Source organism: Vigna angularis, chromosome 8 (genome assembly GCF_016808095.1).
Source record: "Vigna angularis cultivar LongXiaoDou No.4 chromosome 8, ASM1680809v1, whole genome shotgun sequence".
Taxonomy (NCBI): domain Eukaryota; kingdom Viridiplantae; phylum Streptophyta; class Magnoliopsida; order Fabales; family Fabaceae; genus Vigna; species Vigna angularis.
In genome coordinates this window covers 27,155,938-27,228,026 of record NC_068977.1, presented here as the reverse complement: position 1 = coordinate 27,228,026, position 72,089 = coordinate 27,155,938, and the positions used below count along the sequence as shown (strand labels likewise).

Here is a 72,089-nt window from a genome sequence, read left to right as displayed (position 1 = left end):
ACGGGTTAATATCTAAGTCATTTTCTATTTTAAAACTCATGTGAAATTTTTAAACAATGTTAAGATAAATTTAATGAAAGAGACAATATGAAATTATCATAATTCTTCTCTACTATTATATGTGTAAATGTACGATTTATATGGTAATAAATTGAGTCTAATCTTTTTTCTTGGTTATAAATTTAAGGGTTAAATATCTTTTTAGTTCTTAGTCTATCAAGCGAATTTGTTTTTAGTCTCTCTTTTAAAGTAAGGTACATTTTAGTCTTTCTTCTGAGTTGGCTAACGGTGAAGTGCCACGCCATTTTTTTTCTTCTGACCTGAGCAAATCTTTCCAGCTTTTCTGCCACGTCAATCTTTCCCATCGTCAATGCCACACTACCAACACAATGTCGCGCCCGCCAGCCACCATGTCACCGTGAAACTGCCGCTGCAGAAACCCTAGCCGCTGCCATCCTCCATCACGCACCTCCACCATCAACACCCAGACGCGAGCAACCTCATCGCGCCACCACCCAACGCGAGTAGTGCCATTACGAGTTCAATCTCTCTGCCACCACTCTCCCTTCGTCATCCTCTGCAAGCTCGCATCGAACCACCACCATGAGCAACATTCACCGCCGTCGCAAGGCTCCATAACATAACCATCAGAATCGCAAAACCCCCAATCCTATAGGAAACCTACACCGTGAGACTTTTCCCTACGCCCCAAGCAACATCATCGAACATCCAAACGGCGAAGCTCCTCCTGACCTGCAAAACAAAACCCAGAAAACGCAAAAGCCCAAAAAACCCCAAATCAAACCTAGAAACTCAGAAAATTTCTTCTTAATTACGTTTTGGATCAACAAAATCATGACTCGAATCAACAAAATCTGAAATTGGGGGTCATCGGCAAGGTGGAAATGGAGATCGAAGCCTCGAGGTTTGAGGGAGTTGAAGAAGAGAGAGTGTGAGGATTTGACGGCAAAGTCATTGAGCAAAACGAGAACGCGCCAATCTAAGGGTCGCTCTAGGGTGAAGGAAGTGCAGAGAAAATCGTGGGGGCCGAAGCGATGGGAGAGGAAGGGGGAGAGAGGTGAAGTGAGGGTTGGCATGGGAGGTGATCAGGAATTAGATATCGAAGGCGTCGCAGAGTTCCTGGAAGAACTGTCGGCAGTGGCCACAAGGGGCGGCGGAGATCGCGAAGGAGTCCAGACGGGTCTTGCCGTGGAGGGCCAGGTTGGAAAGGAGGAATTGCTTGGAGATGGAGTCAAGACGACACCAGTGGAGGGAGATTGACTCAGAAAAAAAAATGACGTGGCATTCAACCGTTAGCCAGCTCAGCTTTTTTTTCACATCGTTAGATTTGGAGGATGAAAAATTATGGTTTCCTAAAAGAAGATGACTAAAATGTACTTTACTTTAAAAGAGGGACTAAAAGCAAATTCACTTAATAGATTAACTACTAAAAACATATTTAACCCTAAATTTAAATGTGATATTAAATCAAATATTAGTATACTAGTATGATATATACTGTGTCTTCTAATAAAATGTATTAACTGACATTATGCTTATTAAATATTCTTGATGAGTAAGTTATTCTTGATGAGTAAGTTATTGTGTAGTTTATATGGTTATTATATATTGGATTTTGAATAAAAAAATTGTGTCTTGTTAATTAAAATGTATTTTATATATATATATATATATATATATTTTAAAATAATTTATTTTAATGATTTATTATTGTATGAGTTGTTGTGGTAACTTGTGATATACACTACTAAATATAAATATAAGGGTGACATAAATATTTGAAAAATAATAAAAATTTTATTTTAACTTTTTCATTTGTAAATACTTATATTTATATTTTATGTATACTTGCTTAGGTTTTATTTTGTGTTGAAATTTTTTTATAGAATTCCTTTAATGATTTTAGGGTTAAATATATTTTTAGTCCCTAAACTATTAGTCGTTTCTGGTTTTCGTCCCTATTTCAAAATAAGGTACAATTTGGTCCTCATTCTTTTCGAAACTTTAGTTTTAGTCTTAGGAAACTAACACCATTGAAAATTTGCTAGTCCTCGAGGTTAGTTTTCGAGAACTAAAACCAAAATTTTGAGGACTAAAACCAAAGTTTCGAAAAGAATGAGAATCAAATTGTACTTTATTTTGAAAGAGGGACGAAAACCAAAAACGACCAATAGTTTAGGGACTAAAAACATATTTAACCCATGATTTTATAATATAGTTGACAATTTAAATTTTGGAGTTTTACGTTCAAGTATGTTTTGCTTTTTTTTATTAAAATGATTATGTATAAAGAAATGAATGAAGTAAGAAATATTTTTAGATTAACATAAATTTTTGTTAATATATACTTTGTATACTGTGAAATGATCTTTACCAGATTGATTACTCTTCACGTCTTCTCTTTGCATTGCTCCTAACTTTGCAATTACAATAATACATAGGCTTTAATATATTTTGGCAAATGCTAACAACTGTATGAATTAAAACAAAAATATTTATTTTAATGCATACAATTTCTTTTTGTTATGATTCTAAACACAGCTTAGTATAATTTGTGATATGTTTTTCTTTTAATTCATTACATTACTTAATCTTGGAATTTCCAACTTTGTCCTCTTAAATTTAAAATTAATATTTTTATTGTTGTAATTTAAAGAACTCTCTCTATGAAACAAAGTTTACTCTGTTAAAAGTACAACAAGTATAATATTTTTTAATTTTTTTTTTATAAATCAGTATAGATCATAAGAGTGCAGTAACAATTAATTTTAGATGTATATTAATTCATGATATTATTTAATATTTTTTTTATATTTATGAATACATAATGAATAAATCATCTAAATATATTAATATAATAAAAATACGAATAAACAAATTTTATCAATAGTTAAATTATAATAAAGATTTGTAGATTATTATATAAGGATCCATATATTGCGCCAATGAAGGAACAGTCGAAACAGTCGAATTTTCAGCTAACAGAGGGTAAATTCGTCATTTCAACTTACAACGGCCCGTTTGTGTGACCGTTAATAATGGCGTGCATGACTCATGGAGCCCACAAATTCCAACTCTCTCACTGATCATTAGCCAAACGCATCCCACAGTGACAGCCAGCTGTAAAGAAAATAAGGTTTCCCATAATTTAATCAATTCGTAAGGGCAAACGCGTCTTTTCGATAGCTCCTTTTCCTTTTCTTTTTCCTTCAGATTTTTTTCTTGTTCATTTTGTAACTTTGGTCTCTCTCAGACACACTCTCTTTGTTCTGTTTCTTCCTTCTAGAATATAATAAATCCACGAGAGAAGGCCGAAAATCTTTCTATTCTGGAGAGAAAATTTGGATGGTGAAATTGGAGGGTTTTCCAGGATCCCGAGGCCAAATCTCGGTTCAATTTACGAAGAGGGAGAGGAACAACAGCACCCGTTATTGCTGTTGTTGTTGATTCTCGAATCATTTAGAGAGACCCAGATAGGTGAATAGCGTTTAGAGAGAGAAAGGTGAAGTGGGGTTGTGGAAAGTTTGGGTTTTTGGTGTGTTATTGTGGGTTGCGGTTGGCAGGTGTAAAAGTGTGAAAGGGAAAGATGACGGATGTAGTACTGCATATATACGATGTGACGAATAGTGGATCGGAGAAAACGAACAACACTATTGTTCAGATCAACAAGATCTTCAAGGATGGGATTGGTCTCGGTGGCATCTTCCACAGCGCCGTGCAGGTCTTCTTCTTGCCCTAACATAGTTATTGTTTGAGTTTAACTGTTGATTCGATCTAGGTTTTGTTTTGCTTATGTGTTGTGGGGAACTTGATTGGTGTATGCAAATGTTGAATGGGTGAGTGTAATTCTCCAATGTGGGGCTCCACTGCTAGCTTTGGAATTTCATTGAGTTTGGTTGTTGTTTGCATGAAGCAGTGTATTTGAGATTTGAGAAACAGCAATTAACTTGGTACCTAAGTGATTGTCAGTTATGGAAGCTATATGATTTTGCAGGTATATCTATGGTGTAGTTATAAATATTTTTTTCATACTTCATCAGCATGTATTTTGCTGTTGGATTGAGAAGTTGGTAACTTGTAGTTTACAGATATACTAGATGTTGCTTCTGGTTGTTTCTATCTTCATTCTGTGTTGGGGCAGCCCTGGATTGTTATGGAAGATAAGTGTTCAAGGCGGTTTTAGGTTCTGTGGCCTGGACTAGTCTGTGTGATGTATGTATATTTGTCTTTCTATTAGAATGGAGATCCTTGACATCATTTGTTGCCACGATTATCAGACTGACGTTAGGATCTCTTTCTCTGAGTCTGCATTGACTAGTCAGTTTGGTATATGTGAACGCTGGCTGGCTTCATCCCGTCATAGGAAATCTCAGTTTGGGTATTTTTAGTTTAACAGAAGGAAGTGTAATTGCATTATTATAGTGGACTTTAGGGTGGCACTATTTTTTGGGCGTGATTAATGTTGAAACCAAGGGGACAATGAGAAAAGTAGTTTCAGACCAGTTTATTATGCCTCTGGGCAACAACTTTCCAAGCTTAAATTTTTGTGAACCAAAACTTGAAATTCTTGCCATTTTTGTTAATTGCGTTTGTTAGACGTAACTATTTATTTCCCTTTACATTTTAAAATTATGAGGAACAATTATTTCTTTTCATCGTTCAGTTAGCACTTTGGCACTCCCGGTCTGCAATAGCTAAAGGAACTTATCTGTCAGTTTGAGATTGAAAATCGTCTTCTTTTTTACCGACCTCTACTTGGGAAATATAGTGACGCAGCTTTCTTTATCTTGTCATCCAGCTTAAACAGAAACTGTTTCCCTCACAATATTACTCTTTTTGTTGTTTTATCTGTGCATGTTTTATGCTTACATCTTTTGGCCCAAAAATTATTTTTCATTTTTTGTTTCCTTGACATATGGTATACTTGCCTTTTTTTAATTTTGTGCTTACATAGTAAGATTGTGTGTTCTGCTATGACAGGTTTTTGGAGAGGATGAATGGTCATTTGGATTCTGTGATCAAGGAACCGGAGTTTTTAGTTGCCCTTCTGGAAAGAATCCAATGTATACATTTCGTGAATCCATTGTTCTTGGGAAAACAAACTTTTCCATCTTCAAGGTGAATCAAATACTAAGAGAACTTAGTAGAGAGTGGCCAGGGAGTTCATATGATCTGCTGGCCAAAAACTGCAATCACTTCTGTGATGAATTCTGTGAAAGGCTTGATGTACCAAAACTTCCAGGTAAATATCTAACTAAAATCATTCTGTTTTCCTAAAAGATGACCTAGTGATATTTTGGACACAATGTAAATTCTATGGTATGTATAATGCCTTTGGTTAGTCCTATGAAACTCAGTTATGGGCCTTTGGTTTGGAATCAGGTAACAGAAAAAATAAAAGGGAGTTAGTGCAGTGGTGCAAAATGGGAAATAGAAGTGGAAATTGGGGATCCCATTTGAATTAAGATGGGTAGTTGAGCGATGAGATTTAGTCCTGGTGCTTTTTGTTAGTGCTGTGGGAGTGGACTTAGCTCTGTGGGTATTTCAGAAGGCACCACTGTAATACATTCGTTATTTATACAGTTTTTCTATCCCTTCATTTACTCGTTTCTGACAGTATGCTAGACTTTACCAATAAAGTGTGTGGTTGAAGTACTGTTTCTCTCAGATAAAATGTAATACTTTGAGGAAACTCTATTCATATTAAATAGTTATATGATTGTTATCTTATTGTAACTCGTGTTCCATTCAATTAAACTTTTTATTAATGTTATCGGGTTTGTATAGAACACATCTATTTAGTTCAATATACCTTTTATATTGAAATAAATCCCTCGGATTGCAAATATATGTATTGATAGAAGTTGGCATTAGGAAGATATTTTAGTCAAGGCAATGATCCATCTTGTGAATTATTGCTTCTGTTCTTTACCTTTTTTCATCTTCTACTTTGTATTCTTACAGCTTCCATGACAGGTTGGGTTAATAGATTTGCGAATGCCGGCGATACTGCTATGGAAGTGGCTGGAAACACTGCATTACGGGTACGAAAAAAAGTTCATAATACACCAAGTTATGGTGTTGTGTAAACTATTTGTTGGAATTGTCTCATCATAACCTGGCTCTTGTTCTTTTGGCTTGAACACTTATTTAAGTAATTATAACTTATCATTAGTATTGACATATTTTGAGAAACTCAAAGTTGCACTGATGATGATTGTAACCTGGTGATTGCAGTTCCGGCAAGCTAAAACCGAGATTGTGTCAGCAAGCAAAGTAGCATACCGGTTCCTCTTAGGTGTTACGAATAATGTTACAAATAACGTTAAGAATGGTCCCGAGTCCCCTAACAACAATTCAAACAGAGGAGGGTCCCCTAGATTTCAAACTGCTTGGTTGAAAAATATGATCACTAATGGTGCAAAACCATCTACCAGTTCTGAAGCTGAGGATCAGAATGGAATTACGCCTCTACAGCCAAAGCGAGAAGATGAAAAAGCAATGCTACATAGTTCATCTTCACACGATAGTTGAAGGCTTAGTTATGCTGTGTAATGTAATTTGTAAGAGTCACAAAAAGTAAACAGAATTTTACATGCTATTCATTTCTGTATTAAATGTAAAATTTCGTTCCTTTTTTCAACTCAAATCATGTGTTACTGATGAACCGCCTGCACTGTTTAGTTTGTCCTTAATTGATGTTTGATGTTGGTGATGATGATGATACAACAACGCCTATTTTATCTCTTCTACTAATTTGGTCTAACGTTGTTTTCGACAAATTATTTTAGTGAATGCATCACAAGTTCATAAAAATAAAGTCAAGAGGAGAACAACAGTAATAGGTACTGTTTCGGTCGGGTTTGGTATGTTCTTACTAAAACACTCCTAACTCGCTCTCCCTCTTTCTCCAAGTCGGATGTGGGTGTATCTGTTAAAGGTGTTTTGACGTTTAAGTCAGTAAAGTGACCGAACGATTATAATAAGTGATGCAAGTAGTGCATAATGTGCAGTGTGTGCAGTCTCTCCAGAAATCATACCTGAGACTCTTATTTATACTGGTTGTAATGGGCTTTTACCTTTCGTCGGTCTAATGACGGCTCAATCACGCCTTAATCTTCATTAGGAGCTTTAATGAGTTATTACTGTTTATAATCCAACCATATGGTTGGCCTGATGGTTGGTCGGCCAGGGTTGTTGGCCTGGTGGCGGCCTAAGAAATAGTCGTGCGGTCAGGACCATGTGGTCGGCCAGGGTTGTAGGCCTTCGGTCAGTATGGATGGTCGGCCTTGTCAGCCAAGGTTGTAAGCCTGGTGGTCGGCCTAAGGACCGTTCGACATATGAGATAGGGAGGACCGTACTGCCTAAGGACCGTTCGACATATGGATTAGGGAGGACCGTCCAGTAAATGGTACCATTAATATTTAAGTTTTCTCTTAGTGTCCTACCATATCCTTTTATTTTATCAAATTATATTTGTAGTTAGTGAATTTTGAAGGAGAAAAATTTAAAATTATTTATTTTCAGATTAAAGGAGAAAAACTTATTTTATTTTAAACTATCAAATTTGAGGGACTAAAATATTTTGAAAAAATGCTTTTAGTTTTCAAACTATAAATCGGAGTTCTAAAATCGTATTTTTTATTTTTCAAATTTGAAAGACTAAACTATTTTCTTTTATTTTTTTTTTAATTGACCAGGACAAATTTAAACTCTATCAAATTGTTAGAACTAGGACCAAGGTTGCATCAAACATGCAAATGTCACAATTTATAATGCGGCGGCTTATCCATAAGATAATGTTAGCCTCTCTTTTCAAGTGCCAAACTTATTTCTGTACATGTATTAACAAAAGTGAGTTGAAACTTATTTTAACAATTTTTTTTAGATTTATTGTATCATTTACTATTAAAAAAATTGTTATTTATTATATCTATCGTGTTGTCTATTATCAGATTATTTATTAGTAATTATTCTCAAATTCGAAAGACATTTCATTTTCTGTACTGAGATGTGAACGAAGTATTTAATGGAAATGTGCAATCTCTCTAATTTCTGTTATGCAGGGAATACCATTGTGAATAGGCCAACCAATTAATTTCTTTGATTCAAGGTAGAAACACCAGAGTTAAAGATGCTCCAAAATTGAAGATATGAACTGTTTCTTCTTATTCTCTATATCATTTTCAATCTATAGAGGTATGTGTCCATGGTTTAAATTCATCAAACAGTGAGGAACTAACAACAAAATTTTATGCAATGTGAACATATGCTACTGAAGTCATAGAAAGAAAGCGTGCAGTTTAACTTTTCTGTATTATAGTATTATTCCTTGATTAATAATTAAACCAACAGAAGCAAGAACCTATTAAAATGTGATGATGAGCTATGCATTCTCTGGTCTTAGAATACAATAATGCTTATTTATTTATAGAGTATGGCAAGACTTCTTTTGTTGGTAGCTTTGAATAAAGATTATCAGTTCCAACGTTTCTAACTCTCCAAGGGGTGTGTCTGTGATGTGTATCTTTTAAATATGCGGCTAGTAAACCAAAATTCAGTTAGACCTAATTTTCAGGCAGCCAAATGTAATTAACAGTAAAATAAAGATGAGCCGAACCAACAAGAATAAGTCCATTTCTCTTAATGATATTTTTATCATTTTTATGATGTGAATTAGACAACTTTCCATTAATAGTGCACCATTTCCCATTAAGAAAGATCTTAAAATTGGTATGCTTATCTTGTGTTTATTATATACATCAAACCACATTTAGGCCTAATCATTCCATTTCATTTCCATATATTCTGTTAAACCACAAAACATTTCTGTTATACCGTACACAACTTGTGTAAAATTGTAAAATGCTCAAGAGAAGTGTTTTAATATGTTAGCTAGAGGATAAATAAAACTTAAGAAGACACTATTTGTGTTACTCGCAACTGATTACTAGGAGAATTTCTTTGTTAGAGAATTGGAAAAGGAGACACTAGTTCCCAATGTTTGACTACCAGCAAACCTCGTGGTTTGTATCCTAGTTTGAGTGGCATTAGTAAAAAGAGGCACCACAGACCTATTACTCGAAGACATGATTATTTTATCACTTCTTAATCTCATACACTAATAACACCCATCAATCTCACTCTCTTAGAACTAGCCCCTCTTTGTGAGTGTAGATCAAATACAAGTTTGTCCCATTGGACATGCCAATATGTTTCTCAAGGATTTTTGTTTGATACTTGTCCAATATGCCTTTAATGAACCAAATCAACTCGATTCACATTCTTCATCAATTAGACTATAACAAACTACTACTTTTCAATCTTAATTAGTGTCTTCATGCTTAAAATTCCACCATCAAAACAAAATTGATGTGTAATTGACTTATGTTGTTGGATTAATTTCACAAATATATTTAAATCACTTAATTTTCTTTTAATGTGAATTTCAATCAGGAATTCATACATTTCTCTAAAAAACATTTTCTTTTGTTTTTTTGGATATAAGGGTGGAATGGTGTGTGGTGAAAAGAAAAAGTATGAAAATGGAGAAGATGTAGAAGGATATGAAGATATGTTGAAGTGGCTCTCTAAAAATGTAAATTGCAAGAAAAATATATTAAAAATGATAGAACAAAACTTGTAAGGAAAATTTGTGAGAACGATGATCCAACTTGACATTCAACGTTGAATTTGTCATTTCTCTTGTTCGTAACATTCACATAATATTTGAATTATACCCACAATTTGGCATTTATTTTATATTTGAATGATCTATTTATATTTTCTCTCCTGACAGTTAAACCAAAATAAAACAAATTACATAAATTTGTGATAAAGAAAAAATTACACAAATTGTGATAACTTCCTAAAAACCGCTCACATTGCGTCGGTTGTACACATTCTTTCTAGGTTTTGTAGTAGTTATCATGAGCTAACTCTTCCTTCGATCCAACTTTATTCCTTTCTGGACTCTGTCCAGTACAGGCTTCTCTCAATGCTATCTTCCATGATACACTAATTGATGAGCTGACTAACCCTTCTTTCATTCCTCTTCCTCGATTTCTTGCGTCTTGATACATTCCTCTCTTACATCATATCATTCCCTTTGACCCCTTGTCTCGCCCCTCTCCTTCGATGCCCTTAACAGCAGTATAGTATACCAGAAAGAACTTAGCCCAGTACTTACGAACTAAGATACCAATAAATGTTGAACAAATCTGAATCTTCACTTTCTCTCAAATGCTCACAGAAAAAATTTAAAAGCAAATTAGTTTCATAGTTCCTTTCATGATTATGATCCGCAGTAAGAAAAGCATGCACTTTGCCTCCAACTTCAATCCAACTGCTACCTGGAATCCTTTTCATTCCTTTTTCCTTCATCTCAGTCCTTACGGTAGCAACGTCTGACCACTTACCTGCTGCAGAATGAGCATTTGACAACATCACATATGACGATACATCATCAGGATCTAAAGACAAAATCTTTCTTGCTGCAAGCTCTCCCAACTCCTTGTTGGAGTGGATTTGACAGCCCCCAAGCAATGCCTTCCAAAATCCAAGTCCAGGGTCAAAAGGCACACTCCGAAGAAAATCCTCAGCTTCTGCAAATCGTCCAGAGCGAGCAAGCAAGTTAACCATGCAAGCATAATGCTCAGACTTCAGTAAATTGGGGCTCTCAAGCCTTGCCCGATTGAAATAAGAGTAGCCCTCATCAACAAGACCAGCATGATTACAAGCCCAGAGTAACCCGAGAAGGGTAACCTCATTAGGTTTATATCCTTCAAGACACATTCTTTCGAAGAAGCTTATCGCTTCGACACCTCTTCCATTCTGTGCATAACCACAGATCATGGCATTCCACGAAACTATGTTCCTTTTAAAAAGCTTGTCAAACATTAGCCGGCTGTCGTCCATGCTTCCACACTTTGCATAAAAGCTGATAAGAGAATTACCAACAAACTGATCGACCTTGCCCAAAAACTTGATGGCGCATGCATGAAAACTTTTTCCAACTCCAAGGGAAGCTATATTTGCAGCTGCACAAATCACACACGGAAAAGTAGATTCATTTGGTATAAATCCTTCTCTAAGCATGCCAACAAAAAAATTCACAGCTTCTTCATTATGGCCCGTTTGGCTGCACCCACCAACCATCGCATTCCACGAGACAACATTCCTCTCAGGCATTTCATGGAAAACCTGCAGAGCCTCTTCAAATCTCCCTCTCTTCAAATACCCACAAATTAGAGTTGTATAAGACACCACATTGGGGTGTAGAGTATCTCTAAAAGCCTTCTGGGCATCTTCTGCAGAACTCAGCTTGAAATACAAATCAAGAAGAGGAGTGCCAACAAATGCATGACAACTAAGGCCAACCTTCATCGCACAAGCATGAAGCTGCCTCCCAACAACACCATTTCCAAGTGAAGTGGAGGAGTTAAGCACGGTTCCAAATGTGAACTCATTGGGTCTGATTTCCGAGGCCAACATCATACAGAAAAGATGGATAGCATCTTTATAGCAGTGCCGCTTAACGAAACCTTGAATTATGATCGTTGCTGAAGCAACAGTTAGGTCAGACATTTCTTCAAACATTTGGCAGGCAACATGGAAAGTGGTTGAATCCAAACCATATGGATTAATGTTTTTGTGTATAGCTGATGCTTTATGCTTATTGGCATGATGGGTTTCAGTAATATAGCTACAAGAAACAACATAGGGTGAAATCGACGTGTGAGCAACGCAGAGTCTAGAAACTATGTTTCTCAATTGAATCTTCATTCAATGTTATATAGAAGTTTCACATTGATGTTGTTCCCTCCCAAATCACAACCTTTTGCTGTACCCCAGGAATTGTGTATTTTGTGTTGTATTTTTCTCAAATCAACGTTGTGTTTTCTTGTATTTACGTTTTCCCTGCACATGTAATTATGGGTGATGGATTTGGTTATATAAACTCGAGTTTAGTAAAAAATAAAAATAATATTAAAATTTTATTAATTATATATGTTTTTTTTTTCAAAATAAATATATAAAAATTGTTGTAAACAACAACCAATAACAGTAGAAAATAAATTCTGTGTCCTATTTATTTAAGGTAACAAGGTTAACTATTTTCAATTTGAACTTGTTAGATAGATTGAATCACATTGATACATGTTATATTAAAATAATTAATTTCTAATATCAAATCAAGAAAATATAAAAGGTATTAAGGTTTCAATTGAAATTAAAGTAAAAAATTTATATTAACAGTTCATTTATTACTTTTTATTGTAAGGAGGCACAATAACTTTTAACTTAACATATTTACCTGACAATGTTGTTGGTCAATATATTTTTGTAGTCAATAACTTTTTATACAAAGCTTTTTACCTTTCTGATGAAGAGAAATAATAAATCTAATAAATTATTTGTTAGTACTTGATTCATGATTTTGTGAACCTATAATTTAACATTTTTCTGAATTTTTTTTCATCCTTTTCAATCGATGATTTTACTAATGTATTTTAATTCTTATCTTAACATTCTAATTCACCATAATAACTCGATATATTTTTCTAATGTAATTTTGTTGTGCATACCATAATATTCTTAATTCAACCATACTTCAATATTTCTATTTCATATAAAGAAAACTAACAAATCAGCAATAAATCAGAAAGATTAAACTATGAAACAAAACTAAAAGAAAAGTTAATTTCTTTAAATGATTTGAATATAATGAAATACGAGTAAAATTCGAAGAAAAAATGATTTTTTATTTCAAAATTATTAATTTGCTCTTAACTTCAGAATTTATACGAGTTTACCTTGAGTTTATCTGAAATCTAATTGAAAAAAGAAATAATAATAATTTTTTACTCTTTCTTTATCTATAAAAGACCATAAACGCTTAAAAAGAATAAGAATTAATCATGAGTGTAATAACTTTGAATATATCCAATAAATAATTTAGAAGATTGAAGATATAATAATTTTACGATAATAAATAGAGAAATTTAATTTTAGAATGATTTAATTTTGCACACGTTTTTTTATTTTCATTCTTGTTTCTTTTATAATCAAATTTGCTTTATTTATAGAAAATTTAATCAATGTCTAACTGAGGATTATGTAACATCTTATTTTACTAATATAAAATTGTAAAACTAAGTGTTATAAACATGACGTCTCTGGTGAAAAAATCTAGAGATTTCTAAAAAATGAAGACTTACACTTAGAAGACTAACACCTAATTATGTCATTGCTTCACTCTTAACCCTTCTCAACCCCACTGTTGGATTCATTATTTAAAGTTATCATTGTAAAAGAGAAAACAAAACACACAAACAGACAATACAAAAATAAGGGTGAGTTAAAATACCAAAAGAGTATACATACATTTTAAAAACAATAACATTACATTCATAATATAAATCAAACCATACAAGAATAATCATATCTACTATAGACTTCGACCCATTCAGATACATGTATTGATGTTAGACTCATTGAAAACCTGCACCTATGTATGGTGGAGCAACTTGCTCAGAAATAATAATCATAACCACAATCACCACTATAATGTCATACACCAACGTTAATCCATTAAACATTATGGCTAATAAATGACCATCAGACTAAGAAATGACCATCAGATTAAGGACCTCTTACTACTATCCACGACATAACTACCCATTTCTACTTGAGATTAAGAGTTATTGAGAGTGTCAGGATCATCCCCCAATCTATAAGTCCTTACTTCAATAGATTACACAACATAACAACATTAGGATATTTCTCCATGAAATTCCTTTTTACATCATACTTAAATCCACACTTTACATTTCATTTGAACATCATCATACATTTCTACCATATGTTTTCACCATACTTAATCATATGCGTAGTCTCATGTAAACATCATCATACTGTCAACACCCCATTTCGTCTGGGTAAATTAATAAGAATAAAAATTAAAAGTAAAGGTAAAAAACAAAAATAAGAGAATAATAATTAATGGTGGGTAAAAAGAAAGGAAAAAGAAAATAATAAAATAATTTTCCTTAATGCAGAACACATCCCTAGAAAATAATTTTTTGATATGGTAATAATTTGAATCAATATTATGCCAATAATTATAAACAATAATTAAAATAATATATTGATATAATTTGTTGCGTCAGTTTCTTTTTAAAGAGAAAAATATGATTTTTGAAATGGACAAATTTTCTGACCATAATTATAATCAATGTCTTGAATATTATTTGATTTGTTTTTCTTGCAACCAAGACCATTTCTTTCACTTTTTTGTTCATTGTGAATTAATTCACAATTAAGGCAAAATTACCGTAATATGACCATTTCTTTTCCTTTTTTGTTCATTATCAATTAATTAACACTTAAAGCAAGATTACCATAATATTACAAGGTGTTTGTATATATACGCATCCGGTCATAGAAGAGAAGAATGGGAAAAAAAATAATAAAGAGAGACATGAAAAAAATACTAGAAATAGAAAGAGAGAAATAGAGTATAGAGGGAAATAAGTTCTCACACATAAGGATTCTGTCAACGGCAACCACCAAGGAAGAACTAGGGGAGTACCGAAAGCTAAAAAGGTATGTCACATCTACACCATTCTTTTTCTCTTTTTTATTGTACTTTGAAGTTTTTTTCTAAAAGGTATTATTTTTTACTACACACATATAACGTTTTTTAAAAATCATAAAATAAAGGGGCACGTGTCGGCCTATGGCCGGTTTCTTTCTTTTTCCACCATTCTTAAAATAAAAAAATACAAAATATTTAAAACCAAAAAATGTTAATTTTATTAAACTAAACCTTTTTTTTACGAGAACTACGTGATCCCTGATTTTCCATCATAAATGAAAATACGTAGGACCAAGGTCAATCTTTGTCGGTTCACTTTTCAAAAATCTAAATCAATCCATAATAATTTTTAGGTTTAATCATTTAGAACATCCTTATTTCTGTAGGGTTTTCTCAATTAGGTCATCGTACTATAAAATCTCTCAATTAGGTCTCTAAATGTGAAAAATTGGATCAATTTAGGGCTTGGCGTTAATTTGGGTGGACGACGTTAAAAAATGTTGTGCGTGGTAGGGTGATATTACTAAGTTTTACTAACGTGGCACACATTGGTCAGTGAGTTGGCTTTCTTTTATTTACATATTTAAAAAACATGAATGAAATCAAAACGCAACGTTGCAAAAAAAAAAACGCAACACCCGTGGCATGGCCGCACCCATTAGCGTCACTCGCACAGCCATCATCAACCACCGCGAGAACCCGGAACAACCATCCACCACCACGGGAACCCATAACAGCAAGAAAGGACCCTCAACGCAAAAAAAAATAATGCAGAAAGGAAGAACCCAAAACGAAACATCAAGAATACAAGAAATACCCATAAATTAAACTCAGATTCCAATTTGAAACCCCCAAAATCATAGAACAGACAAAACCCTAAATCGTAGGATCCAAAACCCCAAATTCACAATTTCAGAAACCTTAACCCCAATGTTGCAAAAGAAGAACTCCAATTCACGTTCCAATCTACAGAAAAGAAAGCAAAAGCAACCCCCAGATCTCGAGCCCAAACACGTTCTCCCTTCGTCGCGAAGACGCTGGAGGGCGAGATCCTCGCGTCGCGAAACGTCGTGCTTAAGCCCCTTGAAACTCGTCTCTCCTTCCCTGTGTGAAAGAAAGGAACGAACAACGCGCCATCACGATCTACCCGGAGAATATGAAGACGCTGTCGGGTCGCGCTCTCTCCATGTTGTCATCGTCACCGCCATTTGTCCCAACACGAAACGCAAAAGCCCTCTTCTCCTTGCAGGACGAACTAGAGTAGAGGAGAGAAAGGAAAACATTGCCTCCCTCTGTAAGACGAACAGAACACAATGAAATAAAAACGTTGCGTTTTGATTTTCATTGAAGTTTTTTAAATATGTAAATAAAAGAAAGCCAGCTCAGCGACCAATGTGTGTCACGTCAATAAAACTTGGTAATGTCACTCTGCCACGCATAACATTTTTTAACGCCGTCCATCCAAATTAACGGCAAGCCCTAAATTGATCCAATTTTTCACATTCAGGGACCTAATTAAGAGATTTTACAATACGAGGACCTAATTGAGAAAACCCTACAGAAATAGGATGTTCTAAATGATTAAACTTAATTTTTAAACAAATTCACAAACATTTTTCTAGATAAAGAACTATGTGATCCCTGATTTTCCATTTTAAATGGATATACATAGAAACAAGGTCAATCCTTGTCGGTTCATAAAACAAAAAATATATTTTTTTTTATTAGTTTCTTTATATAATCATTTTAAAGGAAAATTAAATATTTTGATAAACCACGTCAACTTTATACATTTAATTAAAGGTATTGCTTTTGGGCAGGCGCAGTAGGGTGCTAATACCTGTCATATGCGTAACCGATTCCCGAACTTAAAATCTAGTTTTCGTAGACCATGCCTTATTTTTCCATAGATTTTCCAGAATAAATTATTGTGGTGACTCCTAAAATATTTACCCATTGTCCCGTCGCGATCTCGGTTGCGGTGCAAAAAAGCCAACAATTAAAAGTAAGCAATTAAATGGATTCCAAGAATGGAGGTACTCAAAAGGATCCTAGGAAATGCTCTAGAGTAGATTCAGAAATCAAGAAAACTGATACAAGTCGCATGTACATCAAAATCAAGTTCAATTCAAAATTAGAAAGGTTGTTTGTGAAAATGTCTGAAAGAGCTTTCACTTACTGATGCATCAGATTTTAAGTAAGAATGGCACTGGTTTGGTCAGCTTTTTAAAATGAATTCTATTATTGATTTTGCATTGTAATTTCTTTCTATCTCAATTAAACCAAGCTTTTGCTGCCAAACTAAACACAATTACAGATGCATCATTCATATCAAACAGTTAGCAAATGACAAAGTAACTTGTATTAGAAATAAGTACTTAAATTGGTGGTTGGAATGGTCAAAATGTGCAGGACTGTTAAAACTCAATTTTTTTTTTGTATAACCAAGTTTAATACATCAAAACAAAATTCCTTGTATAGAAATTTGATCGATGCAGAAATGCATAATACCAAAATTTGACTTACCCATCCCCTTTTATGAATCAAATTAAGCAACTCAACCACCAAATTTCGGTGCAAAGGTTCAAATGACTTTTGGACACTGTAATGGATTCAAAAACAACAATTAAAACTTGATGAAGACACTAGAATAAACTTGAAGATGTTCAATAATGATATATGTACTGAATCAGATTTGAAAACAGTAAATGACTCAAGCAATGGATGTGTAGATCGGTCAATTGCAAAATTGATGCAATTAGAGTTTTCCAATGATGCTACTGCTTATATGGAATGCATCAAGTACTATATCTTTTGACACTATATCACAGATTCAAATCACAATTATTTTGCAAATGAACACATCACAATATATTACTGCACCATAATTTAAAACTGAATCCAATGTCACAGATCATGCACCCGAGCTCACATTGAGTTTGTCATGGCTCATTTGGTGTGCAAATAATGAACATTCTCTTCAGATTATGCAGATGAAGCAAAAACACGGTTTCAAACCAGAATTGAAGACAAATAAGCAATTAACATGACTAAATGACAAAACATAATGGATTACAAAAATAAAAATGACTCAAACCCAGATTTGACCGATTAAAATAATAAAACACCATCAAAGAAAGGCTGGCACAAGAGAATCAATCAAACACAAAACCTACTGGAATCAGATTAGCAATGGAACAGTGATAACAGAACCAAGAAGACAAGCAAAAATCAGATTGGACAGAATGAAATGGATGAAGAAACACTTAGCTAGAACGATTTGCTGGAACCTAGGCTTTGAATACCACATGATAGGTTACGTTCCAGCCATACGCATTAAACTTGATGGGTGTAATTTATATGTGTGAAACATTTCGACACATACATCTAAGGAATTCAAGTTGTTGATATTTTATATCAATGGAGCATATAAATTCAATTCATAACCAATTTGCTATTTTATGTTCACTTGGAGCCTATAAATTCAATTCATTACCAATTTGCTATTTTATGTTTGCATCAAATGGTTTTAGTAAATAAAAAGGAAGGGAATGCAGTATTGAGAGAACAGGGTAAATTATTCGATATTGAAAATGTTGATTTTGAAATTTATGAAATTGATGCCTAGATGTAATGGTGCTTTGAGAGTGGGTGTTGACCGGAATTTATCATGTACTTGGGGAATGCTTTGTGTCTGAAGCCCCTTACGCCATCATATGTGCATTTACTCAACATGTAGTACAATTTGGAGTTATATGATAAATTAGAAGAGGCATTATCCCAATGCCTAGAAAATTGGTAATATTGACAAGGATGAGGATATATTTAACCCAATGAACAGTGATGCCTTTATTAGTGTTAATGCTCGATCGTGGATAAGTTTTGTACCATTGTAAGCTCTCATCATGGAATAAAAAAATGATGATACTATATGGTCGTGTTGTATTGAAATTTTTAATGTTTTATAAAATATGAAATTAATTAACATTTTTAAAAATAAATTACTTTGAACGAATTACATAGATAAGATGTTTCAGTCTTGATCTTTTACATTAATTAATCTTGATCTAATGTTGTTTCTTTTTCCAAATGTACACTTTCCATCACCATCCCCTCACCACCAACTTCCTCGACCACCCCACCATCTTCCCCTTGGAGTGTCCAATTTTTCCAACAAAGTTGAACCCTAAGTGCACGCTGCCTTCTTCCACCTTTCTTGATATGAAAGAATGAGCTACTAATAACTATGAACACTAATTGGGATCCTTTTTTGCGGATTATGATTTTTTTAGATGAACTGCATTGGTTATGTTAGGGGTTCACTACACCGATGACTTTTCTTGGGATTTTAAACGGATCGTGTCCCATTATCTATGTTTTTGCGACGATTTTCTGAGAAACTCTTGTAAGTAACGACAATTTTTCAAAAAATCCCGCAAATATTGCTAACGGTGTTTTTCATATCGTTTTTCTTAACAACGAGAAATGTATTTACATAAAAACATTAAAGGTTCGAAACATCAAATTAAAATTCCATGTATGTTACATGAAAAGAATTCGTCAAAAATGTTTAAAGCTGCAAATATAATTATGTTATAACATAATACATTTCCTACATAGGTAGTAAAGAATAAAAGTCCTTTTGAAACATGACATGGATACAAGCTGTCATTGATTTTTCAACACTTTTAATGACACTTTAAACAACCATAGTTGTTTTTTTCACACTTTTAACAACGAACATTTCAACAACGATTTGAAAATCATGGTAAAAAAACCTATTTTCACCGTCTTTAGAATCTTTAACATTTAGGAAGCCTAATATACAAAGGGTTTAGAACCAGCAAGACTTTAGGAATATAAATGCACTTCAACAAAAAATATAGGAGGATTTGAATTTCTTAAAATACTTACTAGAGGTCTTGAAATGCTTCATCATGCAAGAATATAAACCAATTTTAACCCACTTTCTTTCAATTGTATAAATTATATTCAAGTACAAGTCGTGACATGGAAGTACAGATTAAAATGTCCCAAGTATTGTATGCATATGCATGAAAAACCTTATATATATGCCATGATTTATATAATACTATACATTACACAAAGGAAGCTCAAAGTGTACATTATGTTTTGGAGGATTAAAATTAGTTATCATATTCACATTTTGTAAGTAATCTTTAATTACAAAAAAAAATTGTTATACTTCGAATTTTTCTTCTAACATTTTGAGTGTGATGACAAAATCTCCCACATATAGTTGATTTCAATTTAGAAATCCTTTGAAATATTTTTGTATAAGCTCTTTCATTGACTCAAAAATGTTGCTTTCCCACCATTGTTAAAAGGCTTATTTATAGTGAGATACCAGCAACACAAAGGTTATGTGCTATGTTGAAATGCTTCTTTACTTCTTCCTCTTTATTTTGTTATGGCACAAAATTAAGTTGATCATAAATAGGCACACTGTAATGGTTGAATTTGACTCTAAGCTTTAAAATGAGGAGATATGTAAATTGAAAAGGTATATCTAATGTTGATTTGAACTGGGCAAGTTTAGAAGGTAGGTAATTTATTTCAAATTAAGGGCATCTTCTTACTTTAAAGAAATTCAACCCATGAAAAAGAGGTAATACACATCATGGATTTACATATATTGAGTACTAAGATGGTTCAAATTCATCTTAAGTTGATAGTCAAAGTTCTCCATTATTGATTTCATTTGGCTCTTGTTCTTCATCTCCTATTTTGACATGAAATAATCATTTAAACACTTTTCCACTATTTGTAATATGGTTTTGTACTTCTTAAAGTTGTCATTTGTCTAGTTCATTTTCTACAAAAAGTGCATTCTTACTAGCAACAATTTATGGACAATGAGATCTCATAGATGATACTCCTTCACATTGTCACAATAGGTTAAGAATATATTATTTCTAGACTTTATGTTTGTTTTTTTTCTTGACAGTCATACATTACATAGGAGAACCAAATACGTGTGGTAAAAAATAATCAGTTTGTTTTCCTTCTCATATCTTTTATGTCTCCAAATCAATTATATATAAATCAATTATATATATATATATATATATATATATATATATATATATATAATATTCTCAATAATAAAATGTAGAAAAAAATAATTCTTCATTATAAAAAATAATATTGTTTTCATAATTAAAATTTTAAATCAAGATAACTTCTATAGGGTACATTACATAAACCAAACGGCAACATTTGGGACCACTCGGTCTACCTAACACGACAAGCGAAAGTCAACCAATGTAAAAGGTTTTAGGGTGTTACTCCCTCTACCCTCACACGTCTCTTCCTCCACCTCCCCAATTTTCTAAAATACCAATTATATCCTCTGATTTTACTTTTATTATTTTAATATTTTAATTTATTTAAAACCTTTGATTTACTTCCCTCTGCACCTCTTCCTCTCTTTCATTTTCGTTTACCTTTCTATCTTCCGTCAAGCTTTTTCTCTTCTCTTCCGTCAAGCCTCATCAACCTTTCACTTCTATTTCTCCATTTCTTTCTTCTTCATTTTCCGGAAGAGCGTTTGTGGAGCAGTCGTTGAGCCGTTGGTGCCTTGGTGCGGTGGAGGCCGTTCAGCTGGGAGAGGAGCGGATCTGCGGCGTGCGGCGTGGTCCAGGTTTGTTTTCGGTGCTTTCTGCCTTGGTGCTTGTCGCGTTTCAACAGTGTCCGCGAAAGGCCGAAACGTTAAATATAAACTACTGTAAATAAAATAAATCCTAAATAAAATAAAAACGAAACGTAAAAGGAACACTGCCTGGACGGATGACATCCTTCAACGGATGTCAACATCCGTTTAAGGCAAAATGGATGTCGACATCCGTTTCGCCTTAAACGGATGTTGACATCCGTTGAAGGATGTCATCCGTCCAGGCAGTGTTCCTTTACGTTTCGTTTTTATTTTACTATTGGCGGCTCATGGGAAGGATTATAGGCTTGCATATTAAAAGGATTATTGGAAGCATTATGGGAAGGGTTTAGGGTTTAGGGTTTAGGATTATTGGAAGGATTATGACTACGTATCTGGAGAGGAACCACGACAAGGACACTACACCACAAACGCACTGCACCACGTACTGCACCGAGAACAAGAGGAAGATTGCTTGATAATTCTTTTCACGATCACCAAGTTTTGCAGAAAAATATTTTACTCATACAAGGAACTACGTAGGTTATCAGTGAAATATGTGATAAATGAGTAAAATTAAAAAACAATAATTTTAAAAATAAAATTTTACTGAGGGGCAAAATAGTAAAAAAAAGATGAAGGAAGGGGCAAAATAGTAAAGGGGAGGTGGAGGGAGAAGGCTGTGGAGGTGGAGGGAGCAACACCCAAGGTTTTATTACTGTTGGGCCATCATGGGCCAGCGCTAAAGATATTGGGCTAGTAGTTCAACAACATAATAATAAGATATCAATTAGATATTTATGTTTTCACTAAATCCCAAATACTGAATTATGATAAACAGTTCATTGAGTAACACTTAACTTGAACGTCAGAATGCCTTTTGCAAGTACTTCCTTCGATCTGAACGTCATACGGTTGAAATAAAAGTCTCAGAATTACGGAAAGGTAAATCTCTTCGCCTACACATATTCCTATAGGAACAACTTCATATTTTTTACAAAAATTGAATTGAAAAAATCGATTCGGGCCTAAATCCTTCCCCTTTTCCAGCAAACATTATATTTACTTTTCAGTTTCTAAAATGTTTCTCTCCGGACATAATTGCTTCCTCTCACGCCTCACTGCACAATGGATTCCTAGGGTTTGATGGCTTCTAGGCAAGGAAGAATAAAAATGAAAATAGAGAATAAGATAAAGGGAAAGAGGAACAAGAATCCTCGGCTTGATTTGGCTCCCGTGACCTTAAGATCCCCTCCCCCTCTTTCAATTATTGCAGCTCCTTTTTAGGCTTTACTGACCACCTAAAAATAATAATAAAAAAAAAATAATAAAATCTAAGGGGTGTCCTACGGAGTGTTCGAACCCTTACCCACACACCACAAATTATTTCTATTTAAGTAATTCAGTATCGCTTATTTCTTAATTTTCCATTCTACAAATATTAAATTTTATTCAATTAATTTACATATCACATAAAACATATAAACTAAACCTTTACCTCACTACACTAAGCTAGGGTTAATTAAAGAACATTGTACTATAATTATTTTATTTAAAAGACAAAATTCTCATTTAAATCAAAATTTCAAAGGCATCAACAACCAAGTCTAACACATGGTACTAAAATTAAACCTTAACCTAAAGAAAATTCTGATAACTATTTTTCATGGATCTTTGCCTCTTATCTGAAGAACCTTTTCTAATGGTGCTACTTGCCCTAGAAGATTTCCCAGATTTTGAAACGTTAATCCCTTTTTTCATAGATTTGACTAGTGAAGCTTTGCCAGATTTTATACCTGATCCATTATTTCCAGATCTGGAATGACTACCAAATTTGCCCTTGACTTTTGAAACTTGAACCATTTTTCTATCCTTTCCCTTCTGCTCTGTGATTTGGGTCCTTGTAGTGTCCCTTCGAACACTTTCTTTTGTGATAGCCTCCAAACTCTCATTGTTCCTTATTGCTTCCTTTATTTTGCTGGCCAAGTCCAAGTCCCTTTTAGCAACTAAACTTGTTACCTTCCCTGCATGAGAAAAGAGCATTTTCGATCTTCCAACTATAGCTACATATTTGTAACACTCATAATGCAATGTCTAATGTACAAAATAGAAGAAACCCAATATGATACACATCAAGATCTTTTTCTTCCTTTCTTTGCTTCTGTATATAATGACCAATTTTTTACAGCAGTTAGAAATGCTGCATGCAGGTTTTTAAAATCAAATACAAAGTAATCAATTTTATCTTTTAGTTTGTAAGCAATTTCAACTATAAGATTTGGTGACTCAGAACATTATCTGCAGCTTCCAATTTACAAATACTAAGGCAAAAAATTTGCTTGTACAACAAAGATCAGGATTATCGATTGAGATAAACTGATTAAATTAAATTATATAAGAATTTGTTACCTTTTGCACCCATACGAGCAATTCTACCTGTGCGATGAAGGTAGTCAATCTAAAATAGAAAGGAAAAAGAATATCAAAAGGGGAAGGCAGAAAGAAGGTACTCTGATCTCATATGCCACTAAATAAATTAATAGATATGATGCTCACATAATTCAAGGGGAAGTCAAACATCACAACATGATCTACATCAAAGTCTAGACCCCTAGCAGCCACGTCCGTACAACCAACGTAGGACAATCATCACCGTCACTCTTAAACTTCTTGAGATTTTCAACCCTAAATTCAAGAGAAAAGCTTCATAAATAAGTAGGAATGACAAGAAATAGAGCATCAGAGAAGCACTGGTTCAATTGAAATCATAGGCTCAAAAGCTACAATGTGCAATTTTATCGTACACAAATTCCATTTATTGTTTGGCCCATTCTTTCTCTATTTTCTTTGGTCATTAATCACTCTAGCTGTTTAGTACTATCTCGTAAATGATTTGTCTAAGCAGTGCCCATCTTCTCTAATGACATTATGTCATTGTATTTGAAACCTGTATGTCATTGTATTTGAAACCTGTATGGTATAATGTAGGATCCGATCGGTAAGCTACGCAATAAGTCATTGCCGGACAGACACGACATAATAACTGAATAGTTTTCTATTTATATTCAAGACTGATTGATTTATTCATTAAATTATAAGGTAAGCAGGTGAAGTGGACCTCTGAGTATTGAGCTGTAATTGGGTCAACTTGAACATTAGTGGATTGGACCAACATCAATTTAAGGTTCATGAAATATCTATGTTATTGGGCCAACATCAATTTAAAGTCCACGAGATACCTATAGATATAGGGGTAAAGAGTGTTGTCATTCCCTTATATAGTTCGACTCAGATGTCATTGGTGTTTGTGTCTCTCCCGTGAACCTCCTCTTTGATAGACCCAATAGTGGGTCTCCTTTGTATGCCACCTTCAAAATTTTACATGCTTCTTTTGTTGACTTTGCATTATCTATTTTCTCGAATCTAGATTCATCCACTACATTATACAAAAAGTATGAAGTCGATCTGTCTTTCACTCGTGTCTTTTTCAGTGTAACAGTCTGGTTCAATGTCTGATTCTCATCATCCGCGGGTTTATTGTACCCGTCCTCCACTATGTCCCATACATCCTGGGATCCAAGAAGAACCTTCATCTGCAAATACCAATTGTCGTAATTGGTCTTTTCCAACAATTGTGCCACACTCATTCTGTTGACTACCTTTGTCATCTCTCACAAAAAAAAAAACTCAAGCACTCACTTTTCTCCTCACGGTGTTTGACTCTTTTCTCTCTCTCTTTTCTCTCTAGGTACTCAGAGCATAAAACTCTGATACCACTTTATTAAACTAATCTCGCGCACGAAAAATATTTTTATCTGAAGTATAATGCGCTACCTTTCATTAATTGAATAAGGCCATTAAAATAGTCACACAAAACAGAATAAAAACTGTTATGTACAAAAATATAAAAACTAAACAACGGAAAAATATCCTCATCCCCTAAAACTAACACAATAAAAAATTACACTTTTAACCTTTTTTTAAATTTAAGTTTATTTAACCATTTTTTTAACATAATGAAGAAGAAGACGATCCTATAAGACCAAAATTTCAGAGTCTAAATGATATTTATAATTCCACTAATGAGGTACATGTAGTATGTTTGTTGATAGCTGCAGAAGATGAAGAATTTAAAGTTGCCAGCATCGTTTCAGGAATTAAGAAAGTTGATCAGAATGGAAGAAGAAAAAAATGTAAGTTTTTAGGAGAGTTTTGTTAAATAAACTTAAATTAAAAAAAGGATTTATTTGTAATTTTGCTATAAATTTTATTTTTGCAGGAAGTAGGTGGTTTTTTTTTTCTAGGTTCGATTGCAGTGTAGCAACCAGGTAGCAGAGTTGTTATTTTAAAAGTCAGATTATTAGGAAGATATTTTGGCTTTTCTGTTTAGGGGTTGGTTTTATTTTTTATTTGACGTCTTGTAAGTGGCTATATTAATAGCTTTTATTTCAATCAATGAATGTAGCGCAGTATACTTCAGGGAAAAATATTTTTCGTGTGTGAGATTAGTTTAACAAAGTGTGAGTCTAAGTCCCACATTAGATAGAAATGAGAAAGTAAGGTAGTATATAAAGGTGAAAGACCCATTAATCGATTGCATTAAGGTTTTTGGGTAAAGAGTGGTGTCTGCTCGGCTTGGACTTGAAGAAGTTGGAGCAAGTGATTTAGATGCAAGAAAGAAGAAAAGGTGATAACAGAGGTGTGTCTTTCGACCCTATCACTTATATACTGAAACATTTTGATGCCCACCTTGGGGCCCGAGAATAGCCGAAGAAAGCCAATGGTAACCATAAGAAACATGGAGGAGCAGCAAAGTACAAGGGAATTGATAAAAGATATGCAAGCACAGTTGTTGGAGGTGTAGAGGAAGCATGAGGAGGAGATTGCAGCACTACGGGCGGAGCATGTAGTTGCTTGTCATGAGTAGTCCGCTCAGCATTCGGCGTCCGTAGCTCCAAGGCCCAAAGGGATCCCGATCGTGGGGAGGGTCCAAGTGTGGCCAGCCAGGGGGTAAGTCGCAATCAGCCGACATCCAACCCCGTCAATCCAGACGGTCGGCAAGGAAGGGTAGCAAACAGTATGGCCATACCTTCACCAATACATCTGCAAATCGTACGGTCAGTTGGTTTGCTGCTCTTCACGGCAACTATTATGGAAGAACCTATGCTGGAGAAACATCCTCCTGCATTGGACAAGTATGATGGCTCCACAGATTCGAATGATCATCTCAGAACGGTTGTTAATGCAATGGTGTTTTACTCGTCCAGTGATCTTGTTATGTGCAGGGCTTTTTCGTTGTCGCTTAAGGGGGAGGCATTAGCCTGGTACAATACCCTCCTCTAAACATAATGGACTGCTTCACTACTGTGGAGTCTCTTTTTGTATGATAGTATGCTTCTAACCGAGTACAAGAATTAACGCATGTAGCGTTAGTTACTATTAGGCAAGAGAAGGGAGAAACCTTGAAAGCTTTCATGAAGAGGTATAATGAGACAACGCGACAAGTGAAGGATGTCAATCAAACCTTCATCATCAACAAGTTGTCTTCATGTCTAAAAACTGGATCATTCGCAGATAGTCCATGTGCTGGACCGCCTATAACCATAGATGAACTCCAAGAGAGAGCTGCGAAATTTATCTGTATTGAAGATATGCGAATTTCTCGGAAGAAGCAACAACAAGAGGCCTCTACGGGGGGCGATAAGCGACGGTTCGACAATAATGAAAAAGGTGGGAGTCCTCGCCCTAAGGACTTTTCTCGAACACCCAAGTTTAATCATTATACCGCTCTCAATGCACCCAGGGAAAGAATTCTCGAAGAGGCCCTCGGTGTTGAGCTCCTTCCCCCGATCAAGAAGAAGCCTACACCTAGAAATGTTGACGGAAAGAAGCATTGTCGATATCATCAGAACTTAGGGATTGTAGAATGAAGGTTGATCCAATGGACTTGTTTGCAAGACGCTGCAACTTCCCAAAGCGCGGGAAATAAAAATACCCATCCAATGGTGTAAAATCTTGATCCAACGGTACACAATTTTTGTCATTGTAGTTTTCATGGATGCAGGAACATGTAAATTTTTTACATGGCAACAAAAGTAAAGGTTATGGGGTTATGCCTCGAGCCAGGTTCAATGCTTGTGATAATTATTAGTCTTATCGTCAATCATGATTGGCTCGGACTTGGGGGGGGGGCATGTGTATGGTATATTGTAGGATCCGATTGGTAAGTTACGTAATAAGTCATCGTCGACGACAGACACGACATAGTAGTCGAACGATTTTCTACGTATATTCAAGACTGATCGGTTTATACATTAAATTATAAGGTAAGGAGGTGAAGTGGGCCTGTGAGTGTTGGACTGTAATTGGGCCAACGCAAACATTAGTGTATTGGGCCAACATCAATTTAAGGTCCACGAGATACCTATAAATATAGGGGTAAGCTACAGAGGTAAGGTTAGCTTAATTGAGTTTTGACATTTAATTGTGAATTAAGTTCATTGAGTAAAATTTGACTTGAGCGTCGAAGTGTCTTTAGCAGGTACACACCGCTCGGCTTAGACTTGAAGAAGTTGGAGCAAACGATTTAGACACAAGAAAGAAGAGAAGGTAATAACAGAAAGGTGTGTCTTTCGACCCTACTCACTTATATACTGAAACAAAACCCATCACAACTTTTGCAAGAATCATGTAAAGTTTTGATATGCCTTTAGTCAAGTGGGTTTATTTATAAAAAGTTGAGGAAGTGTTAAGAAGTATTTATTGTTACACGATGAGTAAAATTTTCTTGGTTAGTTTAGCAGTTATTCAGAGTCCCAAAACCAGAGGGTATTGTTGTCTTATGATCATTGAAAGTTTTAGCATAAAAATAGGAGTGAAGTAAATGTATTGTATCATATTTATTGTAAGCCTCATTGCTAAAATATATTTCACATTTTTCACTTTGTATTATCTTCTAAATGTTGAAGGAGAATTTTCAAATTTTCTAGAAACTAAATGGTTCAAATGCTTATTTGTGCATGACGACTAAACAGAAGAAATAAAGGCTTCTTATAGATGTAAGACATGGAAAATTCTCAAGAGGTTGCAAATGAGTCTATAAGATCAAATGAGCTAACAACCATAAAGTGGGATGATATTGTGATATATTGGTAGTAAAGGGATATGCTTAGAAGAAGACATTGACTTCAATGATATATTTTTGCTAATTGTTATATTGATAACAATAATCAGAGTTGTTTTGTCACGTGTGTTGTATTTGGTTTACATATTGAGAAATTAGATGTGTAAATTATTTTTTCTCATAGAGAACTTTAAGAATAGATATATTTAAAGAGCAAGAAAACTTGATTCAAAGGTTGACCAAATTTTTGTACAACCTAAAGCTGGCACCAAAGTGTTGTTGTAAACAATTTAATTTCTTATTCACAGACTGAGTTCAAACAATTGTACCTAGTATAATAGGTATGATAAAAATTATTTTATCATCTTATTGTATGTGAATAACATGGTGATAAAAAAGCTTAAATTTAAAACTTAAAGGTACAGTCCGCTAAAAAGGTTGATACGAATTACTTAGAACCAACGATATTAGGGATGAAAATTCATTGAGCCGAAAAAGATAGGAGGATTTGAATTTTTCAAAGAATTACTTCATTTGTAAATGATCTTGGATAAAAAAATATCTACTACTACTTATGTGTTCACACTTTCAAGGAGATACATTAATTTGGTTTTCAAGTTACAATATTACATTAATTTGGTTATCCAAGTTACAGGATACATTAGCTCTCTCCATCCATGATTACTCAAGGAGGTTATACGGACTCGAATTGTTAAGGAAGGAAGTATGTATGTATTAAGATCCTTCGGAAAAAAATTCATCCGTCTTTGTTGTAGAAAAAGTTTATGGTTTCACCAACATGATGTAATGAAAATAGTTATATAATATTTAAATACTTACGTTAGAAGAAGAGATTATTTACAAGTTAATTTTTTTAGTAATCTAAGAGCTCGCAACAAAGTTACTTGTGAATAAAAAATAGTTAAAGCTAACATCAAATAGAAAAATTAAAAAAGAAGTTGAATCTTCATTGAAAGAAAAATAACATTACAAAGTTTTCCTGACACAATCATCAAAATACTTTCTTCACTACCTGATTTCCTTGTTGCTTATTTGATGAATCCTCTCTTTAATTACCTGCACATTTAATAGAGAAATTTTTATCAGTTGCATCTCATTTCATAACAGTAGTTAAGTGCTGATAGATCATGATTTCTTACCCTAAAATAGAATAGTGAGATGATTGAACAAAGAGAGAGACGTGATCAAAAGTAGTACAATGGCAACTGTAGTAGATGCTATTTTCCAAGGAGTGTTGAAGAACTCGTGTACAAAGATAGCCCTGTACTTGTTGAGAGGATTTTCATAGAATTCATTTAAGCTTTTGCATATGGAGAAATAGTGTGAATTGAAATGTGGGATGCTAAAGTGTGAGGTGAGATTGCTAATCATTGTCACCACTTTATTAGCATCACGGGTCCCATTGACAATAATTTTCTTCTCTACAAGTATGTTCACATCTTTGTACCTACGCACACACACAACCCTACGCACACTAAACACTTCCCCCATCCCTTGGCTCCCTTAAGTTCCTCCTCTCAACCAACATTATAAACCTAATCCCCATTCCACTCCAGGATCAACTCTTCTTCCACCGAGACTTCCACATAGCACCGTTACTACCCTCAAAACCTAGAAGGAAGCTAAGGCTACAAGTCCCATGAGTCACACCAAACTCATCATAAATAGCAACACAACATATACATAACTTACCACCAATAACAACATCAAGTATAACATGCTACAAGAACATAACAACCCAAAACCCTATACATATATGATAAATTCTTAACCATTTCCCTTACCTGGTTCCTCACGGTTTTTAGTGTAGAGAACTGGTGATCACGCTTCCTCTCACGGCTTCGTGTGATGCTCCCCGTCTCTTGCTCGATCTCCCTCTCGGTTCCTCTCCAAAAAGAATGAAGCTAGGGTTTGTTTTCTTACGGCAGAAGATGTGAATCAAAGTCTCCCGCCAAAAACAGGTTTATAACCTTTTCCTCTAACCCTAGACACTACCTAAGCCCATCCACCAACGGGGCAAAGAAACTCATTTCAACCTCAAGGAATTGTCTTAAAATCATTTAATATATCTAAAATAGAAAATTATATCCTACATTTTCTTTCTAACAAATATAACTCATCCGAAAATAAATAAATAAATAAATATATATATATATATATATATTAAGCTTAAAATGAGTAAAGTATTAAGTTAGCATTATATTTTCCTAAATATAAGTTCATATAAAATTTTATTAATTTTTAATATTTGAAAGATAGAATATGAAAAGTGATATTTTGTTTGAATTCATCTTTTGTCGGCCGCATGAAAGACAGATTCTAGCAACAGAGCAGAGTGTAACCAAACATGTCCTTCCCTCAAACCCTAACCTTAACAGTCTTCTCCATCCCTAACCTTGCCCCTCGATCACTTCACAACTTCCTCCATGCGTTTTTCCTTCCTCTCGCACCTTCTCTCTTTCGCATCACCTCACCCGCCCTTTCCTCAAAGGTTACGTTCTAGCCATAGGAGAGAAAGAAGCAGCGGATTGGATTGAGGGTAAAGTTTGTGAGAATTAATGCAGGATTTGATTGATTGATAGATTTTAAAAATTAATTTAATTGATAGAAATTAAAAATTACCAAAATGCCCTTAATTGTAAAAGGAATATAAAATGTTATTTTTGAATGTTATATTTGTTAATTGGAAGCACAAACTGTTTGAATCAAAATTTTTAACAAAAGTGACTAAAATTTCTGTTTTCTCAAGTAACAGAATAATAATTCCTCATTTCCCTTTTTTGCCTTAGGAGTTATTTAGGAAGAGAGACATCCCTCAAAGACAAAGAACATGCATTTTCACAACTTGAAACTTGAAAACAAGTTCTAATTTCTTTTCAGAATATTATGAGGCAGAAAAGGAGAGAACATCCACCACAAGACATCCTTCTCATTTCTTTCTCTTCTATCAGTATTCTAATCAATGGTATCATTTTTGCGGAGTTAAAAATGATCACCAAAAACAAAGTCTGATTCCAACACTCAAAATCCATATTTCTTAAATTTATAACACATCATATTGCATTCAACAAAAGAAGCTCCCATACTGGAATCTTGGATCCTAACTTGAATGCAAGTGAACTCTGAAGAAAGAATCCCCCAAAATAACTGTTACAAACTATTAGCATTGCATTGTTTTAAATTATCTTATAATAGAATAGATTAGAGGTAAACCCATATAAGAAAATATTTGGGTCATGTAATAAACCAGTACAAGAACTCATTTTTCGGGATACTACATGCTAATTCATTTACCCATATGCAATTACACTATAATAATTTATAAATGCAAATTGAAGAAACTCACTTGGAGTTCCGGCCGGTGGTTGCAGAGCTGGGGCCGTCTTCAAACACTAGAATCGAAGACACCATAGTGTAACCGAATACGCGGTCTTGGACAAGCTCGAATTGGTTACAATAACGTGTAACCGAATACGCCATTAAACGAAGTTTATAGAGAAGCTGTAACCGGTTACGACTCCGTGTAATCGAATAGGTTGTTGGAGAAGATAACCGGAATAGCAAACTTGTAACCGAAAACGTCTGCAACTCCTTCACAAAGCTCCAACCGGATACCCTCTTCTTCTTTCCGAATGTACAGCCGTTATCAACCTCACTTCTTCAGCCCCTGCTTCCACGTTTGGTCACCTTCATCCAGTCCCTCATCATCATCATCAACGTTCTTACTCCTTTGTCTTCCTCCTCAACTAAATCACCATGCTTCTACCAGCAACAACCACATCAAAACGGAAAAGATTACCTCTCCTCCACAGCTGGTTACTCTTTCGGAATACTTCAGCATGTGTTTATTTTTTACTTATTTCATTTCCTTAGAATCGGTTAAGTAAAATTAGAATCGAATAACGTTATTTCGGTTCATGGAAGCATTGGAATTATAATTTGTCGTAGGGGCACATCAGACTTTCTGTCATAAATCATCGCAAATCCTCGCATATTAGCGAGAGGACTTCGACCTTGTAATCTCGCAAATCGTCTCCTTTCCATCTCAGCAAATCGTAGCAAATCCACTAAAAAGAACAACGCGATTTTTCAAAATCCATCCTCGCTTATTCGCGTGAACAGTGAATTCACCCCAAACGAACACAGCGTAAGTGTGCAAAGAGATGTTAGGTTATTTTCAAGGTCATTGTGAAGCCTTATTTGTTATTCTTCTAATAATTGGATTTTGATTAATTGGTGGGCTTAGGTCCAACTCATCAGCCCATTAAAAAGGATTTATCCTTAAATATGATGGTTCGTCTATATTATGAGGACTTAATTTTATTGGCTTCAAAATAATCTTTCCTGGATTAAATGTTAATCTATAATAAACATAAAACATATCTCTAATTAGATTTATTTGACTCAACAAAATATATAGACAAATAGGTTTGGAAGAAGGCTTCTTAATATTAAGATGTCTTACTTCTTCTAAAATTTTATTTTTGTCTTGAGTAAGTTGTAACCACAAAGGTAACAATAACTCAAGTGAATTGCCACATTTTGAAAGTTGTAACATTTTAAAAGATGGAGTGACAATTTCTTTGAAAGAAAAGTAGAATTTTGAAAACTTAAAAATAATTGGAGATAAGTTGAAGGATAGAAAATCTCCCCTTAAAAGTCTTGGTTCTATTGTAATTGTTGGAAGAGTTGTTGCCTTTAATTGCACTTTCTTCTTTTCTTTCATTTCTTTTTCTCTTCTTTCACATTCTTTCTTTTCTATTCTTTTTTGTTCTTCTCTTTTCTTTTCTTTTTCTCTCCTTTCTTCTTCTTCTCTATCCTTTGCTCTCTTCTTTTCTCTTATTTTCTTCTTGTTTTTTCTTTCCTTCTTTCTTCCTCTTCTCTTCTCTCTTGTTCTCTTCTTTCTTCTTCTCTTCTCTCAAGCTCTTCTGTTTCTCTCTTTTCTTCTTACCTTTCTATTCTTTCTTGTAATTTCTTATGTGCTCTTTCAATTTTTCTTTTACTGGTCTCATCCAAGAGTATCAGAAATTTTTGTCTAAACTCATTTTCCCTACGAGTAAACCCACTTAAATTTTTAATAAATGACTTGCCCTCTTTAATGAGTTCCCTCATAACCTCTTGGTTTCTCTCAAATGAAGGAGGAAGATAAGTTCTTCTCATGAAATCTTTTAATTCACTCCAATCATGGATAAGAGATTTTCTACCTTGTTTAACATTAATTTGCCTTTTATCCCACTACTCTCTTGTATGCCCTTCAAATTTAGAAATGTATAGTCTAGGAACACCAATTTTCTTTTCCCAACCTAAATAGGTTAATGCACTTATATCTTTACCAAAGAATGGAAGTTCCCTTTTAGATTGTTTATATATTTCGCACTCAATCCTATCCAATTCCCAAAAGGTACAATTTTTCCTAGACTTTTCAAGTGTTTCAATCGTATTTTTGAAAGTATTTGGATGGTCAAAACTAAAATTACTACTCCTATAAGACCTATAACTTGACATCCTTTGTTCTTAAGATTTTTTCTAATCTAAAGGGTTATAAGCTTCACTTAGACACATCCCAGGTAAGAGAGGTGAACCACAAGGGTTGCTTAAGTATCAAGTCTTACCTTGTCAGAAATGTCTTAGGCTAACTAATTACCCCTCAAATTAAAATCAATTTTTAAAATCAATGGACATGACTCACAAAAGACAAAAACTAGACTCTAGTTTCAGACTCTAAGTATCATACCTAAACACATGAAACACAAAAATTCAAACACAAGCAAGAAAAGTTTTGCCAAGAGTTGAAAGAGCACCAAGGACTCTTCCAAAACACTTGGACTTTGAATGGCCTTTTACATTGAAATTAAAAGAAAGCTAACACAAAAACCTATTGCAAATCTAAAATGAACAAAACAATTACAAAAGGGAAGTAAGCACAGTTGCTGCACATTCTGGTCCCAATCTTGTGGAGACTTCATGTACGACTTGTTGCTTTTGGATTTCACTCTCTTGGGGTTTCCTGACTGGTCCAATCCTACTAGGACAGATGCACAAAATTTGATAAGTGACTTGTTGCTTCTGGATTTCACTCTCTTTGAGTTTACCTAACAGGTTGCAAGATACAATGCACCAGATAAAGAATTCTCCCTTTCTCGGTTTTGCACAATTGACGTGGACAACGGATCCAATTTGCTCTCAATTTGCAATCTGTTGTACTAGCTATCCAATTCTCATCAGCCCAATTCCCCTTAATTTCCTAGCCATCAACGCATGCACACTAACCTATTGACCAAAATCAAAACTCTAAAACTCACATATCAAATTCTAAACATTTCACCTTGAATTTAGTTGAACTAAAAGGCTACAAAAGTCTTAAATGGCCTAGACACCAACCTCAAACATCAATTTTCTCTCCAAAACTACTCTTCTAGAAATTCACCTATTAGAACCTCCTAAATTTGACCCAAAACTATTCAAAGCTCTCACCTTTCACTACATCAAGGTTAAACAACATGTCTTGACCAATATTATGACATTGATTACAACAATTCAAGTGATCAAAACAACCAATACACACAAGCATTTATTGCAACAATCTCCTAATATCAAAAATCACATGTATAGATCAAGTTCAAGCAATTATACTACAACACAACAAAATCTCAATTAGCCATATTTCTTTAATCAACTCCAACATACCAATTCAGATTATCAAATCATTTACATAATAAAAAAGATGTATTTATCTTACTTTACCTTTTTAGAAGATCAAATGCTCTAGAAAATCCTATTCAATTTTCACAACTCAATAAGTTCTATCTACACATATAGAATCATGATCAGGGTACAACGTTAGAACCACTGATCAATATATAACCTAAAAGAAGACTAAAACCCATAAAACGGTCTTCAATCTTCAAACAAATAAACCGGGTACAAGAACCCTTAGAAAGAAAACGAAAAACTCTAGAAAAGTAGTTTCTAGAAAAATAGTATGTTTTGAAAAATAAAACTCATTTATACCAAAACTATTTATAATAAAATCATTTAATATTAAAATAATCGAGTTTCATTATTTTTAACTCAATATCACTTCTAAAATACTATTTTCTAGATGTTCACGTTAAATATAATTTTTGTTTCTTCAAAATTTCTTATATAAGTCATCATTATTTTTTAAGATAAGTAATTTGTATCAATGTCTTTGGTACTAAAAACGCATTTTACGTTTTACAAATTATTTTTCTTGTTTTGCAAATCTTATTGTTAAATAAAAACTAGTCATAGAAATAAATGTCAATGAATATTCAAGAATCGCTCACTAAGAAATTTCCTTAGGTACGAACATTGAACGAAACTTCCAATGGAAAGTGATTAAAATTGGCACATGCAAGAGTGGACCCTTGAAAACAAAATGCTTAACTTTATCCCAAACCATCCATTTTAGTTCCTCCTTTGAAATTAAAAATGGGATCCTTTTAGGTCAAATTTCACCATAAATAATTAGTCTCAGTAATCTATTCTTAATTTAATGGTAATCCCAAAGTGCTAAAAATGAGAAATTATAAAATGAAGAAAAACAACGTGCATTTAAAATATACAGATTAAAGCCACTTTGTATGATATTAGAGAGATTACAGAGGGGAGAGGTCATGTCATTATCAAAATGAAATCCTGAAAGTGATAACATAATCCAAGAGGCACATGGCAGTAGTATCTTAATGATGAGGGTCCACTGGTGTTCTTGTATTTTTCGAAATCAGTTCAAAAAGTCACTCCAAACTGGAAATTAGAAGCCTCACATTAACATAAAGTTAAAAGATAATCAATAATAAAACATTGGTCACACTGCTGCAACATTTCAATCCCAACTGAAGCAGAAAGTGTTTGACATGGACAAGACTCATAGTTATAACATCATATATATATATATACACGCATATATATCTTCAATCAAAGCAGCAAAAGACTTCATCCAGTCACCACCACAAACAGTTATTCTTAGTTTCTATGATTCTTAATTTCTATCACCTCAACATGCATGCCCTTAAAACTTAAAACAGAATCCTATCTTCATCTGCCTCCTCAGCAATCTGCAGAGCTGAAACTGCTTGTGCTGCTATGAGATCAGCAGAGAAACCTGCAGGTCCCCATCCTGCACCTTCATATAGTGGTTCGTTCACGTTTTTCTCAAAAGGGTCTGATGAGAATGACCATTCTCCATTTTCACCACCACCCCACTTGCAACCATATCTGTATGCATCAGAGACCCAACCCACTCTTTCAAAAGACCATCTGCCACCATCTAGATGAGGGAAGCAACCACTTTCTCCACCCACAGAGATGCCGAGATTTCGGTTGCAGTTCCAGGTCTTGCACCCACCATTATCTATCACAACCTTACAGGAATCGTCCGAGTCTTCGTCAAGTAAAACATGCAGAGCAACAGCCTCAGCAATAGCAGCACCCTCTTCATCGAGTCTCTGCTGCTCTTCTTTCTTTTTCTGTTTCTTTTTCTCCAGTTCAGAAATAATGGCTGCAGAAGTAGCAAGTGCTTTTTCCAAGCGCCTTTTCTTCTTCTCAGCCTGTTTCAGACGATCCAATTCGTCTTTCACCTGCTTCTTCTTCGCTTTTCTCACATGTTGCCCTTTATTACATGCCATGGTATCCATAGAATTTACTGCACCTAAATAGTAAATACTAAAGTGATGTCTTTGAGAGATCCTTCAAGTGAATTTCTTTAGAGCTGTATACATTTTTTTTTTGTGTAATACTTTTCCACTCTTTCCCTAATTGTAATGCTAAATATGTTCTAATTAGTTGAAGTATCAGGACTAATACTATTGATACGTTGCCAACCACTACACCCACTCAGGTCTGTAGGAGTACCTCATTTTGCGAACTATGCAATCCCAAACAGAAACAACAGGAGCCAGCATCAGAGAAAATTCATAAGCACTCATATGACTTGGTCTCATTCTTCCTAACTTCCCACAACCCTTGCATTTGCCCATCCTGAAAAAGCCAACAGATCTACAAGACTATTAATAAATCCGTATGCTGCAATTACACTCGTGTTCGGGTACACCCTTCCCAACTGCAGAGTAAGCTACAAAGAGCATGCGAATCATCAAAATCTGTAAGTGCTCACAAAAACAAAGAGACACGACTCATTTACAGATAGAGAATCATACACAGCCCAAAACAAATAAATAAAGATACTAGAACAGCAAAAGGAAACACACAAACCAACAACAACATGAATATGTCTCAAGAACAAATCAAATTTCACTATGAAGTATAGAATTAAACATCTGAATATTAATAGAGTAGCGCAAAGATATAAACAACACGTAATCAAGCGGAACGACCAAGTTTGAATTGTCATATTGAGCTTGGTTAGACTAAAATCTTCAGAAACAATGCATTTATACACATTTTAAGACTAACAAAATTACTGTATTCATGAAAAATGTAAAATGGCAACAAGACTGAGCCAAGTTTAAGAGTAAATACTGCATCGAGAACTGAATTGTATACCCTAATGACTTGTTGAGAAATGAAAAGTGTTGGGACGGATGGAAATTTAATTTTAATGGACAATAGTTACATCTATAGGTCACACATTTCATTCTATATCAGTCCTCAATAAAAAAATAAAGAATGATTCAAAAGCAGGTAAACTCGTTATCACAATGTAATCATTCACTTTAGATACCATTAGTCAATTCATTATCAATTCACCATCCACCAACTCCACATCCACCTAACAACCTAAATCCAAAATGAAATAACAAACACTTAACTAAAACATACATAACCTAGCTTGTCCCTTAATGAAAGACGAAAATGCAAGATTCAATTGCTGGCCTAAAAAAGCACTCGCCAAACATGACGCCAATTAGTTATCTTCACTGTTATTGATTTGTTGATTTTGCATATACAAGAGCACAAAACGCCATTTTATTTCTCCCGCAATTCAATTTGTAAACAACCCAAAACTAACAAAACCAATACCCTATAGAGACCAGATCCGCCCAACTAACAATCAACGCATAAATGAACTCAATTCAAGTAAAATCCACAAACACCCCCACAACAAAAACCACAAGATCTACCCAAAACACCAAATTCAAACACTCCAATAAAGAATTAAGACACAGATCCAAAATCCCATAAAATTCTCCACACCCATAATTCACCAAAAAGAAAAAAAGGAAACCCACAATCAAAATCACCGGAACAGAAAAAAAAACGCGTGCTTTGAATCAGGAAACGGCGAATCGTACCTGTAGGAATGGCATAGAGAGCAGAAGAAGGGTTTCACCAAAGATAGACACAGTTGAAGAGTGAGATAAAGCTGAATAGACAAAAGGGTATCCCTGGTGACGATGGAATTGGTTGGATCTGAAGGAAACGTAGGTGGGTAAGGGAAGAAAGTGAAAAAGGTTTGTGCTTTAAGAAAGAGAAAACGGAGGAAAAAAAGAGAGAAGGAGAGCGAGAGCGAGAGAAACAATAAAATAACCGATTACACAAGGAAGGAAAGGGGACAGTGGTGTGAAAGACGAATGAGAAAACGACACGTCACACAAAGTGCCGAAAGGGGACTCTAGATTATATGACTTTTCATTTTTTGACACGTAAGACTTGTGAAGGACAGGAAACTGTGTCGTGTCATTGACAGTTTGGGAGCACGTGCCACTGTAATGAAGGGTATATGAGGTGTCGTAATTAAGGGTAGGTCCCTTTTAGAAGACAAATTCTAAAACTCTTTTTCTTCCATTATTAAATTCTAATAAATGCTAATTCTGAATATTTTATTTGTTATTTTAAACTAATTTTACAATTAGCACGAATGTAGCATAAAACGATAAAAAATGCTAATTATGAATATTTTAATTTCAATGTATTTTCTTCTTAAACTTATATGTTGATCAGTTAAATGAAAATTAATAACGTAATATTATTTTCACAACTGCTTTTTCTAGAATCACATTTTTTTTATAACTTTATACTTAAATAATAAACAATCCTTAATTACGATGACTGTTTTTTGTAATTATATTAACTGTTTGTTTTATCAGCCTAAAAGATATCATCACACAAAAACAACATGCTTTGTTTTCACCATTAAGCATTAAGTTTCTTTATTTTTCTAAGTGAAACTAAGTTCCATGAAAATATATATTTGCTTAGAGGAAGCTGTGTTTACTTGTTTCACAAATAATCCAAACAAAATACACTTTAAGAAAATACTTGTAAGAAAATAAATGGGAGGTTATTCTAGAAATTGTATTTTAAAACATTTTTTTCTGTAAATTTAGTTTTTTTGAGGCATTAAAACTAAGCAAACAAAATGTTATTTATGTTGGCAAAAATTTTAACAACATCAACTCTCGTAACAAAGCTAAGTTTCAAATTAGATGTTGAAATTTATTATTTCAGTTAGGTTTCAGTTAGGATTACTACTTTGCAGTAGTAATCGGTTAAGATTTTCCCTTTTCTCCTTTTTCCCCAACCTATTTAAGGTTAGGGTTTAAATCCCTTCAGATTGTAACAAACACAAATTCTAGAGTAAAGAATTAATAGATTCAAGTTTTGCTCTTATCTTCTCTGTAGTTGTGTTTCGATCTGCTCTTCTTCTTTCAGTAGCCATAACCATGCCACGACAGAGAGCTTCGCATCCCTGCTCTCCAAGCTTCCAGAACACGCGTTCTCTCTCTCTTCCTTTTTCTGAATGAAGACTGCCTCGTGGCAGTGACTCTAGCTGAACATATTTTGTCTTCTAAAGGCCGTAGAAGATTGGGCCTATGTTTTAAGACTTTTGGGCCTGACTTAATATGGTATCAGAAGTACAACACAGTTCTGGATCGTTTCTTGCCAAGATGGAAACCCCAGATCCCACTACTCAACCTTCAAGCCCATTTTATCTCCATCCTGGAGAAAATCCAGGTACTACTCTTATTTCCCAAATTCTCAATGAAACTAACTACTCATCTTGGAGCAAGAATTTAAAAAGGGCTCTTCTCTCCAAAAACAAGATCAAATTCATTGATGGCAGTATCAAGAAGCCACCAAGAACTGATTCTTTGTTTGATGCTTGGGAAAGATGTGACACCATGGTTTTATCTTGGATTATCAAGACACTTTCCACTCAGATTGCAAATAGTGTCATCTATGTTGACAATGCCAAAGATTTGTGGGAAGAACTTAAAGAAAGATTTTCTAAAGGAGACTATTTTAAGATTTCAGACCTACTACAAGATATACACTCCATTAAACAGGGAGAGCGAACTGTCAACCAATATTTTACTGACTTTAAAAACCTTTGGTTGCCTATGTTTTGCTTCCACTTTAGAGCACAACAGACATAAACTTGATTCTAGGGCAAGGAAAGGTGTTTTCTTAGGTTATAAAAATGGTGTTAAAGGATATGTTATACTAGATGTTAATACTAGGGAGATATTTTTAAGCAGAAATGTTATTTTCTATGAAAATATTTTCCCTTACAAGGATGCACAAGATAATGAGAACAACCATGATGAAAAAGAGATTGACAATGTTTTACCTAATATTTTTTGGTATGGTCAAAACTGTGATGAAATTCATAATTTTGAGGAGAATGGAGATACAGAACAGAGGCCTGATAACAATGAAGACACTGGTACATATCACACCAATGATAGAGAAGATCACAATTCTAGAAAATCTACCAGAGTTAAAAAGGTTCCTGGATGCCTAAATGACTACATACACCAAGTCAATCATTCCTCTTCCAGTTACCTTCATGCAAAAAATAACTACAAAACCCCTATCCTATTTCCAATGTTTTGTCTTATAACTCTTTATCCGAAAAACACCTAAAGTACAGCTTGGCCATATTTGCCAACAATGAGCCAAAATCTTATAATGAGGCAAAAGACAACAGTGAATGGGTCACTACAATGCAAAGAGAACTAAAAGCCTTACAAGACAATGGCACTTGGCACTTAACTCAACTTCCTCCTGGAAAAAATTCCATTGGATGCAAATGGGTGTACAAGATCAAGCACAAAGCTGATGGCACCATAGAGAGGTACAAAGCCCGTTTAGTTGCAAAGGGTTACACACAATAAGAAGGCATAGATTTTTTGGACACTTTTTCCCTTGTGGGCTAAACTAACTACTGTCAGAATTCTTCTTGCCATTGCTGCCTCAAGAAATTGGTATCTACATCAATTGGATGTTGATAACGCCTTTCTGCATGGAGATCTAAATGAAGAGGTATATATGGAGTCACCACCAAGGCTGAACATCCATACAAAAGGTTAGGTTTGTAGGCTAACTAAATTTCTATATGGGCTGAAGCAGGCCAGCAGACAATGGTTTGATAAACTATCATCCTTTCTTCTCTCTGTTGGTTACATTCAATCTAAATATAATCATTCTCTTTTTATTCAGAAAACATCCACAAATTTCACTACTCTCCTTGTGTATGTAGATGATATTATTTTGGCAGGAGACTTTATCACCGAAATAGAACACATTAAAGGTCTTCTTTATCATGCCTTTTGGATCAAAAACCTAGGGGAGCTAAAATACTTTTTAGGCTTTGAAGTAGCCAGATCTGAAAGGGGGATACACCTATGCCAGAGGAAATATGCATTGGACATTCTTGAAGAGACAGGAATGCTAGGATGCAAGCCCTGCACTACTCCATTTCTAAGTGACACTAGCTCCTTGTACAAGACAGAAAATTACTTGGCCAATCCCAACTCCTATCGCAGACTTATAGGGAAGTTGCTTTATCTCACTAATACTAGACCTGATCTATGCTTTTCTATTAATCTTCTTAGTCAATTTGTTCAAGCTCCTACTGATTATCACTATTGGGCTTTGCAGCATATGCTAAGGTACATTAAATCAAGCCCTTCACAAGGTCTTTTCTTTGTTGCTGATTCTCATATCCAAATAAAGGCTTTCAGTGACTCAGACTGGGCCACCTGTCCTAACACTAGGAGATCCACTACTGGATTTTGTATCTTCCTCGGATCCTCTCTTATATCATGGAAGACTAAGAAGCAGAGTACTGTGTCCAGGTCTTCTACCGAAGCAGAATACCGTGCCCTAGCTGCCACAGTTTGTGAGATTCAATGGATTCACTACATCCTACAAGATCTCAGTGTTGAGACCACTACTACTGCTGCGCTTTACTGTGACAATAATTCTGCTAGACATATTTCTCACAATCAGAGCTTTCACGAAAGAACTAAACTCATTGAACTCGACTGTAACGTTGTTCATGAGAAGATTTAAACGAATCTTCTTCATCTTCTACCTATTCGTTCCAACGAACAACTCGCCGACATCTTCACGAAGCTCCCTCACCGTGTGCGCTTCCAGTTTATCGTTCCTAAGCTCGGATTGATGAACATACACAATTCAGCTTAAGGGGAGGATGTTGAAGTTTGTTATTTCAGTTAGGATTACTACTTTGCACTAGTAATCGGTTAAGATTTTCCCTTTTCCCCTTTTTCCCCAACCTATTTAAGGTTAGAGTTTAAACCCCTTCAGATTGTAACAAACACAAATTCTATAGTAAAGAATTAATAGATTCAAGTTTTGCTCTTACCTTCTCTATAGTAAAGAATTAATAGTTGCGTTCTCTCTCTCTCTTCCTTTTCTCTCTCTCTCTTCCTTTTTCTAAATGAAGACTCTCTCGTGGCAATGACTGTAGCTGTACATATTTTGTCTTCTAAAGACCGTAGAAGATTGGACCTATGTTTTAAGACTTTTGGGCCTGACTTAATATTAGAGAAACTAAACAAATTTTAACAATTTTTTAGAAAAATTTGATGTATTTAGGTTTTTAATTGTGAGAACAGAAGAAAGATTTTTTTTCCTGTATAACACTTTTTTTTCAAATTCCTTGTATAACATAATGTGCACCATATAATTTTTTATTTTTCTATCATAATTTGGTTTTGGAAAACTAGATTTTGACTTTCATTTTGAAAATGATGACCAAAATACTAGTCAGAATTTGATTTTTGAAAAACCAAATTTTGAACTGCTTTTTATTTTTATTTTTATTTTGAATTTTATTAAAATAATAGGAGAAGGAAAATAAAGAAGTTATATGTTTTTGTAATGGAAAAATATGAATTTACATGTTTAAATTTTATTAAATTATACTTTTGAAGTAATTTTTTTATTTTCATTTATTAAAAGATAAGAGACAGAAATAAAAATTAAAAATGATATGTTTAATAATTTGTCTTTATAAATTATTTAATAATTTTTTAATTATTTATAATATAATTTTGTCAAAATATGATATGTTTATAAGATGAAATATATATATATATATAATTTATTTTATTTTCGTTCATGTTTTATGAAAAAAATTAATTAGAAAATTTGTAATAATAAAATGAAAATATATAACTGAATATAAAATTTATTTATTTAATTCAATTAATTACGTATAACAAAGTTTATATATAAAAAAATGAAATTAAAAAAATTACAAATTCATATAAATAAATATTTTCTCATTACAAATCATATAAATTAAACAAAATAAATAAAAAATATATTTCAAAAGTATAATTTAACAAAATTCAAATATATAAATTATATTTTCTCGTTACATTATATAATTGTTTTTATTGTTTCTCTCCTTTTATTTTGATAAAATTTACAATAGAAATAAAAATTAACACTAGTTCAGAATTTGATTTTTCAGAAATCAAATTTCAGTTGATATTTTAGTCACCAGTTGCCAGAGTAAAAGTCAGAATTTGATTGATCTATAATAAAAGTGTACTATTTATGTAAATATAATGCAAAGTATGCTACATTGACATTTTTTAAAAGAAATATATGCCACGCAGAAAAATAAATCACAGAAGAAAAACTTGAATCAAATTTGTGAAACAAAAAGTGTTTAAGGATGCAGATGACTGACTCATAGTGATAATTGTTTATATACCTTCTATTAGCCCCTTATCATCATGATTGTCAAAAAAGCGTGCATCATCAGAGTTAATTATATTATGAGTTGCTTATCACCTTTTTAATATATTGTGTGATTATTTTTGAAAAAAAAACGAAATGACTTAAATAAATAATTATTCTTTATGAGTCGTTATGCATTTATATTCGTTAAGAGTATAAAATTGTTGTAGTTATCTGTGCTAAATTCGTCTAATTAATACTTTATAAGAAAAATCATAAAAGAAAAAGGATTGGATGAGATTTATCCATATTTACTGATCAATTCAACTATATTTTATTTAAATATATTATATATCGTCTTATTTTAATAACATACAATTATTAAAAAGACACAACGTAAATTTAATATTTAAGATCATATAATTCACCTATACAAATATCTTAGATATAATTATAATATCAAAAATATATATACATAAAAATCATATATAACTAAAACATATAATTATACTGATTAAAAAGGATAATGGGATTTTTCAAAAATATATATATATATATATATATATAAAGATATTATACAACTAAAAGATATAAGGGTTAAATATGTTTTAGTCCATCAAGTATCACGCATTTTTTAGTTTCGTTTTTCTTCTAAAGGTTTGTTCATTTTCATCATCTTCCTTAAAAACTCAAATTTTTAGTCCTAAAAAAGGAACGACGTTAAATTTAATCTAATGTGACTAACGGTGTGTCACGTTGTACACTTAGAAACTTTGACTCTCTTCACAACAATCACCACATCTTCTTCTTTTTATCCTCGGTCATCCGACCAATCTCGCCACTTCTACTCCATCGCCTTCCTAACCTTAATCTCCAAGCTCTTTGGCTTTGACGACCCCGCTTCCGCCAATGCCCTGGATCCACCACCGTCACTCCCACGACCTTGCCCCCACCCTCTTCTCCCTCCTCTCCCCCACCGACACCCTTGCTTCCACTATCACCGCTATCGACCGCCTCTCCCTCCTCAAATACATCTTCCCCGTCGAATGACTCCCTCAATGGACCCGCTCCCACCCGCTCCCTCCCACTTGTCAACACGATAATTATCAACACGACATATGTTGAAATTACATATCGGAAAAGCCATTCTGTTGAAGGTGACCCAAAAAATACATGGAGTGAAGGAACAAACTCCCTTTTTGGTATCAAATGCAACCATTGTAAACGACTATTTAACAAAGGTGTGCCTCCAAAGAATAACATTTACTAGAATTTCTTTCAAAAACATTGTTTCTAACCAATGAAAATTCCTAACATATGCACATTTTTTAACAGTCAATGGCTTGGCTATACCATAGCCAAATGTCCAAAGAATTTGTTACATTAAAAGAATAAACAATATGGTTACAACACGTACATTAGACAAGCAGAAGATCATCTCCCAGTGAATTTGCGAAGTCATATATGGAGATCATCCAATGAAGGTTCATGTGTTGTTAGCATCTTCAATTTCTACAAGACGAAAGGCGATATACAATTATAACGAATTGCAATACAAGGAACATTCTTCAATTGAAGAAAAAGGTAAACACTTTAATACCATAATATAATATGTAGGATCATCAATACTAGACGAGCCTAGAATAACTTCCCTCCTCAGCTTACCAGTAAGCTTTTGACAAGTCCTAAGCTGATGATTAAACACCACGTCAAACCAGAAAAACTGAAAGGAAAAAGAGTGAAAACAATTTTTTTTATCAAAGTACTGTTCAAACCTCAGATTTGGTCGCCCCACCAACAATGAATATAAATATTTGTTGCCCCATCTTCTTGAAATGGCTTTTCCAATCATTGGATGAGACATACCTGGATCGTTGCTTAGCACTAGGCTTTGCGCGATGATCCTTTTCCCCTGTTTTAGAGAAAGAGGTGTAGAAGCCGCAAGCAGAGAGCTTGGAAGAGGGAGGGTCGATCGCCGACGAGACTTTTCCCATGTGGTAGGCGTCATTGGAGCGGGTTCTCTAGATGATGATGGTGGGTGGTGGTGTTGTTCTTGCGTTAAGGTTGTCGGCAGCAGTAGCGACAACCTTTAGGTCACCGTTAAGGTTAGCCACATTAGATTAAATTTAACGCAACCCAAAATATTCGAGTTTTTTAAGGAAGAGGATGAAAATGAACAAACTTTTGGAAGAGGGACGAAACCCAAAAACGCGTGATACATGAGGGATTAGAAATATATTTAACCCAAGATATAAATACATTGATTCAAAAGTGTAATGAGGTTTTTCAAAACATAACATAAACATGACTAAACTGTTAACAATTTTAGGTCATTCATACATATATAACAAATTATTAAATGTGTTAGGGTTATTGTATTTTATTAGTCAATTATAAAGTGATCTAATCAAGTAAATATGACTAAGGGCATATATGTCATGAAAATTTTATTGTGTAGACAAGTAATAACTTCAATTTGTTGAAGGGGCCAAATTGAAATTATTGAAACTTAGAAAAAGTAACCGACAGAGGTTACATAAAGAGGTTCTCTCTATCCCCATCATGAGAGAAAACTTAGAAAGAACCTAAGGTGCTCTACATAAGGAAGATCAAAGATCAATCTACTCTGAAAAGAATTAGGAACTACTCTATTTTTGTAAGTGTTTAATGTCTATTATTTTTTATATGTGATTAATAAACCATCAATTGGTATCAACTAATTGGCTTAAACCCTTTTTTATCTTTCCTATTTTATGAGAAGGTTTGTGTATGATATTTGAGGTTTTTCATTTAATTAATTATGTTGCATATGAAATCCTTTTATGATTCATGGAATTAATAAATGATGTGGTTTAGATAAAGTTAACAGAAACTTCAATTACTATTATTTAACATTACTGAACCAGTATTAGTAAAAATTCCAATTCTGGGGCCTTGATGTTAAAGAATCAAAATTGGAAATTAAGAATGCATTTATGTTTCTAGAATTTTAATCATCTAGAAAATCCCAAATTAAGAACCCTAATTAGAATAAAAAACCTAAATTGGGAAAAATCCCCAATTTCAAACCTTAATCACAAACCACCATAATCCTAATTTGTGTTTTGTGTTTTTGCTGCTACCTTTGGCTTTCTTCTTCTGGTTCGCAGTTTATTCTCTTTACCTTTATTTTCGACTCGTGATAACACAATGTCTAGTGGCAAGGAGGCACTCCTACTCACGATGGGGTTTCAGGAATAGTGGTGGTGGTTTGCGGGGTTGTAGGTGTGTCTCGACGCAATAATGATGGCCTTCGTTGTAGTTCTATTTTCTGCAAGTGGAGGAGGCTTCACGATGACGGTTATGGTTAATGAAGGAGCACGATCATTTTCTCTCAGTGAGAAACTAGACGCAAGAAAGAGTTCTACAACTCGGTTTCGCGATTCAGAGGTGTACTCCATGGTTCTATGTCGCGGTGACGAGCAAATCTAAAGAAAACACATCACAGTGGATTGTGGGGAGGCGCAATTGCGAGAAGAGAAGAAATGGCCTTTGTGTTCTTCTCTTAGACATGGCGGTCTTCGTTCTCCGTCGTAGTGGATATCGCTGGTCATGGTGAATATGGTAGACCTTGTTTGCAGGTCGAGATCTACAGAAGTTGCATCGCGGCGATGTTGTATCACGTTGGTTCGTCATGCGATAATGTCGTGGTGGTCACGACAAAGGTTGTTCATGGCTGACGGTGAGGTTTAACACTTGCGTTTCTAATCATGGAGTCTATCGCCAATGATAGCTCATTGTGAGGCTTGTGGGCAATGGCCTAAGCCCAATCCAGGATAGAACTTTTTTGGAAGATCCTTTTCGGGTAACCGGATATGGTTTTGGATCTAAGTGTATCTGAGTTTGAATATTATGAATTTTAAAATAAACTTTTGAAATAAAGTAAAGTAAAATTAATAATTAATTTGGAACAAATAAAATTTAAAATTTTGGTCTTGTTTTCTAATTTTGGATGAGCTATTAATAATTAACAAATCACCAAATGAGTCTTCTTTATCCAGTAGTTTATAAAGAAATTATAAATGTTTGTGTTTATACATATGCATTCGAGTATTAATCAACTTAAAGGAAGATTATTATTTAGTCGGATTATATACACACTTGTGATGGTAACATGTGATAATTATAAGGTTTTATGTGTCAATAATAAAATAAATTCAAAGATAAGTTTGGTATTGGATATGTTTTTATTATCAATTTGATCATTATACCAAGATACCTCTAGTAGTTAATATTATTGTCTAAAGACTTGATATTGATGAAGCATTGGGTGTCTTGAGATGGGATAAACCATTATTTAAATATATGGTGTGAGCTTAATTCCTTTGTTTCTCTTGTACAAAATACAACTACGATGGCTTCAATATCTGCCAACTTAAATTCAGTTTCGATCCTCAATGGTACAAATTTCAAGGATTAGAAAGAGAACATAAAAATAGTTCTTGGTTGCATCGATCTTGACCTCGCGTTAAGGATTGAGAAACCTCCTTCTCTTAAGGACTCAAGTACCTCTGACGAGAGGAGAGAATATGAGAAGTGGGATTGCTCAAATCGCATGAGTTTGATGATCATTAAGCACGACATTCCAGAGGTCTATAGAGGTACTCTATCTGAAGAAATTACAAGTGCTAATGATTTCCTTGTTGGGATTGAAAAGCACTTTGTGAAAAGCGATAAGGCGAGAAAGTGTACTTCTACAAAGTTTGGTTTCCATGAGATATCAAGGTGAAGGAAATGTGAGAGAGTACATTATGGAGATGTCGAACATTGTTTCAAAACTTAAGGCGTTGAAACTTGAGTTGTCAGAAGACTTACTCGTACATTTTGTTAGGATATGTCTTCCTTTATAGTTTGGACAATTTAAGGTTTCATATAACTGTCAGAAGGATAAATGGTCTTTTAATGAGCTCATTTCATATTGTGTACAAGAAGATAAGAGACTGAAACAAGAAAGGACTAAAAATGCTAATTTAACCAGTACCTCTAATGACAAAGGAAAAAGGAAGAAAATTGAGAATCCCAAGAATGATGCTACTAAAGGTCTATCACAAAAGAAACAAAATCAGTATGATAAATGTTTCTTTTACAATAAAGTTGGACACATAAAGAAGGAATGTGCAAAATATCATGCTTGGCAAGCAAAGAAAGGATTGTCTAAGCTACTAGAAGACAATTGATTCTGAAAGATGTATCTATTTGGAGATGTCAAATTGGTAGAGATGGAAGTCATATAATGTTTTAGATTATTATTTTGTATTGGTTTTCTATTTTGTGGTTTTGAAAGACACTTTAGTTGTATCGTCGTTTTAGGTGGAATTTTTTATTTCATTTGTTTACTTGAACAATTTTTCTTAATTATGCCCCTTTGGAAATAATGAATTCAGATTGTTTTTTAAAAATTTGAGTTTTGTTGGAACTAGTTTACTTTTGGCAAATAATAATCTATATTTTTTATATGAGGACTTTCTATTGTGAATCCTTAAATATGGAATTTCATGATATTAAGCATAATATTCTTTGAGGATATTGAGTTTGAGGGGAAGAATAAGGATAAAGAAGGAATCAGTGAGAGTGAATTGCTTCATAAAGTTGCTTATGATGAAGCAAGTTCAGAACCTCTAACAAGTTCAAAATTTCTATAAGAAAAAAACTCAAGATTCCTAGAAACTTGTGCTTCATAAGGAGTATAAATCTAAACAAGACAATAAGGTTTAGGAACTTGTCCCGTTACCAGAAGGTATGAAGCCCATTTGTAGTAAGTGAATATTTAAGACCAAGAGGGGATCTAATGATAATATGAAGAGGCATAGAGTTTGTCTTGTGGTGAATGGTTATACTTAAAAGGAAGGGGTTTGTATGTTGATGATATACTTAAAGCTTTTAGCATGAAAGATAGCAAATCAGGGGATTCTCCAGTTGCTAAGAGACACGAGTTCAGTCTTAATCAATTCTTAAAAGGAAATATAGAAATTTAAGAAAAGAAAAAGATTCCCTATGTTTCAGCAGTAAGGATTTTGATGTGTGTCCAAGTATGTACGCATCCTGATATAACATACATAGTTGGGATTTTAGGCAGATATTTAAGCAATTCATGAATGGATCTTTGGAAAACAGCCAATAAAGTTATGAGGTTTCTTTCAAGAGAACAAAGGTTTTAAGCTCACGTATATAGGGTCAAACCAGTTAGATATCATCAACTGACAATTTTGTAGGATGTCAAGATAGGTTAAGATCCACTTCATGTTACATTTTCATGCTAGATGGTGGTTGGTTTCTTGGCCCATTACCAAGCAAATCCTTATGGTTTTATCCACTATGATTGTAGAATTTGTAGTATCCTATGAGACATCAAATAAGGGTATATGGCTGATTTTTGTCATAGGGCAGCACATTATGAAAGAAATTGATAGATCACTTAAGTTATACTGTGACATCAAATTAGTTGTTAAAGAAAGGTACAAAGTGGATGATTTTTTATAGAACACTTAGGGACAAACTCCTTGAAGGTATATCCTCTTAATAAGGATTTTACACCCAAGGTCTTTCATGAGCATATTGCTCATATAGGTGTTTTATAGTGTGAGGAATCTTTGTTTCAATGAGCGTTAATCATTTTTTTGTGTTTGTATTCTATGTTTGGTTTTCATGTATGCATACATTTTGGTTTATTATTCAGAACTTATACTTTGTAAATTAAGGTTATTGTATAGTTCTCATTGAGATAAAGTAAGGACTAGTTGAAATTAGACATGTACAGGTCATCTTCACGTAATTTTCATGCTACACATTTCATGATGAATCCATGTCATTTGGTTATGTCAGCATTAGTGATCAATGTATTGCTATTTGTGCAATGAAAATTGTTTTGGTTCTACATGCAAATATAATCAATTTGGATATGCTCAAGGTATATAATGGTAATTTTGAGCTCATAAAGTCTAACACATTTGTAAGAATTTATATGGATATATATATATTTTATTAGTGGGAGATTGTTAGCAATTTTGGGTCATTAATTTATATATATATATATATATATATATATATATATATATAATCATTAAATGTGTTAGGATCATTGATTAAAGTGCTCTAATCAAGTAAATGTGGCTAAGGACATATATGTCATGAAAGGTTTATTGTGTAGTGACTAGTAATAATTTCAATTTGTTGAAGGTGCCAAATTGAAATTATTAAAACTTAGTAAAAGTGAACGACAGAGGTCACGATCCCTATTTATGAGCACGCTCATTAATTCTTATTCCTTTCTTTCTATCCTCATTAGGAAAGAAAACTCATTAGGAACCTAAGATACTCTACAGTGGGAAGATCAAAGACCAATCTATGGTTCATTAATTATTCCAAATTGTCAATCCTTCAGGTATGCTTCCGTTTTCTGTTTTAAATGGAATTGGAAACTACTCTATTTTTTAAGGGTTTAATGTCTATTATTTTTTATATGTGATTCATAAACCATCAACCCATAACTCTACACTTCAGCACCAGTCTCATGCTACATTGGATCCTCTGCTAATTCCATCTGCTTACACCATTAAAGTAATAATTGCAAACAAAGAGAACATATAGACATACAAACATAAAAGAAAGGGTAAACTAATGTGCAAAATATTTGATCTAAAATAATCATAATATGTTAATTTATCAACTAAACCTATCTAATGTACAATAATTCATATATTCACACAAATAATTGACACTAAACTCAATTATCCAAATGTATTTAATATTAAGCTTCAATGTAGGAGTGCACTTGTAGTAGTATCTATGCTTTGCAGAGTCATAAACAAAAGAATTATCACCTTACCACCTACAAGGTTAGTCCCTTTTGTGCTTAGGACCAATCGTCCATTGACTATGACCTCATTTGACTCTCATCACATAACTCATTATACTCAATTTAAGCATGAATAGTTATAGAGTTCAAGATACCTCCTTTCTGTCACCCCTACCCCCATATGTCAATGTATACACAAAACATAACCACATCACAAAATTTCTCCTTAAATTCTCTCAACAACATTTTAAACATATTCTCAACAATGTTATCTCTCAATAAAAACATCATAATACATCTTAAACATACATAAGAATCATACTAAATCTATCTCAAACAAAACACAACATGAGAAAATTACAACATACACACTGAAGCTTAGAGGTGTTGCTCAACGAAAATCCTAGCACTCAACGCCATTCTTTTCGTAAAGTGTCACTCAACAACACTCTTTTACTGCTCAACATCATGGAACTAAAATTGCTTCAGACCTACAGTGGAGAATGATGCACAACTATGTCCTATTACCGCTCAACGTCAAAACATTCACATTTTTATGCGCTCAGTAGTACAAGACTAACGCTTAGCAGTTTGGAGCTAACATGCTCTTAGACCTGCATAATGACTTACGCTCAACATAAGTTTATCGTCGCTCAGTAGTTGCAAAATTTGTGATTTGTGAAAATGGAATATATTCAAGTAATCAATTTGGTATTCCCTTTCTTAGTACTTGGTTCAAAAACAATATTAAGTATCAAGGCACATACCAATTGGATCAATTGATCAGATTCTCATTTTCTAATTCAACTCAACTAATCAATTCAACAAAAACAATCTTTAGAACAAACCAACATCAACAATTAAAATATTTTCATACAACTCAGACATGCAAATTACAAATCCCAAAACATCAATAAACACTACAATTAGTTTTCTTTATCTAAAAGACAGACCACCAACTCAATAACATTATAAACACCTCTTGATGTTCAAAAGACTTTATCTACCCTTAAGAACAACACAAACACGACCAGGACACACTATTATAACTAGCAGCGAATCTTAAAGAAAACTCAAACACTACATGCGATCCTAGATGGTCTGCATGCATAGGAAGGATAAACAAACCAAGGAAATGATAGAAAATCAACTTACCTTATTGCAGAAACTGATAAGATAAAAGTGGAGTGTCCGCCTCAAGGATTACCTTAGCGGTCTTCGATTTTCAAATAGATGAACAAACAATTAGAAACTTTAGAGAGAAGTGAGAGAGATCTATAGTAAAGGAGTTTAGAGAAATAATGTGATTTAAGATAATGAAACTCATTTATAAGAATTTTATTTATACTTTAAACTTTTGTTATCAAAATAATCAAATTTCATTATTTAAAATACATTATCAATTTTAAATCACAATTTTCTAGACTCTTACATTATTAATTCAATTAAGTTTAATCTTATTTAAAACATAATTTATAGGCTTAATAGCTTATTTTATCCCCAGTTTTGCTCAAGTTTGTCAATTAGGTCCGACCTTTGAAAAAAGTGTCAAATGCATCATCATTTCGTAAAATTTGTATCAACGAAGTTCCTTCCATTAAATAGAAACAAACAGAATTAATAGATTGATGATATAACAAAAGACAAATAAACTAAATTTATCTCTAATATGCTAAAAAATCATGGAATATAATATCGTCATAGTCTCTAAAAATAGTAAAAGTAAATATTTTCCCAATTAATTATGTGGAAATTTTCACAGTACTCATTCTAATCAAAAGTGTATTTATCCTTTTATTTATATATCAACTTTAATGCATGTATAATAATTGAAAGATTTGAAAATAATTTATTTTGGTATCATGATTCATGAAAAATAATAAAATTACTATCCTTAAAAATTATGATTATCTAATTTGAAAACTCGAAGTAATTTATTAGGATGAATTTTGATAGAGTTGACAAACTTAAACTATACTTGATAGTTCAAATCGAGTGAATAAGTCATAAAATCTTCTAATGATTTTTTGTATTGTGCATTCTTTTATAACTTTGTTGCACTTCTTCTATAACTCTTTGAACATCTTCTTAAGCCATATGTATTCCTCAATCATGCATCTTCAAAGTTTCTTAGCAATCCTTTTAATATAACGCGTGATTTTTTATTGCAAAAAAGTAATAATTATTCTTCACGAGTTGCTGTGTATTTATATTAATTACAAGAGTGTAAAAATGGTATTATAATGTGTAATGTTGATAGTGTTAATTTTGAGCATTGCTTAATTTTATTTAAATTAAAAATTTAAATAATTAAAAAGTTTAATAAAAAGCTCCAAATAATTTAGTAAGATGTAATACAATACAAATCACTTATGGGGACTTTCACATTTTTCAAAACATTGCAAACTAAAACAGAAGAAGCAAAGATAGAAAGAAAAGTAACCCCAAACTGATAGCATCAAGCTCCTCCTCATCCTCCATTTCTCACTCACTCACACTCACTGTGATTTTCTTCTTCTTCTTCTTCTTCTTCTTCATCTTCTTCTTCTTTATCTTCTTCCCAATGCCACCACTCCACATTCTCCCCGGCGCCACCCTCTTCCCCAACCCCCTCCTCCGCCACCCGTCCAAAACCCTAATCCCCAAACCCCGCCCCCCCTCCGCCCTCCTCCAGTGGAACCGTAAGCCTGAGCTCTCGGGCACCACCCCGCGCGTCACCGTCATCACCTCAGGCAAGGGCGGTGTGGGAAAGACCACCACCACGGCTAACATTGGCCTCTCCCTAGCCCGCTTCGGCTTCTCCGTGGTGGCCATTGACGCCGACGTGGGCCTCCGCAACCTCGACCTACTCCTCGGCCTCGAGAATCGCGTCAACTACACCGTCATCGAGGTTCTCAACGGCGACTGTCGCTTAGACCAAGCCCTAGTTCGCGACAAGCGCTGGTCCAATTTCGAACTCCTCTGTATCTCCAAGCCCCGCTCCAAGCTACCCCTCGGCTTCGGCGGCAAGGCCCTCACGTGGCTCGTTGACGCGCTCAAGGCGCGTCCAGGCGGCTCCCCCGACTTCATCCTCATCGATTGCCCCGCCGGCATAGACGCCGGCTTCATCACCGCCATCACGCCCGCCAACGAGGCTGTCCTCATCACCACGCCCGACATCACGAGCCTCCGCGACGCCGACCGCGTCACCGGCCTCCTCGAGTGCGATGGCATCAGGGACATCAAGATGGTTGTGAACCGGGTTCGCACCGATATGATTAAGGGCGAGGACATGATGTCGGTGTTGGATGTGCAAGAGATGCTGGGGTTGCCTCTTCTTGGGGTTATACCTGAGGACAGTGAGGTTATCAGGAGCACCAATAGAGGATACCCTCTTGTGCTCAACAAGCCTCCAACTTTGGCTGGCTTGGCCTTTGAGCAAGCAGCGTGGAGGCTCGTGGAGCAGGATAGCATGCAGGCCGTGGTGGTGGAGGAGCAACCTAAACGTGGGTTCTTCTCCTTTTTTGGTGGGTAGGATTCTTTTTTTTATTTTGTGGTGTTTAGGGTGTATAGTTAGGTAGTCGAGATTATTTGTTTTTGCTTAAATGATCGGTTGAGTATGAGTAAATCTGTTTTATTGGTGTCTATAGAGAACGGAATTTGAGGTTTTTTTTTTCTATATTTCCTTATGCTGTTGATGGATTAATGAGAGTTCGTCTGACCAAATTGAGTGTTGGGATGTTGGAGCTCTAATGCAATGAACATTTTTTTGCTTTGTTAATGAGTGAAGTTATGATATGATATGGTGATAGCCAATGAATGGAAAAGAAATTTGTTAAGTTGTTTATATTATGCCGTATCTCTGATGGATTTCCATTTGATTGGTGTTACTGTATTCGCCGAGTGATTGATCTTCCACTTTTTGGGTTGGTTTGCTTGCAACAAAATATATATGAATTTCGTTTTCTGGTGTTCTCTAATTCCCAGATGATTTTGATGTTATTTTCTGATTAGAAATGAAATTTCTTCTCAATAATTTAGGTTTAATTAACGTAGGATGACTGCTGAGGTGAAGTGCTAGGTTAGGAAGAACCAAACTTAGATGTAGTTCGTAGGGTGCCGTTAGCCCTATTCTCTAACTAGAATTTGAGTTTCAATTGGTAGTCTATATTGATTTTCAACGAAACCTTTATTAGGATGATTGTTGAGGTGAAACTTCAATTCTCGCTGAGAACATAACACTCAAAACATCTAAAGAAATCAATTTACTTTTTGTTAAATTGTAAATGGCAGGATAAACTTGCAATATTGTCTGTGGTTATGGAAGTGTTTCTGCTGCAATGCTTGTCCTTGATGGAGGAGGCAACTGTATAAAGTGTCATTTTTAATTTTAAGTTTATTTTGTTAATTCAATTTCCATTTCTAGTGCGTTTCTTTGATTGGATTAATGGCTCTACTGTTGGCTCTAAACATGGGGTTTTCTCCAGTAAGTAGGAAATTTCTTTTTGTGGTGTTTAAGGTTATCCGTAGTGTGTACAGCTAGTCGGTTGGGTCAATTAGTAAAGGTTGTGTGTTCATTGTTTAATTGATGGGGTGAGTAGTGAGTAAATCTGCTCCGTTAGCGTCTATAATGGACAGTATTTGAGTATTTTTAATGCCGTTGATGGTTTAATGTTATAGAACGTGCTGTCGCTTTTGGAGAAAGGACTATTTTTCCTTGTTGATGAGTAAAGTAACGCTATAGTAATATATAAATGAAAACGAACTTTCTTAAGTTGTTTAGAGGATAACCTGTTACACCACATTCCATGAATGAAAATGAACTTTCTTGAGTTGTTTATAATAGAGGATATGTTGTCTGTTCTCTATGTTTTCTGTTTAGTTGGTGTTTCTGTGTTTGTTCACTGAATGATCTTTATTTTTTTGGGTTGAGTAACAGGAACAAAAGTTAGATGCCCTTTATTAAGTGTTTTTGTCCTATTCTCTGATCAGAAGGAGTTTCACCTTGCTAATCTATGATAATCTTCAATGCAAACCTTTATTAGGATGGTTATTGTGACAACGTGACTTCTAATTAAAAAATAACACCTAAAATGTCTGAAGAACCGAGTTTAAATTTTAAATGGCAGGATAAACATCTGCTGCAATGATTTTTGCTTGTTTTATTAGTAAACTTATGCTGTAGTAAAATACGATCCTTGTTTTGTTGTTAATCGAGGATATGTTGGGTCCTTGATATTTTCCCTTTGGTTGTTTTCTGAATGAGGATCTTCTTTTTGGGGTGGGTAATAAAAATTTGATGTAATCTCTTAGATATTCTTGTGCCAATTTTTTTCATCAGAATTGATGTTTTATTTTGGTAACTATGTTGAACTTTGATGTAAACTTTTTTTAGGATGGTTAGTATGTCAAAACTTCGTTTTTGATTGGAAAATAAGGATGGTTCCTGGTCAAAACTCTAATTTTGATTGGAAAAGAATTCTAAGTGTCTAAGAATTGAATTTAAGTTTTGTCCTTATGACATATTATAAATGGTAGGCTAAACTTCCAGTAGTTTGAGGTTGTCGAAGTAAATCAGTTGCAAGTGCTTGCTAGATGGAGTAAAAACTTCATGCAGTGTGATTTTTTAGTGTATTTTGTTTATTCCATTACGAGATTGGATTAATATTTGTATCATTTGGTTAATATCAGCCTATGTGGACTATAGCTCTCTTGGTTCATTTTTTGTTGCGAAGACAGCATCTGGTGTTTGCTCTTATAAAATTCTGCCTAATCTGATACATTGATATTTTTCATTTCCTTCATTTTATATAATAAAGTGAACTATTGATATACTCCACAAAATGATAGTATATTTCAAAGTTTTCCTCGATACTCCTATGGAAGACCCCTTCATTTCTCTTTTATTTAATGTAAAGAGTTTAAGAAATGAGAGCATAGATTTATGGAAAGTTTGGTCATTGTGAAATTGAAATTGCATTGGATCTATGGTAGATTTTTGGAAAGTTTGGTTACGTGTCAACTAGTGTAGTTTTTTTTTATTTATTTTTTACTTTTATTTTATTTTTAAATTTTTTTAATTTTATTTAGTTGTTATTGTTTTATATTTAATCAAATCTGTTATTTTGATTTATTTAATCAAAAGTTTTTTTAATTGAAAAATTTCTTTCATTTTCAAATTAAAAATAAATTTAATTTTTATATAAATATTATAGTGATATTTTTATTGTATATTTGCCTAATTATTTTAAATTATTTTAACAATTTTTATTTTTCATTTTTTTATACTTTCATGTAAGTTTTATTTAAAATTTTCAATATTTAAGAGATAGAATTTCAGTAAAAATATATAATATATATTTTTTTGTTAATTAAAAAAAATAACTCGATCTTTTAAAGAGGTATATATAGTTTGTGTAAAAACTACTTGGAGCTATGAATGGAGTTGTTAAAATGAGTTATTTGATTTATTATGAGTTTCATCATTTTTTGAATCAATATAATTTCACTTATTAGTAAGTTTAAAAAATTAAACTCGAAAGCTTAAAAAATTAAACTCGATTTGATTCATTATGAGTAAATGAGTTAGATTGAATTTTTAGTAGGTTAAATTCTTTTTTTTTTTTTTTGTCTATGTTGAAGTTTGAAATGTTTTTTAACTTAATTAGACTTATGATGATATGAATTCACTCACAAATTTTAACTTTTAGTTGTGACACAATCAAATAACATAAAGACGCTTTTGGTCATTATCTAACACAATATAAACGAGTTTTTATTATAGATTTTTTTAAACCTTTTCTTTAAATTGTAGAGGTGAACCTAAGAAACACAGGAGTGAGAATAGTAAAGTCTTTATTTTTGCCACAAAACCCGTATTGGATCCAAAATGCCCATTTAGACCCAAGTCATGAATTATGTATTGAGTGTTTCTTCCTACACATTAACGTATCTCTACATTCCAAAAATAACTTTTTTTTAACAGATTTCAAAATTTGTTGAAAATTTAAAAAATATTTTAACAGATTTCGATTGATGAAAAAAAATCTTTTATCGAATTTTGAAAAAATTTATCAGATTTTAAAATTTGTTGAAGAAAAAAAATGTACTGTAAGAGTTTATGAAATGTATAGAATAGTTTTAGAATTTAAAAGAAAAGTAACAGGAATGCATGAAGAAATATGGAGATGTGTCGGGAAAAACACTCGTGTATATAATATAGGTCTCCATTTTATGCATACTTGCAGTGTTCCACATACTTCACAGGAGCCAACAGAAATTAAATTTGCATGCTAGTCCACAACATATTTACCTATATAACAATAATTAACAACTATTATTTCCAAAGTAACAAGAATGAAAAAGAAAATTCTTATTTATAGTTGACAGTACAATCTAAAAGTCAAATTTTATTTAATCCATTTAATCACGGTATTTTATTTAAATAAAAATTTATTTAGGAATAATTTTATAACGAATGTTTCATCTAAGAATTTGAATTTTCTATTGAAATTGTTTTTACTATTCTTTTATTTTGTCTTCAGCATACACTAAATTTAATATTTTAAAATATATTTAAAACCTTTTTAATATATCAAAATTGGTACATTTTTAAAAATACAGTAAAAAGATAACATAAAAAATCAAGTAAAGATTCTAGATTAATAATTATAAGAATCTATTTTAACATGAAATATATAAAGAAGGAAAACAAATATTTGTTTAGTTCTTAATGTGACTTCATGGGTTAGTCATAACTTATTTTTGAATAAGTTTTCTTTTAAGGACTCAAATGAAGGAATAAAAAATATTTAAATCTTCGAAAAACTTTCTAAAGTGGGTTAGGCTTAAAGAGAGTTTGATCGAATTACAAATACTTTAATTAAATCTTAAAATTAATATATTTAACCTGAGTCAAAGATCGAGTCAAGTTGTCTTAACCCAAAAGTTAAGACACTTTAGCGCAAGTTAAAGATTGAGACGAGTTGACATGAGCTGAAAGTCGAGACGACTGTCCCAGGTTGAAGGTTGAGACAGATTAACCAAGATTGAAGGACCATACAGGCCGACCAAAGTTAAACGTCTAGGCGTGTCAAGTTGGATCAAAGGTTGAAACGAGTTAAGTCAAGTCGAAGGTTGAGATTAGTTAGTCAAGGATGAAGGTTGAGATGACCTGGATCAAGTTGAAGGTAGAGATGGGTCAGACTAGACAAAAGGTTAAGATGGGTTGGGTCGTAGGTCAAATTAGGTCGGGTCAAGCCAAATGTTGAGATTGGTTGGGTCGAAGGTTGAGACAAATCGTGTCGGGTTGAAAGTTGAGACAAGTCAGGTCGAGTCAAATGTCGAGATAGGTTGAGTCAGATCAAAGGTCAAGACGGACCAACATGAGTTGAAGGTTAAGATTGATCGACTTGTATCGAAGGTCGAGACTCGGTGGGAGACTCTTTGACCATGTCAACTTTTTTAACTCCTGAACATGTGAGTCAGGATAAAACCTCGTGAAGTAAACTTAATTGACATCCCTAAATAATCATATATAAAAATCAAATTTATTTTAAGAGACATAAAATTGAATTAACTAGGTTAATTAACAAGTTACTCAAAAGTAGACCAATTTAACTTATTTTTTTTATCAAATACCAATATATAAAAAATATAAAATAACATTCAAAATAAATGGTTTATTATACAATTAAGAAAAAGTCAATTTCATTAAATTAATTTTATTTTCAATTCAAAAAAAAGTTTAGATTTATCAATTGTATTGTCAGACAAACTATAGCTATTCTTATAATTAACAAAAAAATGGATGTTTATATTATTAATCTCAACAAGAATTTGAATTTGGTATCTCATCTAACAATATTATACATACAAAAAACAACATGCAATTCATAGGTATTATTTTTTTCTCTCATGGTTCATCTCAATTAAATCACAAGATATACAAAGAGATGCTGCATGCCAATTTGTATCATTATATTAACAATGTTTAATAGCCTCTTTTGTCCTCAATTTTGCTCGATTGTGTCAATTTGGTCTCTGGTTTAAAAAAAGTGTCAACTTGATCCTCCCTTATTAAATTTTACGTCAACATCGTCCTTTCCATTAGATAGAAATAAATGACGTTAATGGATTGATGATCTCGCAGAAACGTGACATTTTTAAATTGTATGGATGATGATGTGTTTAGTATTTCCTTTAATTATAATTAATTTGAATTAATTTTTCTCTTTTAATGTCTTTTAATTATAATTAATGTGACATTCATCCCCTACCTCTACGTCTTTCACTTCGCCGCGCCGAAAGGGCAAGGAGCACAAATTGTGCGTTTTACTGAAGGGTTAGTCTTTGGATTTTTACATTGGCGGAGAAGAGAAGGGAAGCAAGCCTCAAATAAAATCTTCTTCTTCTTCCAAAAAACAGTGTTGCAGTTAGCAATGGATAATCGACAATGGCGTCCCACTCCTCCACTGAATATCTGCCCCACTTGCTCCCTCTCCCACTTCCCCTTCTGCCCCGCTCTGCCTCCCCCACCCCCACCAAACCCCTCATTCTTATGCCCCGCCAACCCTAATTTCCAGAATTTCAAGAGACCACGAATCCACCCTGCTGCTCCGTCCCACCACCCTCACAATGCCAAATTCAGTGTGTTGCGCAAGGTTGTGTTGCGATTTATCCATGGGTGTTCTGGTTTGGTTCTCTTGCTTTGCAGGTCTGAGGAGGCACGATGTTGATGCACGATAAGGATGCTCGCGATGGGGATGGTTTGTACGCGATTAGGGTTCTGCAATTTGGGGCTCTTTTCGATTGGGGTTTTGGGGTTGGTTGCGTTTCCTTGCAGGTTTCGAAGGAGAAGTACTGAACTCGTGATGAATCTGATGGTTTTGGAATGGATGAAACTCGCGAGGTGAAGGCGTGATCTGGGTTTCGTATATGGGTTGTTGTTTACAGGATTGAGGTTGATGCATGTTAAGACACAAAGGATGATGGAGATGGCGTGGAGGAGATTGGATTTTTCACAGTGGAGAATGGAAGAGAAGATGAACTTTCTCGAGTTCTCTCTATTGTCACGATTTGGGTGGTTGATGGAACAACAAAGGAATTCTCACGGTGGTTCGAGGTTGCTCGCGGTGGTGCGTCAATGGAGGTGATGCAATTCACTATGGTTGCTGGATGGCGCTGATTGTGTTCTTGAGCGTGGTTGAGGATGAATGAGGAGTTGATGGTGGCCTTGGATGGTTGCACGAGGAACGAAGGTCCCGGTGACGATGGAAGCACAAGGAGGTTGATGGAATTAGGTTGCGGCAGCGGTATCATCAAGCGCACACGGAGGAAGGAATGCCGTAGTGGTTGGCGGTGTCTTTGGCGACGATCAATGCGGCCGGTGATAGTTTTGGCCAGCCAAAGGGACAGAGCTGCCGCTAATGAAGGTGGAGAAGAGACCTTCGTTTTTGAAAAAGAGAAAAAGAAACCTAGAGAAAAGAGGGTTTGGGCCTGGCCTAGAAAATACTAAGTGCACTCCTAAATTCCATCTCTGCACCCATTTCTTAACACGCCAACATAAATATATCTACAAAATAACATGTCTTCTGTTAGATCATCAATTCTTAACTTCGTTTGTTTTTATTTAACAGAAGGGACAAAGTTAACGCAAAATTTACTAAATAAGGATCAATTTAACACTCTTTTAAAAGGAGGGACATAATTGACACAATTCAACAAAAATTGAGAACAAAATAAGCTATTAAACCTATTAACAATTATCTTTAGCGGTTGCTTTTTTTTTTTCTTTTACTTTTTCTTCACTTTCTCTCAAATCTTTGTCTTGTTCTTTTATAGTGTAATAATCTTTGATTTTTTTTTCAAGTTTATCCGATTCTTTTATTTCATTATACTCTTTTTTTTCACTACTAAAACAAAAATGAGAATATCTTAATTTCATTATATTCAAATAACTTTTATATATGTTACCTTATCCTAAACAAATTTCTCTTTAGTTTTCAAGGTAAGTCAATCTATCCGTAATTTACATTCAAAGTGAAATAGAGATAATAAATTTAAGCTCAACTCAAACAAAATCTTTTCAAAACAAACTAAAACAACATAAAACAAGACTTAGGCTAAACCAATTTGATGATTAAAAAAATAGGATTTATGGCAAAGAAGAAAAACAATTTTGAAAACTAAATTTGATTCAAGTATATATAACAATTCAATATACTTGTGAAACAATATGAGAAACTAACAATTAAAATGTCAAGTTGTAATAAATGAATTAAAATTACTTAAGAAGATTGAAACTAGTGTTGACATGCATTAATGGTTCTTCTATTAATTTTAAATTCGTAGTCACGTAGATTGTTAGAAGAAATGTGGGAGAAGAAGTCACTCGAGAAAAAAGTATTTATGAGAACTTATTGAAGTCATTCAAGTTAGAAAGAGAAAACAACATACGAAAATGTTATTGTAAGTATATTGTTATTTAAATGAGATTCATTTTTAAATAATTATAACATTGATGTTTATTGTTAGTGTAAGCTTCAAGATTCTTTTCAAAACTCAAGAAAAGTCATGGAACAAACATTTGAATCTTTGAAAAGAAAAAGAATAATCAAGTTTGTCAATTATGAATAAGATACAATAAAAAAATAATATTGAATATATTGAACTAAGTTTTTTCATTTAAGATACACATTCAAACCATTCTATGTATTACAAATATTATATACACACTTATTAGTTAACAAATTATAACATTCGTTTCATTGCTATTTATTCATTTATTATTAATTATCTCATAAATATTAAATAAATAGTTTTCCATTACATTTATATTTCAAATGTTATTTTTAAAACTAAATAACTATTGTCTAGATCTTATCAAATATAATTTATATATATATATATATATATATATTCAAACGCAAAATAAATCAGTGGTGACTTAAGGACGTAAATCACAATTTCTGTAAGTATAATACCGGTAGAGCATGTTTTAAACGGAAATTATTATTTAATACTATTTTTTTTGTACATAAACTTGACACCTCTTTTAATAAAAAAATATTATATTTAAATAATAAAAGTATTAATAATTTTTTTAATAAATTAATAATATTATTTTTTATTCATTAATCAAATATTTTGAAATAAAGAATACATAAAGAATATACCATTGCATAAAAATTTAAGAAAACATACAAGAATTTAGAAAATCTAGTAGTAAAAAAAATTGTCCCCTTGACTTAATAAGTAAATAAATTTTTTACAAAATTTAAGAAAAAAACAAAAATAAACTGAGTTAACACATAATTATCTTTAACATCGTTAATACAATACTATGGAAAAAAAATTCAAATTACATCAATTTTTGCAAAAATTAGAAACTAATTAAGAAAAACAATTTAGAGGTCATTTGAAGATTATCTGACAAAAATAAAAACCAAATACGTATTTAAACCTTAAACCTATTATCTAAATGAAACAAAATTATTTATTACTTATTTGTCACCCAAATGTTCTGGGTGAGAATAGTACAAAGAGTTTAATTTCATTATATAATATCTTAAAGGCAATAAATAGTAAACAACATTTGTAGAAACACGAAGTTTTCAACATAGGCTTCGTTAGCGTTTAGAATGGAATGTCTGCATTTGTTTGAAAATGACGTATGGAAGATATGAATTGTTTGACAAGGAAAAAAGTTAAACAGGAAGAAGGTGGAGTTGGCCATGGTTGGGAGAGTGGACACTCAATTCAATTCCTCTCAGTGTCTCTGGTATTCCACTTCATCGATACATCAATGAATTCAACAATAAAACCAGCCAATGCTGCATTCCCAATACTGAAATAATATTTCCACCTGCGATGCATTCCAGCAGAAACTAATCACAAAGTTATAGCAAAATGTTGGTGTTATATAACTGGCACATCCAGTTCTAATAGAAACACTAATTTTTTAATTATCCCAAATTTATCCCACACATTTGTTTTCATCTTGTTAATGATTTATATTTATATTACTAAAATAATATCTGACTTGTCCATACAAACAAAACACTATAGTCTTGTTATGGAATTGAAAGAGAAAAAAAAAATCCCCAATACCAGAAGGAGTAAAAGAGAAACAGAGAGCAAACAAAGTTATATAAATGTACCAGAAGGAGCTCGTATGGTACTTTTCATTCTTTGTTATCTTCCACCTTCTGAAGTTGGTGAAAAGAATATAACAATGACGATTGCATATTAGCTATTTCTACAAGTGTCTCTAGTGCTGCAAAGAAATTCAATTTGCAGAATGTGATATATCCTGGATGTCAAGTATAACATATATAGAGACAACTAAAATCACATTTAGAAAGAAAGTGAGGGGAACTCAGATCTTTAGTCCTGCTATTCACCTTCCTCAAATAACAGCTGGGAGGCTCGAACCTTTGGGGAAATTAAAACTCCAAAAACTGATAGGGACTTGGATCGCTCCTTTTGATTCTATAAAAAACACTAACAAGATTTGTACACTGGCTCAATTGACAGTTCAGGAACTTTTGCTAAGAAAATTCCATAATTTATTTACCATATTTCATGATAGCAACCACATTAGAGATCAAAGTCAATTCTACTTGTAATGAGAGGAGGTTTAACATTTGTAGAATACTTACGTCAGCATTATCTGCAAGTCCTGATAAATTCTTAGCCATGATCACCTCAACAGTTCGTACAACCAAACATATAACAAAATGAGAAACGCTAACAGTAACAGCTACTAAAGCCTTTAAGCAGCAGAATCAAATAACAGATTAACTAAAAGAACCATTATTTGATGCATAGGGAAAGGGAAAAAGTACCGCAAGATTTCACACTACTATCTTGTGGCTGGATATTCTCATCCTCTAACTCATGAATACCCTTTTCTGCAGAGGATGCCCATTTACGCAATATGAAGCATGGTTGTGTACCTGTTGAGACATGCCAGTTCTTATATTAGAACAGAGGTTCCATCTAAATTGATAAAAAGAACATGTTACAGAAAGGCTTCTTAAAAATGAAAGTGAAAGCATGCTAGCACACTAAGGTGAGAAAATGACATAAGTAGAATCAAGCAGTCGCAACTAGCAACCATTTCCTTTAGCATAATATCTTTACCATCATAGTTGGTTATCTTCAATGTTGTAGCAGCTGAATGGAATTTCAGGTCCAACAAAGAACTATTAATGCGAGCAGCACCCATGGAATGTCGAGCACTTGCTAAGTCAAACCATCCCTGCTAATATATTAAAAATGGTTACAAGAAAGACAGAACACTTACTACATCTAAGAAAATTTTTAGTAGACAAATTACATGTTCAACTATAGTTACTAGCTGAATCAAAACTTCACAACCTCTCCATTTGATCATAAAATAGTTGAACAAAGTAATCCAACTAGTATTATACCTGACCTTCTATTAGTAACATGTTCTCTATCAGAATGACAGGTCAGAAACTTAAATTCAAAGCTATTGGTAAACCAGAAAATTATACATATCAAAAGATGCTACCAATTTCTTGTATTGAATGGGTTTCGCTTTTACCTGCCGAAGTGTGGAGGACACTTTATCAAAGAGAGATAGGTAGTTATGCACTGAATCCATAAATTGCAATACTAGTTTCTCTTCAGCTCCAGGTAGTTGGTATTGATGCTGCAATTGTTGATCTTCTCCATCCGGTTTCTGGGTCTGTAGTTCTTCACTACTTTCAGAATATTGATGCTCTTCTTCCATGGAACTTAATCAGGATTCTGAATTAGGTGATTTGGCTCTCTACTTCACAACAAAATTCTTCTGCTAACCCTTCACAAATATCCCTTCCGATCCAATGAATTTGCAATTTTATGTTCTTCTATTATTTGTCCTGTAGAGTTTCTTTTAATCCTTTTTCTGCATCAGCAAACTACACGGGATTTACATCTGATCTACTAAATTTGTAAGAACTATTCTAAAACAAAGATTTTACAACAAGTAGTCTTGAATGTACTACGAAGCTTAAATCCACCAACACCACCCACCTAACAACCTTAAATAAAAAATGAAACAGCAAACACTTAACTAAAGCATACATAACCTAGCTTGTCCTTTAATGAATGAACTCAAATCGACAACATCGACAAATCAACAAAAACCACAAGATCTACCCAAAACACCACATTCAGACACTCCAATAAATAATTAAGACACAGATCCAAAATCCCATAAAATTCTCTACATCCGTAATTCACCAAAAAGAAAATAGGAAACCCCCCAACCAAAATCACATGAACAGCGATTAAAACGCATTCTTTGAATCATGAAACGGCGAATCATACCTGTAGGAATGGTATAGAGAGCAGAAGAAGGATTTCACCTACGATAGACACAGTTGAAGAGTCAGAAAAAACCGAATTGACAAATATAATTTTAATATATTTTCTATTTTAAAAACTAATATTTTCATTTCTAGTATCACATTTTTTTTTATAATTTTATAGTTAACGTTATAATTTTATATTAGCTGTTTTTTTTATCATCTTAAAAATATCACCACACAAAAACAATACTTTTGTTTTCAAGATTTAATATTTGCTTAGTGAATACCTCAAACAAAATAAACTTTAAGAAAATACTTGTAAGAAACTAAACAAGTATTTCAAAACTTTTTTTTGTTAGTTTAACTTTTCTGAGAGATTAAAACTAAACAAAACTTATTATTTATGTTAACAAAAAAAATTTACGACATTAACTCTCCTAACCACACTAAGTTTCAAATTAGAGAAACTAAAAAAATTGGAGATTAACAAATTATTATTCTTTTAATTGTGAGAACAAAAAAATAAAAGGTACCTAAGGAGGTAGACAACTTATAGTTAAAATTTCTTGTGATAATTATTTATATATGTAACGTTATATTAAAGGGAAATGATATTTGAACAACACGTTTTGACAACATTTAGACACTGGACGCGTGTCTAAATGTCACTGGTGCACGTGGAAAATGTTTTTTAAATAAAAGAATGACGTGACAATGAGAGAATTGGGGGCAGATTCAAAATTTAGGGTTATTTCGAAAATTTGATATTGAAAACATTTGAGAGAGAGAAGCTGGAGAACATTTCAGAGAAAGTGGAGCACCTTCGAACCAGCCACAACTCTCGCCAGATACTCGCCGCCCCTAGACGTTGCCGTTTTCCCTTCATCCAGTGCCGCCTTAGTGACGGCGTTGGAAGCAAAACGTAGACGTCATCCTGTTATCTCGTCCCAGCCAGCGTGTCTCACCGGAGTGTCGCTGTCCCTAGACGTTGCCGTTTTCCGTCCACCCAGTGCCGCCTTAGTGATGGCGTTGGAAGCAAAACGTAGACGCTGTCCTGTCATCTCGTCCCAGCCAGCGTGTCTCGCCGGAGTGCCGCCGCAGTGTCGTCGGAGTACTTTGATAAAAGGTTTTTTCTTCCTTTTACCTATGACTTGCATCCTTAATTAATCGTACCTTTGCTGTTTTCTTCGTATGAATGTTTTTGGTAGCAATTATCGGTGCGGTAGTTGCTGTAATATAGATTTGCAGAGCTTTTGAAATTGATTTTTGTCTTTCAAACTTGAGAGTTGATTTTTGTCAATAGTCTCGATGACTGCACCTCACAATTTTTTTCAATTTGGGATTGATTACTTATAATGGATTGTTAACTATTAACATATTGATTGATCAATCTTTTCTGCAATCCTTGTTCTGATATATGCAAACAAAATAGAGGACTTGTTTAAAAGGAAAGAAGTAAGTTAGTTGTTATTTTTATTTACATTTATACAAAATGTAATACATGAATTGTGTTTTTGTTATTTAATGATTAGTTATATTTGGATGTTAATAGATATGTTGGGAGTGGTTTTTGCGGGAGGAGGACCGTGAGAACCCAATCATTCGTGTGGCCCTTCATTTGGAAGAAGGGCCAATACCGGAAGATGATGGACATGAGTTAGGGTTGAGTTGGGAAGAAGTGGTGATGAAGAAAATTGAAGACAACCGAAGAAAAATGGTTGAAATGAATAAAGAGTTAAGAACTTTGGCCGCAATGGTAGGTGTTGGGAAGGAAGAAATAGAACAACCTTCTTTTTTTGAAGAGGGTCATAGATGTGGTGTTGATGTTGATGTTGAACGTGATGATGGTCAAGGTAATGATGGTGAAGGTGATGATGGTGAAGGAGATGATGGTGAAGGAGATGATGGTGAAGGAGATGATGGTCATGTTAATGGTGGATCAAATGAGGAAGCTCAATGTTTTGAAACAGTCATACATACTGATGTGGGTGGTTGTTTGGAGGAAGAGAAGGAGGATGTTGAGGACGTTTTGGATGTTGCACCTGTTGTACGCATTGTGGCACGACATCAACAAATAAATGAGGATGCTCATTTATTGAATGTAAATCGAAAATACTTGTACAACTTGGTTATTCCATTTAAGCTTCCTTGGAGGTAATGAATTTGACAATTTTAAAATTTTAAAGATTATTTATTAATAGTGTGATGATGAAAGATGTTGACTTGTGTTATTTTATTGTTTGAAGGGTTGTTTCTGAAATTTGCGGTCAAACATTTGACACCCAGGAGTGTTATTCTTTTGCACCTAGAATGCAACTTGGCAACATGGTAATAATGAAATTTGGTGTGTTAATTTATGTTTTAGTTTATATGTTAGTTGTATTGTGTAGTATTAACAAGTTGTTGGTTTTGTAGGGGATTTTGTTTGCCACATCCGTATTCATGTTCTTTGAAAGAAGGAGTACTTAAGTAGTGAAAAGGATATGTTTTAGTCCATTATATGCGGTTGGTCAAAATAATAGTTATTTTATGCTCTAAATATTGTATTGACATGAGAAATGAAATCTAACTATGTTATTTGCTTGCAGACCCATGTTTTAATTGACTCAAGAAAGAGAAAGAGTAATCAGAAAGTTTGGTCATTGAATGACTACTTTAACTACTTCCAATCTAATATCATCAGTTTTGATGACATTGTCAATGCCGAATTTGTTAGTGCAATTACATTTGATATAATCAATTTGAATAGTTTGTGGATGGTTATTCGGAGTTTTTGGTGACCAGATTTTTGTTTTTGTAGTTGTTTGTCCCAATTATCCATGACGGCCATTGGTGGTGTTACGTTATGAAGATTCCATCACTGGAAATGTTTGCACTAGACTCTTTTGGGCACAAAAGAAAAGAACGACAAAAGATTGACAATGTCATTATATGTGTAGTAATTGATGTTTACTTTGTAATTATAAATTTATAAGGGGACTATCTTGTTTTGCAGGCACAAAATTTTGCAATGCTTTTTGGACATTTGTTAAATAGTTCCGAACACAACAAACCATCATTGGAGGTACAACACTTGCAGACTCCAATCCAACCAAACAAGTATGTTTGTAATGTGTTTTTTTTTTTGTAAATACAATATTGTATTGTAGTAGAATTGATATGTTAAATATAATTAATTTGTTGTTGGACTTTATTTGTTGTAGATTTGATTATGGAGTATTTGTTTTGAAAATTTTGGACTTGTGGGATGACATTGACAAATACCAAGGAAACACAATGCCCACTTACACAATTGTAAGCTGTAAAAATTTATATGTTGTGGAACTTTCATACCAATGTTGCATTTTATTCATTGTGCAATATTGTCTTTGCAAGAAGAACTACAAGAAGTTAGGGAGCAATATGTTTGTGAATGGATTATGGATGTTGACAACGTGCGGAGGAATTAAGTGCTGCAAGATTTGGGTATTTTGTAGAATGTTGGGGATTAGTGATGAAAGAACAGTAGTTGTTATATTTTGATATTTTTTCATTGGAACAACATCACTTTTTTTTTTGAAAAATTATTGACAAATATATTAGGCACTTGAAACTGATTTTGAAGTACATTACTAACTTTGTTGTGCAAAAGGTTGAGGTTAAGTACCCACTTATATCTCCTTTCGTACCATTTATGTTTGTGCATGATGACTGTTACTAAATATGTCTGTTGTTGCAAAAATTTGTTAATAAATTGATAAATAATTATTTCGAAAATACTTTGAAGTAAAGAAATTAATGAAAAAATTAATTGAGAAAAAAATTAAGACAATAAAAAATGTGTTGGTAGGACGCAGTTGTCCTTCTTGAGCAAAAAGATGAACACATGTACCCACTTATTTTGTCTTTGGTACCAAATCTGTTCCTCCATCATGACAATTACTACATATGGTTTTTGTTGGACTAATTTGTTAATAAATTAATAAATAATTGTTTGATAGTACTTACAAGTGAAGAAAATAATGAAAAAAATAAGGTTTTCAAAAAAGTGGTGGGTTTATTTAGTTCAGCTTTCTGTGCAAAAAGTTGCAAACAGTACCCAATTATTTGGCCTATAGTACCAGTTGTGCGTCGAAACCAAGAGGCTTAGTAATTTTGGACTTTGTGGCAAGAATTTCTTAATAAGTTGATAAATAATTGTTACCAAAGTACTTAAAAATGAAAAAAATAATTGAAAAAAAAATAAAGACAAAGAATGAGTTGGTAGGACGCAATTGTCCTTCTTGAGCAAAAAGATGAACACAGGTACCCACTTATTTTGTCTTTGGTACCAAATCTGTTCCTGCATCATGACAAACGCTAAACATATGGTTTTTGTTGGACTAATTTGTTAATAAATTAATAAATAATTGTTTCGACAGTACTTATAAGTGAAGAAAATAATGAAAAAAATAAGGTTTTAAAAAAAGTGGTGGGTTTATTTAGTTCACCTTTATGTGCAAAAAGTTATAGACAAGTACCCACTTATTTGGCCTATAGTACCAGTTGTGCGTCGGAACCAAGAGGCTTAGTAATTTTGGACTTTGTGGCAATAATTTGTTAATAAGTTG

General features: G+C 33.6%; 6 protein-coding genes across 15 annotated transcripts; 2 read left to right on the top strand and 4 right to left on the bottom strand.

The window, feature by feature from the left end:
- The first annotated feature begins 3,222 nt into the window (after window positions 1–3,222).
- On the top strand, window positions 3,223–6,748 carry LOC108343677 (deSI-like protein At4g17486). Of its 2 annotated transcripts, none has more exons than XM_017581998.2 (4): window positions 3,223–3,742; window positions 5,002–5,263; window positions 5,998–6,065; window positions 6,259–6,748. In XM_017581998.2, exons 1-4 carry the CDS (start codon window positions 3,608–3,610, stop codon window positions 6,553–6,555), a joined length of 762 nt encoding a protein of 253 aa, XP_017437487.1. In that variant the 5' UTR covers window positions 3,223–3,607; the 3' UTR covers window positions 6,556–6,748. The 2 variants fall into 2 exon arrangements, with proteins under 2 accessions (XP_017437487.1, XP_017437486.1); XM_017581997.2 differs by having other exon boundaries at window positions 5,986–6,065.
- Window positions 6,749–9,638: 2,890 nt separating this feature from the next.
- LOC108344957 (pentatricopeptide repeat-containing protein At5g42450, mitochondrial) lies at window positions 9,639–11,940 on the bottom strand. The gene has a single exon (XM_017583499.2). The coding sequence runs from the start codon at window positions 11,803–11,805 to the stop codon at window positions 10,207–10,209; it is 1,599 nt and encodes a 532-aa protein (XP_017438988.1). The 5' UTR covers window positions 11,806–11,940; the 3' UTR covers window positions 9,639–10,206.
- Window positions 11,941–22,851: 10,911 nt separating this feature from the next.
- On the bottom strand, window positions 22,852–24,052 carry LOC128193661 (DEAD-box ATP-dependent RNA helicase 39-like). The gene is made up of 3 exons (XM_052867691.1): window positions 23,850–24,052; window positions 23,703–23,751; window positions 22,852–23,317 (listed from the first exon to the last, which is right to left on the bottom strand). The coding sequence occupies exons 1-3, from the start codon at window positions 23,871–23,873 to the stop codon at window positions 22,932–22,934; spliced, it is 459 nt and encodes a 152-aa protein (XP_052723651.1). The 5' UTR covers window positions 23,874–24,052; the 3' UTR covers window positions 22,852–22,931.
- A 12,156-nt stretch (window positions 24,053–36,208) lies between these two features.
- LOC108346013 (uncharacterized) lies at window positions 36,209–37,561 on the bottom strand. The gene has a single exon (XM_017584926.2). The coding sequence runs from the start codon at window positions 37,095–37,097 to the stop codon at window positions 36,480–36,482; it is 618 nt and encodes a 205-aa protein (XP_017440415.1). The 5' UTR covers window positions 37,098–37,561; the 3' UTR covers window positions 36,209–36,479.
- Window positions 37,562–54,552: 16,991 nt separating this feature from the next.
- Window positions 54,553–55,955, top strand: LOC108344916 (septum site-determining protein minD homolog, chloroplastic). Its single transcript, XM_017583455.2, has one exon. The coding sequence runs from the start codon at window positions 54,762–54,764 to the stop codon at window positions 55,710–55,712; it is 951 nt and encodes a 316-aa protein (XP_017438944.1). The 5' UTR covers window positions 54,553–54,761; the 3' UTR covers window positions 55,713–55,955.
- Window positions 55,956–64,659: 8,704 nt separating this feature from the next.
- Window positions 64,660–67,653, bottom strand: LOC108344680 (uncharacterized). Of its 9 annotated transcripts, none has more exons than XM_017583128.2 (8): window positions 67,520–67,653; window positions 66,750–67,107; window positions 66,323–66,440; window positions 66,025–66,135; window positions 65,839–65,858; window positions 65,581–65,668; window positions 65,338–65,453; window positions 64,660–65,042 (listed from the first exon to the last, which is right to left on the bottom strand). In XM_017583128.2, exons 2-7 carry the CDS (start codon window positions 66,936–66,938, stop codon window positions 65,362–65,364), a joined length of 618 nt encoding a protein of 205 aa, XP_017438617.1. In that variant the 5' UTR covers window positions 66,939–67,107; window positions 67,520–67,653; the 3' UTR covers window positions 64,660–65,042; window positions 65,338–65,361. The 9 variants fall into 9 exon arrangements, 5 of the variants coding, with proteins under 5 accessions (XP_017438617.1, XP_017438618.1, XP_052723318.1 ...); XM_017583129.2 differs by having other exon boundaries at window positions 66,750–67,094; window positions 67,520–67,631; XR_008244909.1 differs by lacking the exon at window positions 67,520–67,653 and having other exon boundaries at window positions 65,754–65,858; window positions 66,750–67,512.
- Between the last annotated feature and the right edge of the window lie 4,436 nt (window positions 67,654–72,089).

Excerpts from the sequence above, each read along its gene's own strand:
- LOC108343677 (XM_017581997.2), top strand. The coding sequence starts at position 3,608 with ATGACGGATGTAGTACTGCATATATACGATGTGACGAATAGTGGATCG. Across the intron at positions 3,743-5,001 it reads TCTTCCACAGCGCCGTGCAG|GTTTTTGGAGAGGATGAATG; the intron begins GTCTTCTTCTTG and ends CTGCTATGACAG. Across the intron at positions 6,066-6,258 it reads CTGGAAACACTGCATTACGG|TTCCGGCAAGCTAAAACCGA; the intron begins GTACGAAAAAAA and ends TGGTGATTGCAG.
- LOC108344957 (XM_017583499.2), bottom strand. The coding sequence starts at position 11,805 with ATGAAGATTCAATTGAGAAACATAGTTTCTAGACTCTGCGTTGCTCAC.
- LOC128193661 (XM_052867691.1), bottom strand. The coding sequence starts at position 23,873 with ATGTTTGACTTCCCCTTGAATTAT. Across the intron at positions 23,752-23,849 it reads TTGACTTCCCCTTGAATTAT|ATTGACTACCTTCATCGCAC; the intron begins GTGAGCATCATA and ends TTTCTATTTTAG. Across the intron at positions 23,318-23,702 it reads TGCTCGTATGGGTGCAAAAG|GGAAGGTAACAAGTTTAGTT; the intron begins GTAACAAATTCT and ends TTTCTCATGCAG.
- LOC108346013 (XM_017584926.2), bottom strand. The coding sequence starts at position 37,097 with ATGGATACCATGGCATGTAATAAAGGGCAACATGTGAGAAAAGCGAAG.
- LOC108344916 (XM_017583455.2), top strand. The coding sequence starts at position 54,762 with ATGCCACCACTCCACATTCTCCCCGGCGCCACCCTCTTCCCCAACCCC.
- LOC108344680 (XM_017583128.2), bottom strand. The coding sequence starts at position 66,938 with ATGGAAGAAGAGCATCAATATTCTGAAAGTAGTGAAGAACTACAGACC. Across the intron at positions 66,441-66,749 it reads TGTCCTCCACACTTCGGCAG|GGATGGTTTGACTTAGCAAG; the intron begins GTAAAAGCGAAA and ends ATATATTAGCAG. Across the intron at positions 65,669-65,838 it reads GACTTGCAGATAATGCTGAC|AATCAAAAGGAGCGATCCAA; the intron begins GTAAGTATTCTA and ends TGTTTTTTATAG.